Source organism: Amphiprion ocellaris, chromosome 6, assembly GCF_022539595.1.
Source record: "Amphiprion ocellaris isolate individual 3 ecotype Okinawa chromosome 6, ASM2253959v1, whole genome shotgun sequence".
NCBI classification, from domain to species: domain Eukaryota; kingdom Metazoa; phylum Chordata; class Actinopteri; family Pomacentridae; genus Amphiprion; species Amphiprion ocellaris.
In genome coordinates, this window is record NC_072771.1 from 16,472,703 (window position 1) to 16,529,962 (window position 57,260).

The following is a 57,260-nucleotide window of genomic DNA, read 5'->3' on the forward strand; positions in this document are numbered from 1 at the left end:
GTAAGTTTACAACAACACAACAGTGAGGGGGTTAAAAGCAAATGGGTGTTAGTAAAATAAAAATAAACAGAACTAAAAGTGAACTTCATGTTGACATTGATGGGCATTCCAACCAGGAACAAAGTAAAAGATAATCAATACGAAAAAAAACTCTTCCTGTTCACCTCTAAAACCCAAAACACACCGCAGTAGCACCCTAAACTAAAACTACCAATGGGTTCCCTGTTTTTCCTTTGTGAACAATTCAAAGGTCCCTCTCTATCTCCCCACACATCCACCAACCACTGGAACACATCTCCAAAGTTCTGCCGGCCAGCTCAGCTTCCCCTCAGAAGAAGTGCCGCCACCTGCCAGATGAAGGAGCCTTTTGACAGGCAGCTGGCATCGTGATTGGACTGTACTTTGGTCTGTTCAATCCAGCTTCAGCTCCAGAGACGGCAGGCGGGACGAGTCAACGGAGGGCCGGTGGTGGACGAAGGCATGCAGCTGAGTACAATCCAGAAAACAACAGAGGGAAGCAGTGCATCAGTCCCAGTATAGCCTTTGTATGAAAAAACACCATCATATACATCGTATATTGTACAAATAACAAGTCAAAGGAAAGAGACATACATTGTAGAATTGTAGTAATTGTGGGCTGACTGATTTACTGATTATCAGTATTTTATTTTTTACTGATTTACGGTAATAAATACATTTAAAAATGGCGCTACTTTGGCTCTGAACCTTTATCTACCTGTGGTCGCTCTGTCTTCTGGAGTGATTTGATTGGTTATACGTCACGAATAAAACTCCTTTAACTTAACATCTGTAAACAAAACAAAAACGTATCAACAAAGTTTTCTGTTAGAGTTTGTGTTCTTCTAAGTTTAACTCCAAGATTTTAAATACTTTCATTTACTGCAAATGAATATCTACTCCAAATGTCTCACTAATAATCATTATCAGCCTTAAAAACCCACAAAACACCCCTATACTCGGACCACAACTTAGTACAGGTCTGGTTCCCCCTTCTATCAATCTGCTTGGGAATCGTCCTCACTTCCTGTTTGTCAAAGTGCCTTCTACCTGGACAGGTTTTGTTGGGAGCTCATGCAACAAACATTTTGGGTAACTGCACTTAATTATGGATGGATGACACTGAATTAGAGTCTGTTTTCATGAGACTGAGTTAAGATGTGTAGCTCTGTCATTAAATAGTAAGTTATTTCTCTGAATTTCACAGAGAAAAGTCTGGAAATGTTTGCTAGGTTAGCGTCCCACATGTTCTTTGGCTCAGCTAAAAGCTAACTCTCTCCAACTTCTGGATCTCTTGAGTTGCTTGTTGTTAAAATATCTTGCTGTTGTGCTGAAGCTGAGAGAAGGTCAGAGATGTTTGTTCAAAATAAACTCATTCTCAAAGTCTAATCTAAACTGTCCTCTTTTGTTTGAACTTTCCCTAAACTTAGGAGTTCATGACAGAGCAGCACATCCAAGACTCAGTCTCATTATGTAGAGATTAAACTTCAGTGTCATTCATTGATGTTAAAGTGCAGTTTTTCAAATGTTTGTTGCACATGCTCCCGACCAAACCAGTCCAGGTGGAAGACGATTGTGAAGAGAAAGCTCCAGAGGATGAATATAACATTTACGTTGGAAATAAATGTCCTTTAATTTGACGATTGTCATGCAAATGTTGGATTTTCCCTTTAATGATGTTCAAATCTTTGTCTGAGTGCTTTTTGTTGATGTTTCTAAATGAGGTTTCTAAATGTTTTTTGACACTCGGACCCAAAGATTAAAACCATCTACGGCTCACAAGCTGCAACAATTCACACATTATCAACTATCTTCTGACTAAACTAAGATGAAGTGAAGTGAAATACTGTCTGATTCCTGCAGCATGAATGTAGATCTTTTTGGTTTTTATGGACAGTAAACTGAATATGTTTGGGGTTTTGACATTTTATAAAGCCAAAACAGAAATGAATTACTGGAGAAAACGACAGTTTAACGGACAAAGAAAATGTGTTTTCCAACATATATGGCTGAATTACTCCAACTTACAAGATACATCCAATTTTAATTCAATTTTATTTATATAAACGCCAATTACAGGTCCAATTCTGTCCCAAGACACTTTATTTTTATATTTTTTGTCATATTTAAAATATGACAAAGTAAGAAATTTAAAGCTCTTGACTAATCCAATTTATTACTTTGGTTTTTAAGAGATCTAATGGACAATTAAAATAACTTTCTCCACTAAAACTAATAAACATGAGGTCAAATAGAAGGAAGAGTTTTAAATACTGTAGTCCCACGATGACAAGAATAAAGTTTGTCAACAAAAACTAAATCTGCTGGTGGATTCCATTAAAGTCCTAATAAATGATAATAAAGTGTGATACTAAAGGTTTGTGGTGCTAAAAATGTCAAAGTAAAGATATCAAGTTGAAAATCTGGATGGAGGTTGATAAAAGCTGACCTCCCTTCACTTCTCTGGGAGCCGACTCCATGGATTTTATGGATGGTGGTTAAAGACCTGCTCTTCTAGTCATCTTCCTTCTAGTCGCTGTAAAAAGTCAGTCCATCCTGGCCGACTTCAACATCTCTTCATGACAACTTGTCCTGCCTCGGACCTCGTGGAAACTCAAGAAACTCGGGATAACCTGTCGAGACTCGAAGAACTCGTGGAGACTCGAAGAACTCGTCGGGGGCGGGGGAAGGTGTGGTGGGTGGTGGGGGAGTAGAGGGGGGGAGGCCGCCACCCACCTCCCTGCCTACTCTCCGCCCTGACTCCACCCAGACTCCGCCTTGGCCTCCACCCATGTGGTGACTTCACAAATTACGATGTCAAAGGGACCGACGAAATTATTTCTTTCATCTGATCTGTAGCTCAGTGAGTTAAGGATTTACCTGTGGAGCTGCAGGTCGCTGGTTCAAGACCAGACCCTTCTTAAATTTTCTCCAAATTCTGACAAAGACAAACAAAGAAAAAGGCCAGTGGCGGGTCTTGAACCTGCGACCTTCCAGTTGGTAGTCACTCTTCTTTTCCCCTGAGCTATTCGCTCAGATACTAATTCATGTTTTTTTGCGCATTTATCGGTCTATTTTTGTCGTTTTCAAGTTTTTTTTAACTTGAGTCTCGACTCGAAACCGTTTTTCTCAGGAGGTTGGACTTCAGCCTTTGTGGCTGGAGGGTGGAACCCTCAGTTCCAAGACTTTCCAAAGCCTCCAGACCTCCCGATCCTCAGGACCTGAGCTTTCACACAGTCTGAGGGCTGAAATTTTCTAAGTCCCACAGTAGTTCTCTGTTAGATTTAACTTTCAGACAGTTCCAAGGACTGATATCTTCGAAGTTCCTGATTAGTTCTCTGTTAGTTTGAACCTTTCCACAGCTCGAGGTCTGAATCCTGAAAGTTTCTCAGTACTTCTCTGTTAGTTTGAATATTTCAACAGTCTGAGGACGGAAAACCTAAAAGTTCTTGAGTAGTTTCTCTGTTGTTTGAACCTTTCGAGCAGTCTGAGGACTGAAATCTTAAAAGTTTCTCAGTACTTCTCTGTTAGTTTGAACTTTCTGGTTAACAGAAGCCTTAAAACTTGTGACCATGAGTCTTGATTTCACATTTAGACCATCCATCTGAGTTCTTCTCAGACCTTCACCTGTGGGGTTTTTAGAAATCCTCAACAAACTGATTCTCTTCACTGAACAGTAAAGTTTGTGGAGATCAGAAGGTAACATTAGTTTGATCAATGCCTTCAACTACTAGTAGACTTTATCTGGAAAGCAGTTTTCTTAAATGAGCTCTTAGTAAATCTGTCTACAATCAAACCAAGAACATAGAAAGACGAAATGTTTGAAGAAACAACTTGATGTTTTCATTTCAGACAAGAAAACGCTTTCAGACCTTTATCTGTTTTTTGCTCTTTTGATCATTTTATTGTCTCTTCTGTTTAATTTGATCTTCTAAAGTCTAACTGGTGTCTTTTCAAATGTTTTGTCTTTAGTTTGATTCTTCTTAAACGTTTATTTTGCTCTTTTCTCACCTTTTATTCTTTTCTAATGTCTGATTTGATTTAGAAATGTTTTGTCTTTTTAATGTTTAATTGTTTTTTCAAACGTTTTATCGGCTTGTTTGAATTTTTTTTTCTTTCCCAATATTTAATTTTTCAATTAAATCTTTAAGGTTTTTATTTTTAAATGTTGTACCACCTTTTAATGTTTAATTTTCTTTTTAAATGCTTCATTGTATTTTCTGTTTAATTCCTATTTGAAGTTTTATTGTCTTTAAGATGTAATTTTCTAATTAAACATTTAATTTTTTAATTGAATGTTGTCTTTTTAAAGGTTTATTAATCTAATTAAATATTTTGTCTGCTTAATATAGTTAAACATTAAATACAATTAAATGATATTAAATAGACAAAATATTGAATTAGATAATTAAACAAGATACAATACATGTCATTAAGAAATTAAACAAAATTTTTAAAATACAAATATTAAAAATTACAGATAAAATATTTTCGATAATTACACATTTAAAAAATACAATTAAACAAGAATATTAAAACATTTAAAAAATACAATTAAACAAGAAGAATATTAAACATTTACAAAATACTTTTTAATAATAAAACTTTTTAAAAGTTTTATTGTATTAATTTTTTTCCCTTTGATTTAATTGCTTTCGTTATGTAGTTTATTTCTTTAATCTTCTTTTTCTGTCAAGATTTTAACCCCAACCTTAAAAATGAAATAAACCCTTAAATCACAGTGAAAATACTTCTGTTGTCACAATCATGAGTTAGTCAATTATTCAGTTTATCAATTCAACTTTATTTGTTTAGCACCTTTTACACAGATGACCAGCAAAACTGCTAAAACTATGATTAAAACTCAAAAACATAAAAAAAAAAGATTTAACATGGTAATAAAATATGTTGTGTCCAGGGGATGGAGGGAGTTTATTGAAGTTTTCTTGGGCTCACATGGGAAATCATTTAAAATATAAAATTGATATTCAGTCTAAGGAAACTGCAGAGCAACAGAAGAACCAACAATATCTCCTGTTTTCTCCTTTAATGAGTCGACTCTTCTTGTGCTTTCAGACCAAAGAACTACAGACTCTTCACAACCTGCTCAAACTCTTGGTACAGGACCTCAACACATGGGTCAAGAAGGTTTCTGTCTCATTTCTACTCTGAAGCTCACCTTCTCCTGCTCAAACTGCTGACAAATGTTTCTGCTGCTCTAAAGTCTGCTCTCCAGAACTTCCTAAAAACTCTCAAAGTCTCTTCTGCTGCAGGTTGCTTTGTAGAACTGTTCCAGAAAACCTCACTAAACCACATGGAGGGGCCTCAAGATAGTCGTCCAAATGAAACCATACAAAAACCAAACTAACACAACCCAAATGCTAAAGTCTCCTGCAGCCTACCAGAGAACCTCTGAGAACAGAGAATCAGGACAGGAACTCTTACCTTCTGGACAACCAACACTGGTTCACAAACAAGAATTCAGAATGTGTCTGACCAAAAACCTCTAAAGACTCACTACAGCCAAGATAAAGACACAACTCAGCTGCACCAAATCCACTAATCACTGCACACATTAGCACCATGTGCTAACTGTGGCTAAAGAACCACATTTACCAAGACAACTATCCAGTACAAAGCCCTAAAACACACCAAGAAACACATTAAAGACGATTTTACTGCTGGAAGCTGCAAGCCAACGCCTAAAGAAGAAACTAAAGCAACGGAGCCAAACCCGGTTCAGTGGTGAAGAGAAGCAGAGGAAATGTTTGTCTGCAGCTAAATAAAGCAGGAAGACACTGAGCTGCTCAGGTGTTCCTGATAACACCAAGCAGCCACCTGGACAGCCAATAGGAACACAGCTTACTGGAAGTCCAGAGGGCTGGGTTAGTGAAGGAAATTTAGTTTAAAGTTGAAGCAGAAAGTTAACAAAGAAAGTTGAAAACCACCTTCTGATACCTGAAATCTCTGAGTTTTCACACAAAGAACACCTGAACATGTCAAACTGGTTTCATAGTAGAACCATCATTGTAAAAACATCATAGTATGGTGTGTTGCTCAAAAAACATTAGGACCTGGCTGTCAAGGGTCGCCGAGGAGCAACACAAAAACAGGACAGACGCTGGTTTCCAGGGGGTTAGGTGGCTATTTATTTGAAAGTGTAAGTTTACAACAACACAACATGTGAGCAGAAAAATCACAAAGTCTGTCTTCAGTTTAGCTGAAAATATTAGTTTTTGTCTTTTTTATTGACCAAACTTTTCAGGAAGTAGATGAAGAATAATTAAAGCTCTCATGTAGAAGTCCAACTTGTTTTGGATCCTTGGGGAGAGTTTAATCTTAGAGTTTGTAAAGCTGTTGAGTTTTTAGAGTCACATGGATTGTTTTGACATTTAATAACCGAGTCCTGAAATAAAATTACAGTTGTGGATTTCTGTCATTTAGTCTGGACTAAACAAATAACAGCAGCATAAATCTCAAACGTCATTATGAGGAGTCTGGATTGAGGTTTCTCACTTGATAATGATCAAAACATGAAATTTAGGTTGGTTTAAAGGAATATTCCACCTTAAATCTTTGAATGTTGACCTAAAAGGTTGGTTTCAGGAAGTATTCCACCTACAAGGTCCTCAAACATCCACCTTAAAGGAATATTCCACCAAAAATCCTTGGACATGCACCTAAAATGTTGGTTTAATCGAGTATTCCATCCAAAATCCTCAAAGAGACCCGAGGGGCTGGTTAAAAGGAATGTTCCACCTAAAACCTCAAATATAGACCTGAAAGGGTGGTTTAGAAAAAATCCTTCAATGTAGACCAAAAAAGTTAGTATGGAGGAATATTCCGCCTGAAATGTACACCTGAGAAGTTGGTTCGGAAGAATATACCATCCTAAACATCCTTAAATGTAGACTATAAGATGGTTTGGAAGAAGATTCCACCTAAAATCCTCCAATGTAGACCTAAAAGGTGAGTTTAATGGTATATTCCACCTAAAATTCACTACTGTAGACCTTGGAGGTTGGTCTGATGGTATATTCCACCCAACATCCTTGAACATAAACTTTTTTTTTTTTTTTTTTTTGAGGTGTAGCACTGCCCTCCCTGGCTCATAATAGGGAATTCTAATAAAGAATATCTGCTTAGCTTTCAGGGAGGGCTGGTGATGGTCACACACATGCACTAAATATTAAAATATTTGGCTGCAAGACTAAAATATGCATCAATCTCATACAATGTTCAGGGATGAGAATGACAAATGGTTGATCTGATGGTATATTCTACCCAACATCCTGGAACATTTACCTAAAAGGCTGGTTTAATGGTATTTTCCCAAAAGCACCCTTGAACATCAGGCTTAATGGTATATTCCACCCAAAATACTTGTACATATACCAAGACGTCAGTGTAAAGGAAATGTAGACCTAAAAGGATTGATTAAAGGAATATTTAAATGATTATTTTCATTATTTAATAATCTGTTATTAGTCAGAACCCTGGCAAACTTATTTTCTTCAGTTTTTTTAGTGGAAGTCACAAATAAAGGAGCTCTTGGTTTTTCCCGGCGTTACTGAGTCCAAAGCTGCTGTTTCAACACAGACATGTTCACATGCATCCACAAACCTCTCAGCACTCAAACACCCACAGACAGGAGGCCGGCTGGACCGAGGCTCGGCGGCGTCCTCAGACCCACGAGTCGGGGAGTCGCTGAACTTGTTGGTCCGGTTTGAAGGCCTCCGTGTGGTCCAGTAGAAGTCCACGTAGTCGGTGTTGGCTTTGAACCGCAGTGACTGGCCACCATCAGGTGGACCGGCTCGTCCTCATAGGGCTCCTCCTGTAGCCTTGAGGGGACCACAGGAACATTCAGTAGCTGTTGGAGTTCTTCCTGTTAGGCTCGTGGTAGAACAGCTCTGAAGTATCTTGTACTTGTCTTATCTGGAACAATGTAACAGCCTAAACTGTTAACAGCGGTGTAAAGAAGCAAACACACAGGTATAGATTAGGACTCAAACTAGATTTATTTTAGAAAACAAATCAACTTAGAGGCATTTGTTCACACGTGGCTGAATAGGAGGCCGTCCAATCAGATTCAAGGTCTTCACTCTGTAGGTTGGTTGTTCGGTGAGACTCTTGGACCTCCATCAGCTGACGTGGATGTTTGATGGTCTTCTTCTCTAGTGCCAGATGATTCATCCATGAATTCAGCAGCGACAGACTGAAATGAAGCTCATGCTGCTGTTATTGAATTCCTGTTCCAGATCAAATGTTCAGAGCTCACCTTGAATGCAGCCGTCTGCTGTCTGATAGTTTTTCTCATTGCAGTCTTCAATTAAGTCTTTTTCCTCATGTCAGGATGTGGTGAGACTCTTTCTCAGTCGCTGCAGACGTCCCTCATTGTGCATCTCCAGAGAAGAAACAGAAAAACTGGTCACTGCTTCAGCATCAAACGCTCTCCAGCATTGAGTGTGTTTAAGGAATTCATTCATTGTGTTGTAAACTTTGAAGGAGCAGAAACTTTACAGCTGCCAAAGATATGAGCTCCAATTCTGTATGTTTTAGGAAATCAAGTTCATCAAATGAACACTTGATTATTGCTGACAACGCTCATTAAATTACTGAAGAAATCCAACATAAAAACCTGTAAACTCTCAGGCAGCTTTTGTTAAAGTTTGGCTATAATTCTATCATCATGTTCTGGAACCAGGACTCTGCAGAAGTTCCTTCAATCAGATACTTGTGTGTTTCTATTTAAGGCCTCAGGTTTGAACGTACAGCAGAGGATTAGAAAGGAGTGATTTTAATATTTAAATCAGTCCAGTAAATGTTTGGTGTGAAATTCAAATTTTGATTTAGATAGATTTGTGCCAAATAATATTGTAGAGTCTCACTTAAATATATCCAAATGAGTTCAGTGTATTTACATTTTATAGAATATTTGATTTCTTAATCTCAATACTGTTGGGTCTGACCCTAAATATTATAATGATGTCAATTTAAATAATATTTTAGTGCAGAGTCATAAACTTTAATCAGCTAAACTTACATAATAAATATCACTGTACAATCTTAACCTGAACATTCATATTACTGAGGTAAATTTACATAAATCATGATATTCTAGAGTCTTAACTGGAATATTTCTAACATTAATCTTTTTGTATTGTGCTGATAAACAACAATAACCCGACTTTCAGATAATATTTGTTGTCTGTGAGACTAAATTCCTCCACATTCTGGAACTGGACTGCATTTCCCAAAATGGAAACATGGACAGAATTTAACACTCATGTATCCATGGCAACGCTAACATTTCTGCTTCTTACCAAAGTTCACAACACAAGTAAAGATTTTAATGTAAAACTTCAGGGATGAATGCTGACCATAAGTATTCTGATCAATACTTCATGATCAACATCAGGACAGATGTTACAACTCCAGCTGTTCCATTAGACTGCAGTTATTCACAGAGAAATTAAAACATCACATTCCTCATGAAAACTAGATGGGACTTTTATTAAATAAAGTGTTGGTGAATAAACTGTGTAAAAAGTACAAAGCAGCTCCATTAAATCAGGAGATGTGAGACTTCCACAGCATGGATCACCATCTGCTGTGTTGATTCATAGCTGAATGTCAGAATGAACTGAGATAGAAAAGCTGCTTTGAGCTGAACATTACGGTCTGACAATCCAACACCATCACAGTTTTCATCTGGTTGTTTTGCTCCAACATGCTGTGAAGTTCAGTTTTTACCTGAATCAATACAGAGATTCTATTTCCAACCAAGACTGGAATAAAAACTAGAATGTTATGAGGTTATTAATGCAACTAAATCCTTTCAGATGGAAGGATTTACTTCTAAGTTCTAATTCAAGTTTCAGTTGGAACACATTGCATTCACAAAGAAAAACAGCAAAACCTTCATAGCAACATTTAATAAACCTAAAGCTTCCCTGTTGGCTCATTGGTGGAGTTTGTTACTGAGCATCTGAACCTTAAATCCAGTGAGACGACCATCTTCAGTCGAGGCCAGTCAGAGAACTTCAAGACCTTCCATCAGCTGGACCAGATGTGGCATCATCTCCCTCTGAACATCTGGATGACAGGAGAAAAGACAGAAATCAAACACAGATCACAGAAATACAATTTATTCACTTTCATCATTTTATAAAAGTAGCATGAACTTCATTAAAACTTAACATCAGTAATGAAAGTAAATGTTTTTATCTCTTGTTGAAGCTAAATTTAAAGTCAATTTTAATGACAGTTTATCCTGAGAGGAGTGAGAATGGAGCTTTTCTTTCCTTTTTAGAATATTCCCTCAAAATATTCTGTTTATTATTGGCTTTAGAAGCATTTTTCTTTATTTATTTATTTATTTTTAGATACCTCAGACTGATGCACTTTGCTGGTTTGCAGATAATTTCATGTACAATGACAATAAAGATCTTCTATTATAATATATTTTGCTAAAACAAGAACTGCAAACCTTCTCAACCATCTCTCAGTCGGCAAAATTCCAACTGCGACAAAGAATTATCTGATGTAGTTATTATTATAATCTTTACTGAACCAGCCCTTGAATTAATAAAAATCTGTATATGGATATGATTTTCTCTGATGGGACCACTATGGAAGCTGTAGTAACAATTAACTATCCTTTGCAGGGAAAGACTAGGTCTTCTTCAGGTGGATAAAAAAAAATGCTCTCCCTTAAAAAAAAAACAAAAAAAATGCCTACAATAAAGTAAATCTCTTCTGCACTGCACACATTCTACACTTTTGTATAACTCTGGATGTCAGAGTAAAGGCAGACAGATCCACCGATCAGCCACAACATTCTGACCACTGACAGCTGAAGAGAACAACATCCATCATCTTGTTCTAATGCAACGTTCTGCTGGGAAACCTTGACGTTCATGTGGATGTTTGACATGTACCACCACCTAAACACTGCAGGACAAACAACCCCCTGGTCTCCATGGCAACAGCAGTCCTTGATGCAAGCTGCCACCCTCAGCAGGACAAACTAAAACTGCTACTACAGGAGTGGTCCGAGGAACACGACAGAGCTAAGCTGTTCACCTGGGTTCCACACTCCCCACATCCAGATCTGATTGAGCATCTGTGGGATGGTCCAGGATCAGCCTGGTCTAGGTAGGACCCACCCTGCAACCCACAGGATCCACAGAATCCACAGGACATCCCCAGAGGTTCTGATGAACCACTGGGTCAGAGGAGTTTTAGCAGCATAAAGGGACCAACACAGTATTAGTCAGGTGGTCAGAATGTTATACTGTTATATTGTCATGCTGATTATCTGATCAGTAAATGTTACCATCAATTATAACGTCCACATTGATCAGGAAAAAAAAACAACTATCGGTTCATTCAGAAACTGTGGGGTTAAACCTAAAAACACAGACCTCAACAGCAGTTTGTTTCAAAGCAGAACACCAGCCGGTTTTCACTAAAGAAGCTTTCAGAGCAACAATTAAATGACAGTTTTGTTCTCATTAAGTTCTCAGAGTCAGCCAAAATAATGTACACACATCAGGAAAAGAAAAACTTTTATAAATATTTCATTTGTATAAGTACTTCTACACATATAGATTCCTCTTTCTAAGTTTGATCAAATCACAATAACTCTGTGTCCTGTTGTACGATGTTTTCCCAACAGATGGCGCTACCCTCATGAATGGAGCATCAACAAGTGACGTCTACAACACAACAGAAATGTCTGGAAGCCAGTGGCCACCACTTTGAGCACCTCTTGTAATTGTAGAGGCCAAAGATAACTTTTATTAATCTCGTGATGTCTGAATAAATTTGGTATTGAAATATTTATGCAAGTTTTTCTTTTCCTGATGTGTGTAAACATTATTTTGGCTGACTCTGTATAATGGGTTTCTGACAGGTCACCAGGCAACATCTTTTTCTAATAATGACAAACATACCTGCATTCTACAGGAGTGATTTTCCTCATGTGCAGGTAAAGATGTGTGAGGAGTTTAGAGATGACAGGAGCAGGAGTCATCCTCACTAATTCAGCTTCCACCTAGAAACAGAAAGACCACAAACAAACACACTGATATACTCTCAAACGTTCAACCTCACAGCCTCAAAATATCTGTTTAGGAAGTGTTGCGTTTCTAAATTCTGCTGAAAGCATTGACAGACATTCTCTTACAAGGTTGTGTAAAAAGCAGCCAGTCCTCTGAGCTACTGAGAAATTTTCCTAACAAAGTTTCTACATGTAAATCAGCTCAACAAAAACTAAAGCCTCAGTCAGAGATAACAGGTATCACAAATTACAAACAACTTTCTTTGTTAACTCAGACTTTCTGCTTCAACCTCACATAAAAAGGGGAGTTTAACTCGTCAGGTGACTGAAAATGAACAGCTTGTGCAGTTCTAGATCCAAAAGTAGGATGTTTCAACTCATGTTTTACTACAAATACATGCAGTAATAAATAAATGCAATGGCTGGTTGTTAGTTTATTCACTATTAATGTCACTTTATATACTGGATTGAACTTGAGCAGTGGAAAAGAGAAGGAATTTAATGAAATTATGGAGATTCAGAGAGGTAATGTTGCACAATGTTAAGGGCGGTTTAATTCAAACCAGCTGAATGTTAAACTTCAGTGCAGCTGAACAGGTTTCAGTTAACCTTAAAGTACAATAACTTTTTTAAAAGCTAAAATACACAGCAGAGAAATACAGGTTGAGAAGGTTATTCTAATAATGACGGCCCGCTGCTGCAGCAACTAACACAGGTGTTCAGCGGTAAGTTAGCCACCTGTGTTAATTAGCCCGCTAGCTAACTTAGCCGCTTAGCTAGCTAACGCGTCCGGACCAACTGCTCAAACACGACAAAACACAACTCTTCACAAGTTGCTGCCTTAACGTACAACAGAACAACACTACAGGTTAGAAGTATTTATCTTCTTACCGTGTTTTACTCCAAAAACAAGGTCAACAGCAGCCAGAGATGCTACCAGACGTGCCGACCATAGATATACATAGACTAGATCCGTTAGCGCGCTGTCTTCTATATTATCTATGGTCTGACCAATCACTGCTCTCTGGCTCCGCCCTCTGAGAATCTTGTTGTCGTTTGGCTTCACATTTGCTGATGACCACTTCCGGTCTCAGAAAATGAAAAAACAAACTTTTTTCGTTTCTCTCTTACTGATTTTACTTTCTTCTTATTCTAAATATAAAACGAAAATCAAAGCATTTTTAAAAAAAAAAAACATCGTGTATCCCTTTTTGATCATGAAAAGGAAAAATGCCTTGTATTTCAATTTTAATTTTTGTATTTTAAAACGAAAATCAAATAACCGCTCGTTTTTTGTTTTTCAATACCCGTTTCAGAACGGAAAATCCAATTACCAGATCCGTACACGGACCCACCACACACACCTTTGACACACTTCCACACATTAGTTAAGGAGCTGCGAAAACCTGGTCGCGCCAAACTATTTTACATCTGGCGTGAAGCTCTCCAGCAAACTTTAGCGTTGGATGAAGAGTCCAGCCACTCGTCTGGCCCGGATTCTGCCACCAGCGCGGATGAAGCCGATCTTATGGAAGGAATTGATCATTCCAGTGACATGTAAGTCTGTATTCATGAGAAGTTGTTTGTTTTGAGTTGGAGAAAAGTAAAGAAAGTATAATATACATGTAACGCCGCCGAAAGCATTCCGCGCAAAGTACGCATCGTTTTTACAAGTCATGTGCTGCGCACAGCTAACGTACCACGTAACTTTTTCTGTGTGCAGCATTTACAATGTTGGGAAGGAGGAGGAGGAGGAAGAGGAGAGAATGGAGGTCTCCTGCTGTCCTGGTACCCCAGCGAGAGGTAGAGGGACAGACCGTCCTCCAGCCAGGAGACGCTGCAGCAGCCGCTCCACCAGCGAGCGCTCCGGGCCAGAGACGCTCCCTACAGCTGGCTGGAAAACTGAGAAGGAACCTGACAGCTTACCTTCTCTGCCACATTTCCTGCCCAAAAGGAGGCCAGGTGTCCAGCCACCTCTGTCAGAATATGTGGACAGCTTCTCCATCAGACCTGTCCAAGTACTTGGACCAGGAGATCATCAAAATACTGTTTCTGATTCAACTCAGTAAAAACGATTTTCTTTTATTTTCAAATGCACTTTTTATGGTCTGACCATGGTTTTGTACATAAAATGTGTGTTCATAAGTATCTGGCACACTTAGAAATTTGATTGCACTATTGTAAATAATTTGTTTTGATGTTGATGTTGTCTCTTTGCAAATTTAGCAGTTTTGTTTATTTTTGTTTTTTTTACAGGTTACAAAATTGACCATATCTCAAAAAGCAAATTATGTACAGACTCCAAATAAATTTCCTGTGGTTCCAAAGGATATTGTGCAACTTTTTTACATTTACAAATTTGAGGGATACAGCTATGCAATTTCTGTATTTTGAAATATATGTGAAAAAAAACGATTTTCATTTTTTAAAGGTTTATTGCACTTTTAAGCAATTTTTTGCAGTAGTTAAGACATAAGTCAATACATATTAAAATTTGGGATATCAGGGTTATTTTGATGTAAAGCAACTAAAAATACTCCAAAAAAATGGCACTACAGCATGTAAAAATGTAAAAATATGTCCTGGCGGACTTGCACAATGGTGGGTCTTAAAGGGTTAATTAGGACCAGGAGAAGCTGGACTTTACAGAAATCTGCAGGTCAGGGTAATGGAGTTCAAAGTCAGAGTAATATGAGAATATATTTCCCAGAAGAAAGCTTTTTGATTAAACTCAGTAAATATAAGATTTGGATTTGGGGAAATAAGACGCTCAAGTGGTTTTGCCACAGGGTATTGTTTGGGATCATTCATAATAATACATATGGGGGAGTTTGTCTCAAAGCCTTTAATGCATATAATCTGCACTTAAACAAAATATTCATCAGTGCAGAGTTTTGTGGGAATCAAGTAGATATTATCACTGAAACCAACATAGGGCATCTGGTGGAACAGAACAACTGAAAACATGCTTTGGGAAAAAAAAAGTGGTTCAGTTGGACTGTGAAAGCTATGAAAACTGTGCCTTATTCACTGTGTTTGAATTAATGTACATGTAGTGTGATCTTTAGGTCTGTACTGTGTTTTGTAATGTAACAATCTTGTGCTTGTCTATTCTCTGTGTTATACACCATGAAGTTGCACATAGTTAACAATAATTTGAAATGTTTTTTTAACCCTTTGATGCACAACATGGGTCAAAAGTGACCCAAATCCAATGGAAACTGGGTATCTCCTGACCCACACTGCACATCAAAGGGTTAAAAAATGATTTTAGTTGGAGGTAGAATTGTAATTTAAGGATGCAAAAAAAGAAGTTTTTTGTCAGTCTTATTATTTTAGAGTGAATGTCTCAAAACTTCTAAAGAAAGTCATGTGATGTAATGAAGTTTGCCATGCAGAGTTCATGAAGTACATAATAATATGTTTGTCTCAACAGATCGAAGGGGAAATCAGTAGTATAATTTCAGTCATGAAACATATATACTTTTTAAAAATTAAAGCAAGGCACAACAAATAGTGATTTGGGAAATATTTTCAGGATGGAAACAGGTCAAGAATAATCATTATTATATGCTGTATATTGTCTATACAACAGAGTATATGCATACACTGGAAATAAAGAAAAAAATCTGTAAAAAAAAAAAAAATTTGCATCAAGTTATGCCTGAAAAAAATACAACGCAAAAAGGTTGAATACAGTAACCTTCAAAAACTGTGAAATAACAGCAAATATTTGTAAAATTATTTCTATTTTTTAGCTGCTTTAAATACAGTAAAATAGTTACACACTGCTTAAAAACATCAGTGAAAGGACAGATTATATTTATATTATAGACAGTATTGGCCTGTAAAAAGTATGTAAATGTATACTTTTATTCTGTGATTTTACTAAATATTATCTGTAAATTAATAAGACCGAGAAAATGTGTAAAAGAACAGTAAAAAATGATTTAACATTTTTCAATCATATATATATATATATATATATATATATATATATATATATATATATATATATATATATATATAAAAATAATTTTTTCTCAAATAACAGCAAATATCAATAAAATAATTTGATTTTGCAGATTTGAACACATTAAAAATAGTGTAATTTATGGTGAAATGTTATAAAAGAACAAATTACTGTCTTCTATTAACTACAGATTTTTTTTAGGTAGACATTATTCACAGTCTTGGTCTGTTTTTTTAAGGGTTAATATGTTAATGATATATTTTTTTAATTGCTAGCTATTATCTGCCATTTAGCAAAGCATGAAAAATCTGGAAAATAACAGTAAATTGGAAAAAAAAAATACTATTAAAAACCGGTAACAGCTTAACAGTGTACTGATGCCAAACACATCACTCTCACTACACGTCATGTTGGTTGAAACCTTCACTAAATACAGAAACTGTGTTTTAGTTTCAAATCAAAGCTACTGTATGTCTCTCGTTGGTCAATGGGTGCAGCGACTCGTCTCATCAATAGATGTCCAGGTGGGATATTGTTTGTAACACAGTGAAAAAGAAAGTGTCATTGTGTCCAGATCTCCATCTACGGGTGACTTTTTTGTTCTCCACTGATTCCTATTGACCGTCTCCTCTCCAGCTCAGCAGGAGAAACGAGAATAAGAGTGGGCACTTAGTAAAATTCCCTCAGCTCACACGTCCTCAGCTCCACTGGGTTTAATCAGTAGAGCAGCACATCAGTGGCTAATGTGGGCCTTTTAATTGCTTTGATAATGGTCCAGCAAAGAGCAACAGATCGACCCACAGTAAGATGTTTGACGTGGTTAAGTGCATGACATATGTCTTAAGCGCCCCCCAGGTAGTACTAGAGCTTCAGAGTAAAAAGAGGGATGCATAAACACAGCAGATTGTTGATCCTGGATGTCCAGTGCTGGTGTCAGCAGATCCTGGCAGACAGCTTGCTGGGGGGCTGGCACAATAGTGTGAACGGGGAGGGGAGGGGCAGTCACTTAGAGCTGGAGGGGGGTAACAGATGTAGATGAAACAGCCTCGGAGAGGAAAGCAGCAGTCAGCCTTCATAAAGCTGATGGAGTCTAGAGCCAAATGGAGAGGAACTGGGAGAGACTGGGTGGAATAAAAGACACAAGGCAGCGAGCACTGGAGGACAAACAGGGAGGACAACCAGCTGTGGAGGCTCCGTGTTACATTTACTCAATGAAACGTTGAATTAAACTAAAGGGCAACGACAAAAAAAAACTTTTTAAAGCCATACTGAGATCATGAGTCTAAGCCTGAAGGCACACATGCCAGAAAGGGGAAAAAAGTTTATTTGTTATTATTCAATTAATAATTTGTTCAAGATTTATTTAAATTCTTATAGAAATAACAAATACTTATAGGTTATTCCAGAATTGCAGGACATTTTACGTCCCACACATCAAATTTCAAATAATCCATGTACAAAATATTAAAACATGACGTTGTTGTGTAAATGTACTTGTCCTGAGACTAAACCTAAAGAAAAACCAGGAGAAAAGAATGTTTAAAATTAGTTTTATTAAGTCTGGAATTCCCCTTAAAATGACATTTTTCTCTTGTCCCACCCCCTGATGACCAAATTAAATCACCAGAAATAACATCATCAAACGGTTTTCCAAGACAATGGGGGGAGCAAAGCTATGTCCTCTCTACTATTTTTTATATTTTCATAACATTGCCAGCCTTGATTGAATGTCTCACTGTACCTCATATTATCTGGATAAGACTAGTTCTTTTTACTGTTTTTCATCAGTCAGTTTGTCCTCTTGGTCAGCAGTAACAGCAAGATAAATATTTAGCTTCTACTCCTGAGAAAAGCTAACATTAGCATGGATTAGCAACCCTGTTATTGTGATTAGAGTAGGATTAGCAAACAACAAATAAAACATATTATAAAAATGGTACCATTGATGTGTAAGCTGAGCCAATCAATCCTTTGATAGTTTATTACCTATTATTGATGAATATGTAGCAGAAAAACGTAAAAGAGAAGGTTTATTTTTCAAAAATGCTGAAGCCCCAATGTCTTCCAATTCTGGAATGACCCTTAAAGTTAACAGTAATTTCTTGGTATATTCTCTCAATTCTCTGTGTAGTTGGTTCTACATTACATAGATCTTTCCTGAGAAACATTTAGGACATTATTGCCATGTCATGATCCAACCTGAAGTGTAAATGGAGCCTCCAACTTCATGTTGCCAGGACTGATGGAGAAATACCAAGTCCTTCAGTTTGTTAGCCGTAAGGCAGTTAAGTTTTAAATAATAAATACTCAGAATGTGTTCTCACTGTAAAATCCTGCTCCCCCTGGACTGATAAACTCCTACTTACATGCACACAGGACAACAATTATTTATTACTATGTTTTTTTAATTTCAAAACTTTTCTCATGAGTCAGATACTAATTTAATTTTGCATAATGTTTCCATTACATTGCTTTCCTTCAAGACATATCTGTCATCATATGAACAAGAGAAGTATACTTTAAATTAGACTCGGATGCATAGTGGTGAAAATGTCATTTAACCTATTTTTTATATTAAACAGCGTCAACAATGAGCTGAGGGAAATAAAACGAAGCGCAGAGCAAAGTAGAAATAATGAGACAGTAATCTCCATCTGGAGTAAGTTACACACTATGTAAGATCAATGAAAGGACACACACAATAAAACAACAACAACAGTTTGGTTTTCTTCACACAGATACCAAGACTTGATGGTCATACTTGATTTACAGACATGGCAACACAGTGTGAATAGAAGTCTACAACCTGTAGCACCAGAGCCTCAGCATTCAGGTATAAAATCACCAAATCGACAGCGTCTTGTCTTTTAAAGCCATTTATGACATCCGAGGCACAACACCCACGGCTCATCTCCATCTAAACACACACTGATAACATAAAAATACTGATCCACAAAACAAGGCACAATGCTTCAGTTTAACATTTTGATTTCATGATTATTCAGTTGTTGGGGTGTGATGATAACTTCACCTGGCGATAATCAGTAGCTGAGTTGGAGATGTGCTTCATTATTATATAGATTCTTATGAAGTCTTTTTTTTTCTTTAGAAACTGACAGTGTACTGACTGATGGTAAGAGCTGCCTGTGAAAGTCTGAACTCAGTATCAGAAGATCCAGTGTCAGAAAGTCCTAAAAGTATAAATCAAGGCTCCAGACCACCTTATTATTGCATAGGCAGTAGTCTTCAGTGCTTCACTTCTCTTGAAGACAGAAAGGTTCTCTCTACGATAAACAGCTACAGCGTCAGAACATAAGGAAGGGTCAGCAACACGCAGTAGCATTAGCATTTGGCGAGGTGGGCTGGGAGGTTGCAGGGCAGGCAGGGGATCCCAGACCGAGTGAGAGTTCCCAAGATCACATCTGAGAGGTTACAAAAAATGTGCAAAGGTTCTGAATGACACTTTGGTTCAGAGGCACTCAAAGTGGTCAACATGCAAAAAGGACACGGTGCTGCTCTAAGCAAAAGATATCCGCACTGTACTTAAAACTCCACATGCTGAAGAGGAAAAATGGACGACAGTCTCCAGCGCAGCTCAACACCGCTGCTTCAGTCGTCGCTAGAGTCCTCCGAGTTGTCTATGTCCACCTCTTCCCACGCAGCTTTGGTCCGCTGCTCCCAGTTCCTGGCCTGAGCGATCACAGAGGGAGGCATCAGCACCACGCAGGCTGCAAGGCCGGAGACACGCTCCTTAAACTCCATCTCATTCTCCCACTCGTCCGTGTCGGTGTGGTACACGTGGACGTATTTCATCCTGTTGCCTTTGTCGTGAGAGCGTCCTCCCAGGACGTAGATGCGACTGTCCAGCACCGCTATGCCGGGTTCTCCGTGTCCAGCGGGGAGGGGTGTGATTAGAGACCATGAGTTGGCTGCAGGGTTGAAGCACGCCACCTGAAAACAAAGGGAAGCTCTTTGAAAAAATCATTTTTACTTTCTAAAAGCTTTGTCCAAACAGTAGTGACTCCTGTCGAAAGACGCTGCTGTTGCCTGCAGACGTCAACCTAATTAGTTAAACTGTCCGATTTTTAGCTCACAGTGACCCTCATTAGACTGTAAAATAAAGCAGCACTGAATAGACTATGAAATACTTTCTCATTTAAATTTGTACGACAGAATAGTGAGGTCAGATCCAAAAAGTAGAGGACAAAAAATGGCCACATACGAAGGCAAAATACAAATGAAAACATGAAGGAAGAAAAAACATGTTTGGCAACTTTCTAAAGATGACATGCCTCTCAAACCTGCAGGTTTGAGAGGCATGTCAAGTTGCCAAATAACATCATTTATCAAATTAAAATTGTGTATCTTCATTCCATTTTTTAAAATTTTGCCAAATAAATAATAACAATAAACTTTCATTTGCATAGAGAAGCAGGACTCTGAGTAAATAAAAAACACCCAGAAACTGCTTGGAGTTTTAGATTCCATGAGACTGATGTTCACCAGCGCCCACACTGCCTCCATTGTGTGACGACAAACAGTGGTGATGACTTGTGACGCTGTACCTTCAGGACATCACGCCGATATCCACGCTCATCATTGCTTCCCCCAATAACATATACGTGTCCATTAACGGCGGCCATGCCATGCCATGCCCTCTCCACTGGGCCCTCCGCACACCCCGTCCACTGATTGGCTGCAGGGTCAAAACAGTAGGTCTCTCTGAGGTACGCCAACCCTCGGCGCCCGCACGTTATGTAAATTTTCCCATCCACCACTGCTCCCGCATGGGCGTACACCTGGAGAGAAAGTTAGACTTGGCGTTAAAAGAAATCCAAATACTGGCTGTAGAGTAGAAAAACCCCATTAGCAACACAGAGATAAGTAAACAGCACCATCATGTGGATGGTTCAAGTATTGCATGCATCTCTTTCATGCTTCACCTCCTAAATGTCATACCTCTCTCTTTAGAGGTGACACGAATTCCCACGAGTTGCTGTGTGGGTCGTAGCGCTCCACTGTGTCCAGCTCATCGCTGTAGTCTCGTCCTCCGATGGCGTAAATATGGCCGCCCGCCACACACACACAGTGGTCGGCGTGCTGCTGCTGCAGAGGCTGGATGGAGCACCAGCTGTTGTGACGAGGGTCGTATCTGGAAAGAAAAGACAAGTTTCACAACAGTGAATAAGGAAAGTTGCTCTAGAAATTCAATCAGCAGCAAACATGAGACTAATTGGATGCAACAGGAAATTACACCCTAAGTGTAAGAAGGAGCGTTTCTGCAGGTCCTTCATTCAGATTGCATAATGTCGCTTTATAAACTTCACTGGTGTACCTCTGCTACTGCTGCACTGTTTCCTCTTACATACACATTCCTACTACTTATGTGCAATAACTGTCACAACCTCATCCTCTTGTATAGAGTCTTAAAAATAATTCATCTTCTGTATATAATGTTATCTGCAATTTTGAACTGTGTGTTTCTAATTTATTCTTGTACTGCTTTCATATTTTTCTTTTTGGAGCTGCTGTAACAGTGAACTTTCCCCACTGTGGGATCGATAAAGTTTATCTTATCTTATCTTATAAATATCTACTAGAACAAACATGGTGAGTGAAGTGATTTCTGTATTTGGCCTCTTTCACTAGGAGGTCTTTTTCATGGCTGTTCTGGGCTTTTGATCAGATCACATGATCTTCAGCAGCACATGGAATTTGCCCAGCGGCTGGAGAATAGTAGATTTTAGAGGAAAATGTTTTTTTCCCCCGAGCACCTTCACATCTGCTGATGAAGATCAAGCATCCTCCACCCTGTGAATCACCTAAACTCACTTTACTTACAAAGTTTTAGTTCTTAGATCTTAAAAATAGAAATAAAAAAAAAAAATCATAGGAATATCTCAAATGAACAAGTTATTTTATCTTGGAGTACTGAATAATGATGTAGCAATAATGTCCTAAATGGTCTTTGAAATAATTCTGTAATTTAGCACCAGTTACATGGAAGACACAGACAAAGTTCTCAGTATTTACTTTGATGAGTGGTAGTAGTTTTAACTGGGGATGTTTGTGTGAGGAAAAAACTTTATACATAAAGTGAGTACAAGTAATTAATATCTGTTACATTCACGATAATCACTGTATCATCATCTAGAAATGATCATTTTGCACTACTGTGTTTATATATTCCTGTCTAGCTTGTAAATATCTGTATATATTGTGTTACATTAATTTTTATTACTACTATTTTTCCCCTCTTCTTCTTTCTATAGTTTTTTGTATTATTCTCTTTCTTTATTCCTAGAGTGACACCAACAGCCGAAACCAAATTCCTTGTATGTTGTGTACGTACTTGGCCATTAAAGCTGATTCCGATTCTGAATTGAGTGGAGGTTATCTGCGCCGTGTGAATCTCTCTGTGTTGCAGCATACCAAAGTTTTAAATATGGTGTCTGTGGCAGCATTCCTGCTATGCATTTTACGTCAACCAGCAATAACTGGTTTGCAGAAGAGGGGAGAAATGGTAGTGAGACAGACAACTAGAAATATGGCAGGAAAATTTAGAGCATTCAAAGCAAGCGACTGATGGTCTGGATAGAAGAGAAAATTGGCATTCGGATGAAAGTTTTCAGCCTAAAAAAGGAAGCAATCGATGGCAATGCATACTGTCATTAGAATGCATCAACACTGTTTGTATAACTACTCTCACTGCTAGAAGATGCTGACAAAAATTGACAGCAGCAACACTAAACTAATCACAATATGAATCAATTAAGAGCTTAAGTAGAACAACTACTCTGATGGGATCTGACCTCCAGCATCGGGTCTCTGCACGGAATCCACTGGTGTTCTTGTCCCCTCCAATGAGATAAACAAAGTTGTTGAGCACAGCGATGCCCTGGTTGGACATTCGGGCAGCGTAAGTGGCAGTGAGAGTCCTCCACTCCCCCCAGCTCGGGTGAAACACCTGAAACAGGTGCTCGCTGTCTGTGTTGGAGCTGGAGGAGAACATCCCCCCAAAGCCCAGGATACAGTGGAAGGTGGAGCGCGGTTGGGTGAGAGGACTCTGCAGGACGGGCTGCCAGACCTCCTGCTCGTGGTAACGCAGAGCAGCTGAAACCGAATCCTTCAGCGGACACTGGCTCAGTCTGCCGTGCAGTCTCTGCAAAACTTGTTTCTCAATCAGGCAAAAACGCACGGCATCAAGCATCTTGAGATTGTCCTTTGAGAGAGAAAGACAATAAAATAGCAATTCGGGCAGATGCAGCCTCAATAATGCACAATCAGCCTAACGCACAGTAAAACTAAGCAGGTTTTTTGTGGATATTTGAGTACAAAAAGGCCACACACCTTCGGACTGACCTGCAAGTAGACCTGGTCAGTTTCCACCTGTTCAGGGCTGTAGTGATAGTGAAGCGCCGCCTCGTACACTTCATTCTCACTGCTCACGTGAAGCTCATCACTGCTCAGTGCCTTGAAGATCTCATCCTGGGGGAGCCGCCGGTATGCATCTGTTCGAGACAGAGTCTGAATGTTCCTGAGGATGTAGGAGTGGAGTCTGGCGTTAAGCTCCTGCAGTCCATACACGTCAGCTAGATGGGCCACCTCTAAGATGTTGCTCTCATCCAGCCAGCAGAAAAGAAAGTCACAGCAGAAGCTAATGACGTTCTCAAGCTGGAAAACACACAAGGACGCAGGTTGGCTTAAATAAAGAAAAGAAGAATGAACAATTTAGGAAAAGAGCAACATATATCCTACCTGTACCAGTGTGGCAGCTATCAGGACTTCCTGAACACACTCCAGGTCTAACTCAATCTCTGACGTGTAGATGTAGTCAAGAATTTTTTTCATAGCCATGTAGGTAACTCCATGAATGGGAATTTCTTCTTGCTGTGTCTCCCGAAGGCCTCCAGCAAACATGCACCTAATGGAGAAGGGTGACGCATTAATACTTCATACCATGTAGCAAAAATAACCCCAGTTTGAACTCGGACGGCCACTTTTGTTGCACAGTATACATCTCTCTTTCTCTTTGGATTTTCTGCCATTTGCATCGACCAAATTTCCAAAGGTTTTACATTGAGCAGAAAAAAATCCCCTGAAAAGCACCATGTTGCTTCCAATGCTAAGATTTCAGCATCCATCACAAATCCTTCATATGCTTTCAACCAAATCCTCATTGTTTTCTTTCAGCAGTGTGTACAAAGCACATCCAGCTGCGTACAGTAACAGCTTAACTGTAAAGGGATATTGTAAAGTGCTGTATCTTCAGCCGTTTGTAGCATTGTGGTGGGATTACAGGGCAGCTTCCCAACCATGGAGCTTCAGAGTTTACTGACACCCCGCATACCACAGAAAATACTTCTGCACTCCTGCACATTAGGCAACAAACCAACATGTAGGAGACAGTGATGTACAGACTCTACTGTTCCTCTATGTCACACACACTGCCGACTGCATGTGGATCTGTGACCTACTGAATGCTGTCTATAAAAACTAAAAGGTTTATGAGAAGTGAAAAGAAAGAAATCACAAGGAAACGCAAACTACAACGCTAACCCAAAGGGGCTGCAACTGTCATTTAACAACTAGTTTAGCGGGCTAAACCGGCACTGAGTCATCCGTCAAAATGAGCACATTGTCCGCTAAAGTGCAGCTAGAGCAGCAGTCTGAACCGTCCAGCAAAGGTGTGTCAGAGAGCCAAACCCAACAACATGCAGTGCACTGGGATCATGTGTCTGACTGCCGTGGTTATGAACATTTATGCTGCGTTGTTGCAATGTTGCTGGTGTTACTGTGATCTGCAGTGTTTCCACTGTTGTTCACATTTCCATGTTTTTATACAAGTACTCATTACCTCCAATGAATGATTGCACTACAGGTGATGTGTGCTTGATCAGTCGCTAATATTACTGCAATTATTTTGACAGATATTTTTGCAATATTGCGATATTGGGTCCCAATATTTGTGTAAATGGTCATTTTTCTTTTAATTTCTTTGCCACTGAAACAAAAACAAAAATGACAGATTTTTCAGGCAATCTGTACAAAACAAGTATGCTCTCTTATGTCCAGAGAATGTAAAAGTATATTTGTGTATAAATATGTAGGCTGAGGCATCTATGGAGCACCATCATGCTTCATTTATATTGGCATGTTGCAATTTAGACATTTGCACATGCCCTTGTTGTGGTTTTCAATAATATTTCGATTAATTGCTGAGTCCTAATACAGAGTATTTCTGGCAAACTGACCACATGTTCTCTCTCTCTCTCTGTAGCAGCTGATCAAGTAACTTGCCTTATTTTTTTTTGGTCTTTTTGTGGCCATAAAAATGAGGATGTGACACCTGCTTCTTTCAAAAGAACATGGTGAAATTTTAAAGACTGATAAAACAGTCTGAGCGGTAGAAATCTGTCCTTTTGCACACCTTTACGACCTTAAACCACCTCTGCACCAAGTTAAAGTTAAAGGTCACAAAAGTGACCCGTGCAGGAGTTTAATTGACATCTACAGCACATAGTCACTGGGTTCAGGCTAAACTGAAAGAGAAGTTGTTTAAGTCCATATTAAACTTTACACCACAACTAAGGTACTGACCAAGCCCAACCTGTGCAAACTACTAGTGGTTTTATGAAATGGGGATAAGCAGAATGATAATAAATAGAATAAACTTGGTTTAAACTGGACCCAGCATTGGCTGTGTCTTGTGATACCTGTAATAACTGATTAGATCACACTTCTGTGTATGCAAATAGAGGCTGGATTAAAACGGAAGATGTCGTGTGGAATAACTTAACTGGTGATACATTTAGTAGCCTGGGGTGTCTGGCCTTTTGGTCATGGTCATCGATGCTATGTATATGAGTACTGAGTGCTGCTGCTTCTCTATTTGTTTTTAAGTCAAGATTTGAATGTAATCTTATACTTGAGTGGAAACGGGTGGAGGTTTACAAGAGGTACACTACTGTTCAAAAGTTTGGGGTCACTTAGAAATGTCCTTATTTTTGAAAGAAAAGCATTTTTTTTCAATGAAAACATTAATCAGAAATACAGTCTAGACATTGTTAATGTGGTAAATGACTATTCTAGCAGATTTTTAATGGAGTATCTCCATAGGGGTACAGAGGAACATTTCTAGCAACCATCACTCCTGTGTTCTAATGCTACATTGTGTTAGCTAATGGTGTTGAAAGGCTAATTGATGATTAGAAAACCTTTGTGCAATTATGTTAGAACATGAACAAAAGTGTGAGCTTTCATGGAAAACATGAAATTGCCTGGGTGACCCCAAACTTTTGAACGGTAGTGTATATACACAAAACTAAACTATAAGGAAAAGTGAAAGTAAAGCAACAAGGCCAGCTTCTGTGTTTTACCTGAAATAATCACAGGAGGCTGCCAGAAGTATACGGTGGGCTTGGATGGGTCGACCTTCCACCACCAGCACCACATCAAACAGGATGCCACTCTGTCTGAGAGACAGCAGGCCGTCCAGCAGGCTGCGGAAATGGGCTGAACTCTTGTAGGTCTGTCGGCTCGGTCGGCCTGACGATCCGGCGCGTCCTCCCACCGGACTCTGCGCTCCATCCTCAGCCATGGCAGGACACTAGTGCTCAGGCTTGATCACGTTTATCTGCCCAGCACTAACGTCATTCTAAGTTTTCCTCAGATACGTGTGAACTGATATTAAATTGACGAAGTTTAAGTCACGACGGCAGGTAGAAAAAAAATACACGAGAGGAAGAAGAGGTTGAGCAGTTAGCAGCTAAAGGGTGGTTACGCTCATCTGAAATGCCACCGTACAGTCAGTGTAAATTACAGATTTATAACAAGTTACACACACTCTAAACACCATAATTTAATCTGCGAAGCTGTTAGACAGACACGAAACTAAATAGCTACACACATACGACCTACCGTCGACCTCCTGCTAGCTGCCAAACCGAGGCTAAGCTTCAGCTAATGTGAAGTTAGTTTAAACGGAGAACATCAGCTAGCAGGCTATCAGCTGTTAGCCTGCTAGCTGATGTAACGCACTATCAAAACACGCAGCTAGACTCTTGAAAGATGAAACAACACCACTGCACGAAAAAGGGTTCGTGCTCGTCAAAAGGTATTGTTTCACAGTTGATGTTTGCTCACAGTGACACCAAATCCTTGATGAAAAGTCGAGTTAGCAGAGCCGCTGATTTTTTGACATCAAAACAGGTCTGTTTACTTTTTGGTGTGAGGCGGTGAGCTCAAACGCTATTGGTCGCTGTGTCTCATCATCCCGCCCCGTTTCTAAAATCGAGCCAATCAGAGACGTCGATCACATTGCAGGGAAATAATACAAGAACTTAAACTTGTCCTTTACCAGGACAATGCGATTATAGACTGCATGTGCAGAGCTGTTCTATATATTCTATTTTATCTCGTTTCGTTTCTAAGTGTTAACAATACAAAGCTAGTAATGAAACTAATGTTCAGATACTGTAACTTTGTCTGTCAAACACAAGGGGATGCTGTTTCCTGCTCTAATATCTGCAGGCATGCCATACAAATATACCAGCACCAGAGGCAGAAAGTAGCCTCCAACACATTAACTCTGGTTTTGAGGCTCTTTACCTACTGCTTGTCTTTTTCTATACATTTGCAACTCCACTGCACTTTATTGTAAATGATGCACGTTCTACTTTATCACATTTGCAATGGTTCCAGTTATTACACAGACTGATTAACCACACAGCAGTGGTGAATGTAAAACACCATCACAACACAATAAAACCAAAAATATTATGACAAAGTAAAAATGTTGATGGACTAAGCCTAAACAGATTTTTTAATCATTCATGCCAACTGTTTGTTATATTTGTCAGCTTCGCCCCTTTATTATTGCATCTCTGTCTGATCAAATGGTTTCCAGATTGATTTTTCACACTTTGATAACTGCATGAGCTGTCAAATAGATTCCCAAAGGCAGCAGGAAGTCATGATGCTTTTTTCCCCCCACAAATTTATTGTGGCTTCCAAGTTGCTTAGGCTTTAGAGTCTCATTCATCTTCTGTCGAGGTTTCAATTTGCATATATCATTTCCTGACATGCAGAGTAGAGATTTTTCCACCCGCAAAAACATGATTGGAATAATCCATCACTTGATCTATTTTCCAGTCCCATATACATTGTGGTGGAGAGCACAGTGAGAACTGAGAGAGGGCTGCGTTTTTGTCCCGTGTGCAGAAATGGCCTTTATGAATAGCAAATCAAAGTACTTTTTGTTGGCCTGTATGCTTCATCTGGGTGAAGAAATGTCCTACCACAGAGCCCGTGCATCTTCATGACACACCAGTCATGCACAATATTCATAGACTGCATACATATTGCCACTCCATCAAAATCTTTGACAACTAGACGCAAAACACTCAGTCAATCAATTTGTTGTTGGCAGATTTACATTTGTTTGCCCTATGTCAAAGTGAGTCGACTGTCTATAGGCTAAGCAGTGCTCTGATGTTACCTCTGGGTTTTGGAAATTGTCACTTTTTTAAAGAAAATAACATGCAGACAAACCAATAATTAAATGAATTGTTAGTTTTTAAAATTATTCAAAAATTGTCAGGAATACTGTGATGTTATGGAGCAGTGAGGGCAACACTTACAACCCAGAAAAATATGTAATCCATCAGACACTAAGGGTAACGCTTAATGCTATAATACCTTTTAAACGCCTTTTCATTTTAAGTCACTTGTGTAATGTCATTGTAATGCAATAAGTCTTTAAATTTCACAACATAATGTGTCAAACTCTTTAAGCACATTGCATGTCATTGCACATCACATACAAATGCATGTTTACTTAATCATTTTTATGTATTGCTTGAATGAGAAACAACATTTATATGAACTTTGTGTTCTTCTAGTGATGTCAGTCAGAGACTGAAATTGTGGTTTGTATTGGACCTTCCTCAAGGTCACAGATATCGTGATTTGGTCATTACTTAGAGTAGAGTCTTCTAGTACAATAGCAGTGAAGCAGCTTCTCTCATCAGGAGAAGGTTGTGCAGAAGGCACAACAAAGAAATGAGCACAAAGCAGGCAGCATTTACAGAATTGACTGTCAGTCTATGTAGCAAACAGACCTGGAAAAGGAATGTTGTCTACAGCAATTACCAAGACATGAAATAGCCTGGTCCATGACCTTCAGCTTTTACAAGCATCGGTGTTACATAAATCCTGTAACTGTTTAGAAGCTTAACCTTCATTCACATAATTATTAAAGGAGATAATTTTTACTTCGCCAAGGAATGTGGTGGAGTTATGTGACGATCACCTTAGTTTGTCTGTTTGTCTGTCTGTTAGCAACATTACTAAAAAACGGACTAATGGATTTGGATGAAATTTTTAGGGAAGGTCAGAAATGACACACCTGATTAGATTTTGGCAGTGATGCGGCTTACAGTCTGGATTCATGAATTTGTTAAATATTTCTGTATCATTGTGAGATAGCAGCACGCCGTCACTGTAACTATGACAATAAGTGAACATTATATCAGCTGCCTGCTGACGATCACATGATTGCGATCCTACTACGAATCCACCGCTGTGGACATATCAGAACTTATCCATAGGAAATGATACAAGGAACAATTGATTAAATTGTGGGGGTGTTTCTGAGTCCCATCAATTCCCGCTACATATTTAGGTCACGTGATTCGGTATCCGTACATCACGTACACATGCATAACACATGTCTGTGCTCAGTGCAAGGTCATTTTGTTTGTGGGTACATCTATATTGAATGGACACATTCTATGGTGCTGGTATTTCTGCCACAATTTTTTTCAAGAACTTAGCTGTCAGAAAGGATACAACAACTGAGCAGCCTTGGCGAGTACTGCACTCTTTGAGTGCTTTTCTTGTTTGTTACTGTTATAGACAGGTATGTGTGTTTGGAGCACAAAGGGCTCTAACAAGGAACAGTGCTGCACATTAGGCTGACAAAAAATGAATGTGCCAGCCATGCTCCACAGCATGGCTTCTGCATGTTACATCTGATAAGGGAAGAAACTGGCAGGCCAAAGGACAATACAGCTGATTAGGTTGGGACAGCAGTGCTCCAGTGGTACCATTCATTCAGCATTCACCCCATCTAAGATGGTTTCTATGCCAACTGAATGCCATTTTTAGTTTGGCACAGGAGATTTGATTGGCAAAGTATGCACAAAAATGTTTTTTTCTTGCACACTTACCTTGAATGTGCTTGGCACTAGAGCAGAAATCTTAGTGAACAGTCTTTTTATATGCAGTGTACTTTGATCTGCCACAACATTAAAACCACTGGCAGGGGAGGTGAATAATATTCACCAAGTCATTATAATATAATGTTCTGCCACACAAAAGTATTTAGGAATGGCCCAAGGAACACAACAAAGAGCTCATAATCTTGATGTGGCCTCTAGACTCTGTAGATCCCAATTTGAATCCGTGACGTGCACCAGCACAAGTCTGATCCGACCCACCCTGCAACCCCCTGGAGGAAAAAGATCCACTGTCAGTGTGCTACTAGATCTCACAGGACACTCCCAGAGGTCCTGTGTCCACAGTCCCATGGATTCGAGCTGTTTTGGTGACACAAACAGGACCCACACTATATTAGGCAGGTGGTTTTAATGCTGTGGCTGATCAGTGTGAATAAACTTTACTGTAGAGTCAGGAGAAGCCAAAATCTTTTGACAGAGTGTAAAGACTGTGTGTCAGAATTCAAAATTGGATAGCTCATAAAGGAACGGGAGCAGTGTGAAATGAGCTGTGTCTGCTGTAGTATACGCACTCCCTGCTCTGTGATTCATTAGTTGAAAGGATGGCTGTAAAGTGACTGAGGTGCGGCCCTGGCAGGTGCAATTTTCCTGGGACTGCTTGGTGATCGTGAAGAGAGCAATCAATTTTCCTCCACAGCAAAATGGAGTAACACAACAACTTCCAGCACTGCTTCTGGATGAAGCCTACCAACTGCCTCAAGACAGCAGCTACACAGCCCTCCTCAAATAATAAACAGTGTGGGGTCATTTGCACTGCCATGGGATTTGGACAGATCAGTCTTGTTATTGTGAATCATTTTGTGGGAAATTGGGTTTGGACACAATGGTGTGATTATTTGAAAAAATATGCAAATTTGAGTATGTATTCAGAGAGGAATCATAGCAATTAAAATTCCATGCAAAAATATTGGCATTTATTATTTGACCAAATCCCATGTCAGCTAAAGTGGTGTCTGTTTCTTCCTTGGGTTTGCCTCTCACTAAGGTCAGAGTATTCTTTTGAAAAGGCTGAGAGATTCTCCTCCCTCACCAGGGACTTAGAGAAAACAAACCCACATTGCTGAAATATTTAAGCCTCCCTACAGTATGTGCTGCACTAGAAGGTGAAAGGATTGTGAGTTAGCAATGATATACAAGAGAAAATACAGAATAAAATCATCCAATTTCAGCAAGTTTAATGCACTGTTCATTCCCAGATTATAAAAGGCTGGACAGTAACTTTATAGCTTCTTGTAGACACAGACAGAGGGTAGATCAGTTTCATCTTTTTCACACATGAACTACACTTGGCAAGAAACTGGTCATTTCCCAGAGGAAAGCATTATACAAGACAGCAAGTAGAGACTGGATGGCACCAGATAGCTCAGATGGACTGTGCTTTGACAGCTGCTCTCAAAGGAAAAGGCTTGGTCTGTGTCACATATACAGTAAGCCCACTTCTAATGAAACATCTGACACATGAGATTGCTTTTTGTCTCTGATTTTCATGAACATGAGACCATTAATTTGCAGTATGCTTGTCAGAGCATGATGGTGTGCATTTCTGAAATTTCGTAAGCATTTCATACACATAGCCGTATACTGGACAGTAACCTATGCTAACTGCCATCTTCTCCACTTCCACTTGCAAAGAGACCAAGTAGAAGGGGACTGATGGCGGATCAAATTTTAATTGGGATAAAGCTAAACTGTGGCCAAGAACCTGAGTGGGTGGGTGGTCATAGCTGCCATCTATCACTGGTTCTGGACTCATATTGAACGGGGCTTCTGCAGATCAGCAGCAACTTACTGCCCTCCCTCTATCATGTTATGCTGCCTCTGAATTTAGTTTTCACCTCTTGCAATTGGATGAGAGCTATTCTGGGGTGTGAAATCTAGCATCTTATTCGCAGTGACAATGTTGGTGTAAATTCTGAATCATACATCGACGCAGAGGAACACTGAGGCGAAAGCGAGGCAGTAAAAAGAATTGTCTGTGCTGCGCACAGACGTCACTCGAGCTGAGGAGAATACTTATGTGGCTTGAGAAAGCAGGAAGGACGTGTTGAACATTTATATGAATTACAGGAGGAGGGTCAGAGAGACTAATGCACACTGGACTGATTCTACCTTTCGGTCTGCTAATGCAATTGTGTTTTAATAAACCTGAATCGCATGCCCCTCGTCTATTTCTCCCTCTTCTCTGTCTCACTCCATTTGTCTTTTCTTTCTTCCTTACTTAAAATCAGTTTATTCCACGACACTGAATGTAATTTTCGAAGCAGCATGTAACGAAATTGAAATAAGTTCATATTCTTATCTCTGCTTCATTTCATACTTGATTTACTATTTTGATTGTGACTTGGAAACAAAGAGAAATGTGGTGTCCATATACTAAGTTGAAAGGAACAGTGTGATGTTTTGGGAAATATGAATAATTAGAAGATTCATACTGAATAAATAAAGGTAATGGTGTTCAGTCACAACCTTGAGATGTTTAGCTTAGCTTAGCACAAAAACTAGAAACAGGTGAAACAGCTAGTGGCTCTGACCAGCATGATAAAATCTGTTTTCCAGCACCTCTACAGCTCATTATTGACAAACTCAGGTCTTTGTATCAAATTTCCATATTCAGAAATTTTTTCACATGAAAATACACTTAAATAAATTTAAAATAGTTTAGATGTAACTATATATAATTGCTTTGTCTACAATGAGTAGAGAAGTCATTGCTGCTCAGCACACCAGCTCACCTACATCTGTTTCTGAGACTGTCATCAGAACACTGCAGTTTCAGGGTGGAAATTCTCTGCCATGGTGTTGTTTTTTCTTTCTTTCCTTTTTTTAATTGACTATTTTCATTGGAGTTCATCTTTCAATATTTTTGGCATTCAGCTTTGTGCTTGTGTGTGGTTTATGCACCTGGCTGAGAAAAGAATAGGGACAGAGAGAAAGCCGGCAAAGAAACAATAGTACTGAAATGAAACAATAAGCCAGGAGGAAACAGACGGGAAACAGAAATGGTGATGATGGCGTGACTGGAGACCCACAGATACAGCAGACAAACCAAAGGAAGAATAAAAGCAAAAATAAAGATTGAAAATTAGTTTTCCTAGACTGCCTTTCATCACATTTATTTATTTGTTTTAAATGTGTAAATGTATAAGGATATTTTACTTTAAGAACAATAATAACAATAAATTGTAAATACAGATGAGTGACAAATTAAAGGAAACCTTGAGTTTATGCCTGGTGTGACCATGTGGCATAGCTGGGATGAACACCATTCTTCTAAAAATATTCCCTCATTTGCTGTTTTGAAGATGATTTTACATAATTTTTCACAGTGAGAGTTTTATATGTTATTCTAAATAATTTTAAATCTAGTAGTAATTTTTATGCATACTATCTATCTATCTATCTATCTATCTATCTATCTATCTATCTATCTATCTATCTATCTATCTATCTATCTATCTATCTATCTATCTATCTATCTATCTATCTATCTATCTATCTATCTATCTATCTTCTCATCAAACCATTCAGTGACCCCTCCTGAAAGAGATCACTCCCATCAGGATAGAAATGTTTTATGAGTATATAAAGGTGATCACTCAGAATAACCTTGAATTTTTCTGCAATGACCTTTCCCTCTAAAGGGATAAGTGGAGGGCTGCACAGTGGTGTAGTGGTTAGCACTTTCGCCTTGCAGCAAGAAGGTCCCTGGTTCGCGTCCCGGCTTTCCCGGGATCTGTCTGCATGGAGTTTGCATGTTCTCTCTGTGCATGCGTGGGTTTTCTCCGGGTACTCCGGCTTCCTCCCACAGTCCAAAAATATGCTGAGGTTAATTGATTATTCTAAATTGCCCGTAGGTGTGAATGTGAGAGTGCTTGTTTGTCTTTGTATGTGGCCCTGTGACAGACTGGTGACCTGTCTAGGGTGTCCCCTGCCTTCGCCCGAGTCAGCTGGGATAGACTCCAGCCCCCCCCCACGACCCTAGTGAGGATTAAGCGGTGTATAGATAATGGATGGATGGATGGGATAAGTGGAGACAAACTATGCCAATAAAATGCCCCCCAAAGCATAACAAAACCACTGGATCCCCTCACTGTGTGGGTCAAGTATTCAGGCTTTTCCTTTAATTTGTCACCTGTCTGCATATTTTTCAGAAAAAACATATTTGAAACTGAAAAAAAAAAAAAGCTAGGTAAAACAATCCAGATGCGAATATGAATTATGGAGTCATTGCAATTACCTGCACTGAAAACAACTTACATATTACAGTATCTATGTTGTGCTCAGAAGTATGTGCTGTTTGCAGAAGTCACGTTTTAAGAGAAGAAGATCAGGATGTGCTCTGTGTTGCATGTGAACTGTGCAGTTGATGGGGGCTGTTTGTCATCCCAGGCTACCTGAGGCACTGTGGCATTTGTTCTTGGCTGGGGTTATTTAAAGCCTCCGGGGATTTATAGAACTGTGTTGCAGTGACAGTGTCAAGGATCACTTCAACTTTGTTCATGTAAGAGGATATAATGCTGCAGGGGAGATTGTGTCGCGGTGTAGAGAGGAACTCGAAAACACAGGTGGATTACATTCACTTGTAGTTTGCTCAAGGTTAGTAGATTTACAAGGAGGAAACCAGAGAAAAGGAGCAGGTAAAAATCAAGGTCTGGACACAAACAAGCAAAGCACCCTAGGAATGCTGGAATGCTCTGGCAAGTGCACAAAGACAATCGGACCTGTGTGATGAACTGGGAGTGTATCAGCAGACTGAGTGGAAACAAGTGAATAACGGGCAGAGAAGGATCAGGTGATTATTGGTGGGGACATGGGCAGGTAGGAGTGGTTGGATCTATAATGACAGGAGAGGTAGAAAACATGGAAAGTAGACAAAAGAGGAAAAAAACTGAATGTGGCTTTGTGAAAAGTTGTTCTTTGTTCACTGAGTACTTTCAACACAAGAAAAGCACTCAGAGAGTGCAGTACTCTGCCAAGGCCGCTCAGTTGTTGTATCATTTCCCACGGATGAAATCTTTAATAAAAAATGACCTTGTGTTGAGCACAGGCATGTGTTATGCACGTGCATGTTATGTACAGATTCTGGATTGTGTGACCTAAATATGTAGCGGGTGGCGGGAATTGATGGGACTCAGAAACACCCCCACAATTTAATCAATTGCTCCTTGTATCATTCCCAGTGGATAAGTCCCGATAAGTCTGCAGTGGTCGATTTTTAATAGGATTGCATTCATGCAATCGTCAGCAGGCAGCTAGCGTAGCGTTCACTTGTAGTCATAGTTTTACAGTGACGTTGTGACGCTATCTCGCAATAATACAGAAATCTTTAACAAAGCTGTGGATCCAGACTATAAGCCGCATCACTGCCAAAATCTAATGAGTTGATTGTGCACAGATAGACAAACAGACGCACAGACAGACAGACAAATGTACGCCAATCGTCACATAACTCCGCTGCATTCCTTGGCGGAGGAATAACATATGAGGATTTGGGGCTGCCACAGTATTCACATGGCTGAGCCACCAATTCACCTCAGTGTAGGGGTCAAGAGTTTAGATTTTTTTTAGTGTTTGACGTGGATTGACTTCATTCATATCTGGAATTTGTATTGTTGGCTGTCAGTGTACACATTCCTGAAGTAATTCTGCTGCTAATACACAGATCAATATTCTAATTAAAGAAATATGACTGCATTTAATTTTACTGTTTATCGCTGATGTGATCTTTACACATTGTTCAGTCATATAGAAAAGCATCTTCCATGAAAATTATTGCCCTCCTTGAGATATTTGTCAAAAGAGGCAAATAACATAAAATTGACCACAGAAATGACACATAAAATAGATTTTTTTGTTATTTTCATATTTAAATGAATAAAACTCATCATAATTCACATGGATATTCATCACACCTTCAGATTTACAAAGTTAGAAACAGAGGTTCGAGATGAAGTGTCGATTATCATAACCTCACACAGAGCCTGTCTTATCTAAACATTATTTTTCATTTATAATTTGTAGGGTCTGGTGTTCTCTTTGCTTACTGAAGTGTGTGGTTTCATCATGCCAACGCCCAGAGAGCTCTCTAAGAAGTCTCCAAGAACATCAAAATTTCATCACAGGCTCTTCAGGTAACTCTCGGTGTCAAAATGCTCTCCTTCAATCAGAAAGAGGTTCAGAGAAACTACAGTTTATCCGAGAACATTCAGGCAAATATCAGGCGTTTTGGAATAATGTGCTCCAGACAGATGAATCACAGATACAGCTATTTGGCTACAGTTGCAGTAGGCATGTTTGGCGGAGATCAAAGGCAGCTTTTCAGGAGAGCAAGGTCATACCAACTGTGAAGCATGGTGGTGGAAATATTATGGTTTAGGGTTGCTTTGCTGACTCGGGAACTGGGCAGCTTACAGTCATCAATTCAACTATGAATTCTGCATCATATTGAAGAACACTTGAGGAAAATGTGAAGCCATCTGTCTGAAAGCTGAAGGTGAACCAAAAGTGGACATTTCAACAAATTAATACTCTTTAGACATCATAGCACACCAGAAAATCCACCAAGTAATAGGCCAGAAAGAAGAAACAGAGGATTATGGAATGGCCTAGAGTAAACCGAAATGTAAACCCATTCAGCTGATCGATGTCAGAGACAAGTCAGCAGTTATATTAAATGCCTATAAGGAGTTATTTCTGCTAAAGTGGGCAATACTAGCATCTGAGGCCCCCTTTATCTGTATTTACTGTTTCAAAAAACATGTTTTCTTGTACAAATATGTCCAAAAAAAGCCTTCAGTTTGAATTCAACTTATTGTACTTTCACATGCATGTCACAATGAAACACAGCAATTTAAAAAACTGGTCAGCATCACCAAATCTCAAAACGCACAAATTAAATCCATCAGATCATCTCTGAGGGACGATACGTGAAGCTTTTACTTCATTAGTGTATCAGTTATTTTTTCTTTGCCCTACGACATCAGCTCATACATGTATGAACAAAGTCCTCATCACCGTCTGATATATGGGCACATTTATGCCAGCCAATAAATGCAGCAAAATAAAATATTCGTATGGAGCAATATTACAATAGCATAAGTGAATGACATTTTTTTTCTTTCTGTGCAATATTGTAAAAACTGGGAAGCAGGATGCTTCACAATGATGCTGAAAAACTAATCAATGTATTTGTTTCTTCTAGGCGAGATTCCTGTAATTCTCTAAGATAAGATAAGATCTACTTTATTCATGCTGGAGGAAATTATTTTGCCAGAGTAAAATAAACACTAAACAAAGGTTAGTGAAATATATACACAATTACACAGAGGTTAGTGATAAAATAGAAATCACAAGGAATACAAAGTACAAAATGCAGTTTTCTAAAAGTGCTCATGTGAAGTGTCTCAGTGTGTAAAGTGTCGAGAAAAAATAAGAATTAAAATAAATAAGAAAAATAAAATAACACAAGTACAGATGCAAAGTGTATGCTAATACTAATAACAAGAAAGATAAACAGAAAATGTACTGAAATAAGAGTAAACAGATTCTCTATTATCAAGATGCCCAACACCTCCATCTGAAAAACCTCTGTCTAGTCCAAAATGCTGCAGTGGGGGCACTGATAGCAACTACTTATAGACATCATATTTCTCCCATATTCATTTCTTTTCATTGGCTCCCTGTAAAATCAAGAATAGAACTGTAAATCCTTCTTCTAACATACAAAGTCCCCTAATAACCAAGCTCCTGTGTAGCTTTAAGACCTTATTGTACCTCACTGCCCTAATAGAACCTTTTACCACACTGCAGGCTCACGTCTGCTTCCTAGACTTTCTAAAAGTAGAGTTGGCGGCAGGGCCTTAAGCTGTCAGACTCCCGGTTTGGGTTCAGCAGGCAGAGATCCTCTCTGCTTTTAAGATAAAAACTTTCCTCTTTGCTAAAGTTCATAGTGAAGGTTGTCTCAAGTGGCCCGTGTTATGTTGCTACAGGCCCAGACTGCTGGAGGACCTCCCATGACGCACAGAGCACTTCTTCTCTCTTTCACTTCCCATGCATTTATTCCACCATTAACTTTGTGTCTCTGTCTTGTAGATTGTGCTGTGTCCTCTCTGCAGGTGTCACTGACTCCAGACTAGACTTGATCAACATCACCAGATGTTGATGGTGGGTAAAAGTTGGCAATTTCTGCTCGGAATTAAACTTTCTCCTCCTCTCCCGCTATCTGTGCTTTCAAAATCCCCTCGAACACAGAGAGGAGCAACGTCTGATCAGCAAAACTACATGGTGAAAATGGTAAGCTTTGTCAAGAATTCAGGTTTTATAATAAGGCAGGCTTGGTTGGTTGTTTCAGTGGACTATCCATGTTAGTGACGACCTGCATGCAACTGTTTACTCCCCGATCACAGTTTTGTAGAGGCACCATCGATTGGTTTAAGGAAATACAAACATGGAGAGCTTTTTCCTACTTCTAACAGAATGATGAGGTATATACAAGACTAGGTACAGACTAGCTCCATGTTTGTGGCCCCACCAACAGACCCAGTGTTTATTGTTATCTGTTGGTCTCTCTCCCCTCCATCTAGCCAGTCGAGGCAGATGTCTGCCCTCTCCGAGCTTGGTTCTGCTGGAGGTTTCTTCCTGTTAAAAGGGAGTTTTGTCTAACCACTGTTGCTAACTGCTTCTGTAAGGGGACAAATGTATTCATCTTTAAAATATTGTAAGCTCTTGACTGGATTTATCCCTGAACACAAAGGAAACATTCACAATGACAGTATCGAAGAAAACAGAGTCGCCCGTGTGTAAGATAACAGCAAAAGGAGACAATATCAAACAGACCGAGAATTTCAATTACCTCGGCAGCAAGCTAACATCAGATGGCAGATCAGACCAGGAGATCAAGAGATGTATTGCCATAGCCAAAGATGCTTTTAACAAGAAAAAGACCATCTTCATGAATACACACATCACTATGCTGACAAAAATAAGAATCCTCAGATGCTATATCTGCTCAGTCTTGCTATACGGATGCAAAATGTGGACAATATCAAACAATTTGCAGAAGAGACTCCAGGCAACAGAAGTGTGGTTCTTACGAAGAATGCTAAAGATATCGTGGGTAGAAAGAGTAACCAATGAAGAGGTGCTTATGAGAATGAATGTGAAAAGAACAATGCTGGCAACCATCAAATCGAGAAAAAATTAATTCGTAGGACATGTGATGAGGAGGAATAGTATAGAGAATCTTGCGATAACATCCAAAATAGAAGAGAAGAAAGCCAAAGGACGCCAGAGAATGACATATATTGACAACATCAAAGACTGGACAAATACACTGAATGCCAACATTATACTACATGCAACATACGACAGAGAAAAGTGGAAAGGCATGGTCGTCAATGTGATTACGCAAGACACCTAAGAAGAAGAAGAAGAAGAAGAAGAAGAAGAAGAAGAAGAAGCTGCTCTTGACCTTACTTTTGTAAAAGTGCCCTGAGACCACATGTGTTTTAAATTTTCACTTTATAAATATAACTGAATTGAACCGAGTTAAATGGAACTGAGCTGTACAGAGTTCATTCCAGTAACTGCTGCACACAGACTGACCTAATTTGATAGAAACACCTGTCACCATGATATAAATAGATATTATCTTTACAGAATTTATTGTATCTACCATTGTCTTCAGTAAGATAATAACAGAACACAATTCTTTTTGGCCTTATATAGCGATATTTATCAGAAGTAGTTAAGAGTCTGTTCTGTCTTTAAATTATGTTCACATTAGAATTCACCAATAAACAATGGACTCTTTTCTATGTGCTAAACTGAATAAATTACATTATTTCTATAACTTCAGTCCATCTGTGCTACTCACACCAATATCTTAACTTTATTTGAATAGAACTTACCTTGAATTTTAGTTCAGTTTTAGTCTACACTTTATTATAACTATTCTAGAATATTCTTGATATTCTAATTTCTGTTCATGTAGAGCACATTCATTTCTACATCACATGATATACTTCGAAACACTAGCATTACTATGTTTTTGAGCCAAAACAAAGACTCACTCTGAGTAACTGTTCCAGCCTGGATGAATGAAAAGTTTGGGGGATTTTTTTCAGTTTGGAAAATACAAATATTTTCTTCACATTTATGTGTTTACACGTGCATAGCAGGGCAGTTTTCTTTTCTCTTTCTTTCTTTAATTTTTTTTCCCTACTTATTTTCAAATACAGCTGAACAAAGTGTGAAGTTACAGAGCCACCATTTCTTTCCTAGCTTTGGCTTCCTGCCGTTAAAAACAATTTGGACGCCTGACTGCACAGCAGAGAATATTAAGTCTGTTAAAGTGAGAGTTTTTGTCAGCACAAATAAATCACAAGAACCGGCTTTGCACTTGAAAATACACAGATTCAGCGGCTCACCAAACACTGACAAACATGAATATAAGGAGCTCCACTCTATGGGAACAATCTAGCGGTAATGAGGCAGTGCACTTCATTGATTTACACTGCAAGTCACACATAAAATTATTAACAATTTTCCCACAAGAACCTCTTGTACGACCGTCTTATGTAACATGAGTCTCTCTCTGAATCCAAATATGGCCACATTTGAATCAAGTTACATGATGTATTGTGTAAATGGGCTCAGGATGGGAGAGTAAACAGCTGATAGCATGCACCAAATAAAATCAAATATTTCATGTGACAGCAAGATAATGTTTCGCAAATGTTTGGAGCATGTTATCTGTTCTTGCGCTACCTTATCATGTAACATGGAACAGAAATCCTCTGCTTTTTTTTTTTTTTTTTTTTTTGTGCTCTGTGACAGAAGTTTCAGTTGTAGACACAATGTTCCCGTGTCCATGAAAGGCATTATTCATTTTCCGGCAGCACAAACTTCATGGGCCTTCTATTGAATCACGCTGTTAGTTATCAATCATATTAAACTGGTGGACACACTGTCAAAAAATACTATTTCTGCTCACGGTAGTGTTCAGCTGTCTAGACCTGCTGTAAGAAATGCTTTCTTCTGTCCATCGATCAAAGCAATGCCAGTTCAAGGAAACTCCAAATGTGAGTGACAGCATTGATTGCACACATAGAAAGGAGGTTCAGCAGTCATTCCTTGTCGCAATACACTGACCAATTACTCATTAGAGACCAAAAAATAATCCATCTCCTTCCCAGTATTCCTGCCTATCTCAGAAGAATATGTGCACAGACTTGTCGTCTTGAGTGACTTGACACCCGAGCCTCTGTGTCAAGTAAACACCCACAGAGCTGTTGTTGTTGGTGGCAAGTCATTTCACCGCTCTGCCTCTCAGACAAACAGCTATTACTGTTCTCTCAAACAGCCTGCATTTGAAACAGGAGTGTGTGGGGACAGTGTGAAGAAGCAGTTAACAATCTGTTGCACAAGCAAGGGAGGTGCAAAAATCGAGTTTAATATAGTTGTAGGTGTTAGCTGCAGAGCGAACTGAACAGAGATTTAAATGGTGATGATGGTATGGATGTGGAAAATTCTGTAAAGATGTGTACTGCAGCTGCAGAGAGCACTGCACATGGGTGATGAGCTTTGATATGGACTGCTGTAGGTGTGCAGATACATTCAGATACAATCACGAGGTTAATGATCTTCATGACTGATAGGGAGGTCAGTTTTATAGTCTTGTTGTGATACACAGACGTGCAATTTGACATTCCACCAGTATCTAGCTATGTTTATTATTCAATTCTTGCAGCATTTGGGATTTTTAGCACTTCGGAAACACTCATAGAACATACAGTTATGTGCAAAAGAGGCACTTTATACCCTACCAGTCAAAACTTTGGACACACCTTCTCATTCAATGTTTTTTAAATTTAATTATGTTATACATTGTAGATTATTACTGAAGACATCAAAACTATAAAAGAATATATATAGAATTATGTTGTACATAATAAGTGTTAATCTTTAGTATTAATCAACAATGTAGAAAATAACACAAATAAATAAAAAGCATCGAATAAGAGGGTGTGTCCAAACCTTTGACTGGTAGTGTGTGTTTGCATTAAATCCATTCTGCAGTATGATAATGAATAAAATCTGTCTGGCAACATCTCATGCAGTGCATCCATATTATAATCTGTGCTCTTGGAAAGAAGAATACAATATAGCCTCATATATGTATAGCATGCTGTGCCCAGACATCATACAGCCAGCTTTGTGATTTGGAAATACAGAATCCTCTGCACTGCAATAACATCGTATTTGAATATTATATTACTGTGATATTACAGATTTCTCATTTGGGATTTATGAAAGTTGCCTCATTATATTCAGGCTCAGCATGTCTCTTTACAAGACACTAAATGAATCATCTCATGTCGCTCTCTGATATATTTCTGGGCTTCAGGTGGGTGAAACAGACCATATGCACAAATGTCGAATAACTAAATGTACCCCCCTCTGCTCCCTGTGTGGGCGCGCGCCGGCGGCCCGCGCGTACGCGCGTTTGTGCCACGGAGAAGTTATTATGTAAGATGTTCCCAGTCACATCCCCGCCTGAGTCTGAGGCTTGAGGTCGCTTTAAGAGGTATCTCCGCTGCGATCAGTGATCCCGGTGGGACGCCTCCTACCTTCCCCTCCACCAAAAACTCTGCTGTGACTCACCTGATGCTAAAAACACCGCTGCAGGTCCCACAAGGAGCCGGTAAGACACTCTGGATGGCGTTTTGTGCAAAGCTGTAACTCTGTTGTGCTGTGGTGGCGGGTTACCTGAAAGAAGAGGGGCCGGTTATTTTATTATTCCAGATTTTTTAAATCATATGAATTAAAGATGTGGTGACTTCAAATATTAGCTCCAGTATTTCTTTTGGATTCTTGTTGTGCGCATGGAGAGTTTTAATAGCCTTAAATTTTCTGCGCTGTCAGGCGAAACTCCCTCCTGATAGGATTTCCACTTTCATTTTTCTTTGCCACCGGCCGTTTTTCATAAATAAAACTCTGAGTATAACCTAAGAAGCGCTTTTTAGGTGACATGCAGCAGGTCCAGAGGGGGACAGAAGTGATGGTGTCCCCGGACAGGAGACAGCTCCCCGGACTGAGTCTCTACCTGAAAGTCAGAGCAGACAGACATACGGTCAGAGACAGACAGTGGACCCTGGACAGCTGGACAGACTGAGGGCAGGATAGCCTACAATAACCCCCCTCACACTTTCATTGCTTTATGTGTTTATTCCGCCGGTGTTTAATGTCTACAGTCATTTTTGCATGTGCGTTTTGTGTCCTGCCAAAGTGTTTTTTGTTCAGGTGACAGCACAGAGCTAATGATGATGCAGAAAAATCTGTAATTTCCCAGTCGCTACTCTGACACAATAAATCCCTATGAGCTACGATTTCTTAGTTTGTTTTTTTCCTGCAGTCACTTCACGGTTCCTCTCTGGCAGCCTATTTTTATTTTTCTGCAGGGCTGTTTTCTTATGTGTCAGTACAATTTGCACATTAAGGATGAAATTTCATGTCAGACTTTAATGATTCCCATGGTAAATGTTCCCCTCTGTTGCCAGCAGACACAACACAAAGCAATGCATCACTTTAAATGGCCAAATTCTGCCATAAATAATCTGCATCAAGGCTGCAGGAGGGGGACAACATATTCAGAAATCCAGCCAGGTTTAGTCTGGTTGACATGCAGGAGGGGATTATTTATCCAGACGGCCAAACAAAGAAAACTGTGCACCAGCAAAGGAATTCAAGTTGTGATATCGTACTTCTAGGTACAAAAAATCGTCCTTTTGTTAGTCTGGCTTCGTTGTAAAGCAGCAGAGACGAAACAGCACATTCTATTAGGACATTACAGCCCATAATAGATACAGCCACTAGAAACTAATGCACTCCCTGTCAGCATTTATCATTGTTAAGGAGTCCTCAATTAAAAATGATAAATCCTTGAAATCCTGTAGATGTCATTCTGTTAGAATAGCTCTGTTGCAAAACTAATTTCTGGAGGAATAGAGCCGTGGGCAAAACATCTCAGTTAATCAGCACTGTTTTCCCCGCTGCATGTACACACTCATATATATGGACACATCCACACGTTGTTCAGCTGCTCCTGGTGTAATGGAATTGAGCTTTTGTTGCGCTTTCCAGTTCATTAATTTGTTGGACAGTGTAACGTGTCCTCGAGGAGCTGGGGAAGCTCCTGTGAATGTTCAGTGACAGTGAAAGGTGTCAGCTCCTTTATGGACAGTGACAGAACAAATTCCCGCTGTCAGAAAGGGAAGAAAACAGTGCGAGGGAGCAATTATTTGTCTCTGAAGGAGCAGCCATTATCGCCGTTATTGTGATGGAAATTTAAGTCAGCACGTCATTATAGCGATGCCACAAAATCTGGATCTGTGCTGTTTTCTTGATGATATTCCATCAGTGCATCATTTATTCTTATGGCTGTGCACTCGAGGAGGCAGAAAATGTGCGTTCTGCTCGCAGGCTCCCGATATCATTCCTGAAACATTAATTATTCCCTTCAAAAATTTGTGTTTGTGTAACATTGGGTCCACTGCCAGTGAATACAAAGGTGAAACTGGACAAGTAAACACATCACCATAAAAGACACTTGTGGAATTACATCCAGAAGCTACAAATTTGAAAATCCCATTCTGAGGCAAGAGAATTAGTTTCTGCCACATATCCTAACTTAAAAGAGTCTAATGATGAAATGAGCTGTTTCAGCTGTGATGGTCAATTTCCTTTTTCATGCTGCAATTTTTATGGGAGCTACATTTCCATTTGAGTGATAAACCAGTCCTTTAATGTGAAAAATACACAAGCTTAAAAGTACCCTTCCCTAAGGTTACTCATTTCTTTCTGTTTTCTTCCCCCCCAGGCTACAAATGACGATTGCTGTAAAGCCTGCCAGAGACTAAGGATTAGGGAAATTAAAAAATGAAAATGTTATTCATGAAGTAATTACAGCAGGTGGGACAAAACAAATTAGTTCAATTAGTTCTCTGGCTTTGAAGTGAGCACAGGAAACCCACCATGGAGCTGCAGCACAGCACCAATCACAACCATGCCCTGTGGAGAGAGATACCGTGGGACTTCACCGACTGCTCGCTCTCAGTGAGCGGCACCACGTTCCTCATCATTGCCTACAGCACAGTGATGGCGGTCGGTCTCATTGGGAACTCCTGCCTGGTGTTTGTCATCACGCGGCACAAGGAGATGCACAACGTCACCAACATCTTCATCGCCAACCTGTCGTGTTCAGACATTCTCATGTGCATTATTTGCCTGCCGGTCACTATCATCTACACTCTGATGGACCACTGGATCCTCGGGGAGGCCCTCTGTAAGCTCACACCCTTCATCCAGTGCATATCAGTCACTGTCTCCATCTTCTCCCTTGTCCTTATCGCCATGGAGCGCTATCAGCTCATTGTCCACCCGACCGGATGGAAGCCCATGGTGAGTCAGTCCTACATGGCCGTGGCTATCACCTGGATCGTGGCCTGCCTCATCTCGGTGCCCTTCCTCTCGTACAGCGTGCTCACCCTGCCTTTCCAGAACCTGAGCCTCCCCTTCCCAGTCAGCGACCACCTCGTCTGCATGGAGTCGTGGCCATCGGTTCAAGAGCGGCGAGCTTACTTCACCTCGCTGCTTATCTTCCAGTACTTCCTTCCTCTCGTCCTCATCATGGGCTGCTACCTGCACGTGTTCCTGCGCCTCAGGAGGAGGAAGGACATGGTGGAGCGTGGCAAGAACACCACCCAAAAGAAGAACAAGGGCTCCTCGAGGATCAATGCCATGTTGTTCTCCATAGTGGTGGCGTTCGCCCTCTCCTGGCTCCCTCTCAATGTCTTCAACACAGTGTTCGACTGGTACCACGAGGCCATCCCGTCCTGTGACCACGACATCATCTTCTCATTCTGCCACCTCACGGCCATGATCTCCACCTGCATCAACCCCATCATCTACGGTTTCCTCAACAGCAATTTCCAAAAGCAGCTCAAGTCCACACTGATGCGCTGTCGCTGCTGGGGGGTGGCAGAGAGGTACGAGAGCGTCCCGCTGTCCACCGTCAGCACAGAGGTTACCAAGGGGTCAGTCCTGAGTAACGGCTCTATCAGCTTCAACACTTAAATCCAAGCTCTTTCACTGGAAGACAAAGACACTGGTGGGGGCTCCTCAGCTCTCATTGTGCCATCCTTTGGAGCTTTTGTTGCTGTGTTGCGTGCAAAAGTAAGGCTGACATTTTCAAAGTTATAAACCTCACAACAGTAGCCCAGAGGGAGCGGGCTGAAGACACTTAACCAGTGTGCCCTCAATTCAAAATGAGCTCACATGTATGAGGAAGTAGATAACAAAATGATGGTGCAAAGGTTGGAGAAGTTTGAGAACAGCAGGACAATAACAGACACTTTACACAAGCACATTTGTAACTGTTGTCTGTATCCATCCTCAATGTGCTGTGGACATGTACAAATGAAAAGACAGCCTTTTAATCTGGTACACGTGCATCATGTTTTCTCTCTGAAGCACTGGGATCTGTTCAGGAGTCGTGTTTAAATGAGTATCAGCTGTTTAGGTTTTGCTTTTCACACTTCTACCTGCTGCAAATCTCATGTCGTCTGCAGAGAGTGCAGAAAGGACCAAGGGGATTGGGGAACAGCAAAGGCTCTTTTTAATGAGCTGTTTTATGTTAATAGTATTGACAGACATATTGAGGGATTGTGAACTGTGATGTCTTAATGATTATCAGCGGAGTAGCTTGTTCTACAACTGAAGGAGAAAAAATTAGTGCATTAAATGTGTCTCTAGGCGTCCTATCAGATGATCATCGGCGTAATGCATTTCTCATTACCTAAAATCACCACTGTTGGTGTAATGATCTTTAACTGAACCTTGGCAGGAGCTGTACACACTTCATGCTGTCAGCCAAGGTCTGACCTCTAGTATATAAATGTATATATATGTGTGTGTGTGTGTGTGTGTGTGTGTGTAGGGGCAGTGTTGCTCATAAAATGTGCCATACAACAACCATATATCACCTGCAATAAAAAGAAATAAAAGTGGCAGTAAATGACTCTGTGAGAGCAGGTTTCTTCTGCTGTATATAAAACATGACACAGTTATAGTTTATGGTGTGGTTGGCAATAAAGAGCACTTTGTAGCATAGCGAGATCTCAGAGTAAACCTGCTGTTAGTTACTTTGTGCTATTTAATTGTATTAAAACATTTACTTTGTCTTCAATGATGATGTCTGTGTCGTGATATTTGATTTAGATTTGTCACAATCTTGATTCTCACGTCTTCTGCTACATTTTTGTTCTCTTTTTTGCTTTCTGTGGGTAACTTTTTGACTGAAATAGACTTTTCAGGTCATCCTTATCATTCTTAAGAGATAACTGATTGATTTGAAGTCTCCTGTGAAAGTCAAAATGTAAATTGAGAAGCATTTTAACTTAGGAATCAGTTCAACTGTGGGATCCTAAATCCTAATTTAGAGATGATGTGTATAACCAAGCACCAGTCAGAAGTTCTTTACATATCATTGTATGATACAGTGTATATAAGAAACTACTTCTAAATATTAAATATTTCAAAGTCTTTGCTTCTGAGGTCAAATTCAGTGCACTGCCTCTGTGTGCATTATTTAAAGGTTAGTCTGAGATCACAACAAGACTCAGATGTGCATGTAGTGCTGAATAAATGAGTGTTGTGTTTGGCGCAAAAAATGTTAAACAGCATGTGGCGGGGAGAAAATGTATGAGAGATCAACGGGTGTCAGTGTGAAATATTCACACAGGGACGCTGCATATTAGCAGGAATACTTCTGTCTCAAAGTTCAGCTAAGAGGAAAAGATTTTTGCTGTAAGCTGCCTTGTAGTTTTGACAGGATGTCAGGAGGTCAAGCGTATGATGTTTTCACACCTTACAAAAAACAAAACCTGTTCACCTGGCAGGCAGTTAAGCACTTAAGAGAGCTCTCATAGGTTCTCGTCAGCATAATAGACTATGTGCTTCCGCTTCCTTTTCCTGAGTCAACCTTTGCTGGATGCCAAATCTCTTCTCTCCATCTATACTTCACTCCTCTCACCTGTCTGTCCTTTTCCAACACCACTGAGTGGAACATTGATGTTCTTTTTGTTTGGAATGAAGGACCCAAGATGCCGGAGGTGCTGACATACTCCAGTGGCACTTGACAATGAGTGGAACTTAAATTTACACTGTTAACCATTGTAACCAGGCTGTGGGCACATTGCTGTGCTATGAAATGAAGCGCAGCTGGAGACAAACACTTAATGAGCCCACAGGGCCACACTCTCCTTGTCAGTGGAGCAGTTCCAGAAAGATTAGCATCTTGGCTCGCTGCATTTTAATTTAGAGACATTCTCATATAAGCAACCTCTCCAGATCACAGGAACAACATGAGCTAGCTGGCCAGAGATTTGCTCAAGCTGTTGTTTTGAGCAATTTAAATTCTCTTAAGTCATAATTTGCCTGTCGCTTGACTGTAAGAATAGAGCATAATTCGCTCGATCCAATATTAATAGTAAAAGGATATACCCTGAACTTGATGTGTCCATGCAGAGAGGGATTTGTGAAGAGTTATTATAATCTAGACGTGCTACAAAATTATATTTGCTAAAAATCTTGTCTACCAGGATGTCAGACAAAGTCAATTGCAGTGTGCATGTTTGATTTTTTATCCTGGCAGAAGAAAAGGTCAGAATCAGTGTGAGTGCTGCTGCCTGTTGATTCCCAGTCGTGGTATAGTACTTGGTAACAACTGCAGGACGCAGTGAAACAGAAAGGCAGCTCATTTACAGGTCAAACACATAGATCAGCTCAGTCAATATGTCCTTGTTTTCTTATCTTTCTATTGAATTGCCTTAATGGTTCCGCCTCATATCAGGTGCTTCCTTCTTTCTTCACATCTGCAAGGGAGGGTTTATTTCAGGTAACATTTCCTGCTTTTATTCATTTATTAGTTTGGGTGTCATAACTTAAATATTGTGAATTTCCTGCACAGACACTATCGTGCATTATGAAATCAGGGAAAACCCTTTTTGCATGACTGTGGTTATGAAACAAATTGATAAAAATTCATCAAGTGGAAGATATTTCTGTGTCTAGATTACCAGCGTGTCTTCCGTAGTATTAATAATGCATAGACAGACACGTTACTGACTTTTGCATAACACAAGCTTACTTGACAGCTTGGAAGAGGAACCTCCTGACTGTCATGGATGGACAGACAGACAGACGGACAGGAATTTTTGTGATAGCTGTACAACAAATTCTTTCATCTCTCTGACCTTGCCTCAACAATTTAGGACCTGGCCTCTGCGTATGACCTTCCATTTTCTTTGACAGAAGTAAAGATCACGGCCCGCTGTAGTTGCCTGGTTACAGCTTCCTCAGGGGCCTCAGTGGATCTACTTCAAGCTGACACAAAGCACCAGGCTATTACAGGCACTTTATCAATAAACACTGACAGAGGAACACCGCCAAGCTGAAGCAGTTTTAGTGGAACCATCTCAGACAGGTGGGTGTCTCACCTGAAAAGAAGGACAACAAAGAAAGAAAGATTTAGCATTTGAGACTGGAAACGCTTGATCATGCACAATAACCTTCCTTTTCAATTTCACCAGCCAACGAACCTGACCTGAATATGAGCAGCCACTGTAAAACAATAATTTTTTTTATATAAAGCATTTTGGCAAGTTATAGCAGCGTGAACACATGGCAGTATGTGCCTGCTGATTCACTGGCGCGGACACTTGGACGAGAGGCATCACTAAAGGATCAGTTCAAAACTGTGAGAAAGAGCTAGACAAGACTTTTGATCCCATTCTGTACAGCAAACACAGGTTGGAGCCAGGAGATGGTTAGCCAGACTTCTCATACAAAGAGGAAACTAAGGGTGCAAATATTGCCTCAAGATTACATGTGACATTTGCACAGAGCAAGACAAGCTTTCACTTTTGATGCTGTAAGCTAATAGCTACAGCATCAACCTCTAAAGCAGCGAATTATAAAAGTGTGTTTCCTACAACGATGACTTTCATGTCATTTGCTTTGTTCCTGCTGATTATATAATCTGTTGTTGATTCATCCTCGCACTTTTAGAAGTCTGCACACTTAAAACACACAACATGCCTCAGCACGGAGATCGTAACTGTTCTATTATATCAATCTGTCTCAGACTGGTCTCAGCGAGACTAATTAGAAGTAACCTGATGGACTTCACAGTTCTGGGAATACTCAGCAGGATCTGTGTCTCCAGCAGGTAAATCCTTGATTAGTGATGTTTGAAATCATCAAATGCCACTCTGCTTTTGTCTAATTGCGTTCTTCAATGACCCAAGTTAGCACTGCTTTGATGTTCCACTTTGTAAAAATGTGGATGATCTTTCGTACTGTACATATTGAATGTTTGATTTACAAATGGAGGGTGGATTGGCACTGGGAGTTATTGTTCATGACAGTATTGACCTCAAGTAAATATTTTCTGTTCTGCTGTGCTGCTGGTTTTCATATATTCAGCCCTTGTCAGATTACTTTCAATAAAGCACAATACTTGACCCATGTGGTCAGTAACATGCGACTTCTGGAAATGATTTTCTGGCATATGTTTGCCCAGTAACACCAGAGTGAGAGAAAGATTGAACTGCATTGAAAAAAACTGAAGATAAGAGTGTGGTCTCCCCATATGCTCATCAACAGGATATTACAGGCTGTGGTATCACTGTCAAATCACCATGATGAATAAACTTCGATTTTATATCCAATTTGTTTAAATTACAGACACTATTGGCAAACACATGTGGTGCCTGGTCAAATAATTGCCGTGTTGCCTATTCAACCATAAATAAGCACTTCTATAATCCAGATGAGATTGTGGAGAGTACGTGAAATAAGTCTAGCAAGCTATTAGCTAATATAATACAATAAATTGGCTTCAGGCTCATGTCCTCACAGTGAACAAACATAATAAAGTACAGTAAATTTCAATCAATTACTGCTGATGACAGGGTTGGATACAGAGTTAAGGACTAGAAAACTATATATAAAACCTAAGCAGCAGTCAAAAGAGATCATACACATAATAAAATGTTTCTGGCAGATTGTTTTTTTGAATCAGACAAACACCAAAATACTACAGAGAAAGAGCAGAAACTTCAAGGATGCAGTTTCACATTGTTTTCTGTTGCCCTCTGCTGGATAAACAGACCACCTCATGATCAGTTACAGTATGTGATGTTGCAGTAAAACAAATTTACTGAATACCTAAACAAAACAAAAAAAAAAAAAAAAAAAATTTTTAATTCTAAAATTCACATGCTAAACTTTAATTTTAATCTGTTAGGTGGTGTTGGATGACCAGTGGGAGACATATCCAGATCCTCTCAGTCAGGGGTGTCAAACATAGGGGCTGTGGGCCAAAACCAGCCCACCAAGAGGGTCCAGTTTGGCCCATGGGATGACTTTCCAAAGTGCAAAAAATTACAGAGAAGACATCAACTGCAAACTGTAAATTTTCACATTGGTAAATTAAAAAAAAAAAAAAGCAAACCTTGACAAGTTTTGATCATAAAGTAAAATACTAGATTGTTCAGTTCCAGATGCTTGTGATGAAATGTTTTGTGCCTTTATAGATAAACTGGAAGTGATCTGGAAGTTGTAATGTTTAAATGATAAACTGGGGCATTATACTGTTGAAACTGATCTTATTTTTCTTTAGGAATTTCAGGTTGCTTATAATGTTTTGTAAGAAGATAGCTCACAAAAAATTCTGAACATTTTGAGAATGTTCGCTTTTGCACTAAAACTAAGAGAAAATTAGGAGTTGTGGTCATTTATAGATTATTATGCTCTGATTTCACTGGTCCAGCCCACTCGAGATCAGCTTGGTCTGAACTAAAATGAGTCTGACACCTTTGCTCTAAGTAAATACCAAAATGTTTAATGTAAAAACCCATTTTGAGTGAAAAGCTGGGCTATGGAATGTCATTTTTGGCATCACTGGGCAAAAAAATCAATACTAACTTTTCATCAGTTTGCAATTTAAGTGATCTGAAAGAAAACTACACTTTTGCACTTCCTCCAGACTCACAGAAATGAAAATAGAAGTCTTGCATTCACAATTTTACTTAAGTAAAAGTACACTACTAGCATCAAGAGGTACTTGATGCACCAAAGCAAAAGTTTTAATTATGCAGAATGATCAATTTAAGAACAAGAAAAACAGAGTGCGGAACTCCACCAGTGCTGTTCATTCCCTGACCTTGCGCTACGCACATGCATGTGTACGTTATGTACAGATGCCAAATCATGTGACCTAAATATGTAGCGGGCAGCAGGAATTGATGGGAGACACCCCCACGATGTAATCAATTGTTTCTTGTATCATTTCCGATAAGTCCATAGTGGTGCATTTGTAGTAGGATCGCAATCGTGATGATCACCAGGCAGCTGACGTAGTGTTCACTTGTCATAGTTACAGTGACGTCGTGCCGCTATCTCGCAATGATGCAGAAATCTTTAACAAATCTGTGGATCCATTAGTATTTGAGTAATGTTGCGCAGACAGACAGATTCACAGATTAACAGACAAACATACGCTGATCGTCACATAACTCCGTCGTGTTCCTTGGCAAAGTAATAATGTATGTTACATCATGGGACTATATTCATTGATGCATCAATGTGTTTGTCACTTTAATGCTGCAGCAGAAGGGGAAGTTAATTTTACTATTTACTGCTGGGTAGTTTCCCCCTTTGGATAAATAATGTTCCACCTAATAAGACGTCACTGTGGGACTTTCCAACAATAATAGGCTACTTTGTAAACAGAATTTGCAAAGTAACTAGACTTATCAGATAAATGTATAAGTTGAAACATTTAACTTTGAATTGTAGTGGAGTAAAAATATCAAGGAGAAAAATGTAAACTTTAAAGTACCCTAAAATTGTACTGAGATGCAGTACTACATAAATGTACTTACTTTAAACTACTACTCTCTGACCCATTTGTATAAATCAGCATGTTTGGGATCTTGATTAACATCTATGTCGGTCCCTTCATGCTGTAAGTACTAACATTTATTACATGTTGTTTACTCACTGTTATCTGTTTTATATGCTGTGAAAAGTAGGTTATCATTTTTCACACAGGTGCCTTTCATTACTCTCTCCATCTGCAGGGAATAGACAATAATTAAACAAAATGAAAAAACTAAAGACAGTTGGTACTGACAGTTAATAGCTGCAGTAATTCACCAACACAACTCCTGACACCGGTTAAAGGGGCAGAATTATCAGCCACCAATTCTGTTCTCTGCATTCGTACCACATGCACGCGCCAGGTTTTTATGTGCACAGGTTTGGAGACTGATTAAATGCTATAATATAAATAAAGTCCTCAATGACATTTGGATGGGTTGGTGCAATAATTTAGACAAGGGGCTTTTCACAGTGGAGAGGGGTGTGAACTGAGGGTGAAGCCACAAATTAATGTTGACCTGTAGCGTGGCTGTCGTGTTCATGTGATGAGGGATTTAATAGGGATAGCTTGGGGAGGACGGTGGCATATTTTTAATCCTGATGTTTTGGGTTGTTTTTCTTGTTGGGTGTTTTTTTGTGCAGCCTTCATTCAGAGATAAAAGTGAAGAGCTATTATTGTGATGGAAATCTGGTGAGATCAGGTTAACTCATGCTGAAAGCACTCCTGAGAGACTCAGAAGGATTTATTGCAGCTTGCTATCAAGGGGAGCAGCAAACACCATAGGAGTTAACACAACATGTTGGCACCCAGTTCTGAAGGCTGATCTCTCAGCAGGGTGCCTTACACATTTACACATCCAAATAAGGCTGATATAACCCAGTTCCCTTCAGTCTACTGAGGAAAAAGGAATATAAATATACTAGGTGTACTCTCCTAAAAGTAGAATATAGAGAAACTCTGTCCATCCATTGTCATACAAACACTGCATTCTTAGGAGTGATGTTCTCTGGTGAGAGTTGAGCTCAGTGACATCTGTGAAAATCTTCTCAGTGGTGACCCTTGATGATCTCATCTAAAGAAAAGAAATCATTCAGCAAAAAACAGCCTATGTGACAGATACATTATGGTGAGTCAAAGTGAATCTGGTTGAATCTTCTTTTGCGCCTCTGACAAAAGTAACCTATAATAAATGGAGGAATGAAAGGTGTCGTCAGTTAAAACAAGCTGCCGACCATTTTTAGGACATCCAGCATTTTAATGCTCTGGATGGCTCCAAACCCAGATAGACAACACGGCAAGCTCCAGAGGCGAGGCGCCCTTCTAATGCACTTAGATAAGGCATTGGTAAACACCTCTGATGCAGAGGAGAAATACGTACAAAAACTGGTATGACTCTACTATTGTTGGATTGCCTACAGTTATTCTGTGTTTATTACCACCAAGTAATAATAAGTTTGTGATATTTGATGTCTCTTTATAAACTGCAAATTTTTTCCATTCCAAAATATATTCTACAAATGGAGAAGTCTGAACCTCTGACTCCTACAGTGAGGAGAACTGGTTATGCTGTGGGGGGAATCACTGAAAATTAGGGCTGGCCCGAATAGCAATTTCTGGGATCTGAATATTTGGCCCGAATTAATGATGAATATCCAAATATTCAGATCATCCGACAGGGGGTGAGGTGGTGCGTGTGTGTGTGGGGTTCCGAATTTTCAGATCTCAATATTAATATTCGGATACCGCCGTTACGGCCGAATATTCGGGTAGAGCCCTACTGAAAATCAATTCAGAGTTGTTCTGAGTGATCACCTCTATCCTGATTGGAGTTTTCTCCTCCAGGATGACAATGTGTCGATCCATAGGGCATGAGGGGTCACTGGATGGTTTGATGAAAATGATGTGAATATGTTATCACCTTCACAGTCATCAAAGCTCAACCCCACTCATCACCTAGGGGACGTTTTGTGCTGAAATCTTAGATGAAGCTCTCCACTAGCACTGTCAAAATACCAAATTAAATGAGCATCTTTTAGAAGAATAGTGTTTCATTTCCCCAGTAGAGTTCAAGAGACTCTCCACCAAGGTGCACAGAAGTCGTTTCTGGTGATACATTGTGGTCCAACACATTGCTGGAACATTCCACGTTTTTTTTTTTTGTGTACTATTTAAATTTGGCCTTGTTGGTATATCACAGCTCTATTAACAAGATAAGCCTTTATGTGTTCCTTAACACACTAATTTCTAAGTGCTTTATTTGAACCTAAGATCACATAGCTCTGACACTTTACAAAACATACATATTCTTGGAATGGAAGGAAACCAGGTGCACGAGGAGTAAACCCAGATAGATACAAGGACCCTGAAAACACCATGCAGAAAGACATCCCAGGAGAGAAAAGAGTTGAGTAAAGATGAAAAAGGGACAAAAGGTGGATGGGAGAAGAAAGAGGAGGAAAGGAATAGGAAGGAAAAAAGATGAAGAATACTGAGTTGGAACTGGAAAGGGTATAAAGAATGGAGAAGAGAAGGTTGAAACAGGACAGTGAAATTGATGAATGTAATGAAGAGAGCAAATCCAAGAAGACCTAGAAGGAGAAGGATAATGAAGGAAGGGATGGTATGTAAAGGGAAGAAGATGAGTAAAAGCAAGATATAGAAGGGCAAATGATTTAGGGAGATGGGAGATAGAGAGGGTGAGGAGATACAGGAAGGACAATATAGAATACGAGCAGTGGTGAGGTAAAGGACAATGTGAAGGAGAGATAGATCAGAGGTTACAAGGAGGGAGACAAACTGATGAAAATGAATCGGAAAGGGCTCTTCTTATCATCTATGAACGATAAGGTCAGGAGGAGGCGTGTCGAGGGAAATGAAAGAAAAAAAATTGATGGGAGGAGAGGAGAGGGAAAGAGGAGAAAAATGGGAATATTGATAAACAGTATAGACTGGAGAGGAAATGTGTTGAAAACAAAAAGGAGAACACGAGGTGAAAAAAGGATGAACGCAGGGGTAATGGAAAATGATAAAGAAATAAGAAGGGGGAAAGGGAAGAGAGTGGATGGACAGAGGTTGAAGATGGAAAGTAAATTGTAAATGTGAAGGAAACTGTTCGTTTTTCAGAAAAAATGAATAGACAAGAACTGCCACAATCAGAAATGTAACAGCGTCAATGTGGTCAACTGAACAGGGTGGTTGCCGAGACAAGACAACTTACCAAAAGGTCTTAAGAGTGATGAGCTGAAAGCAGGTGCAGAGGTGTTAAAGGCAAACTTTCAAGGCAATCTGGCTTTTTAAAGTTTGGGAAAATTGACAGCGGCTGTACAGCCAGGCAATCCTCTCATCATTCTGGCTGGATCACTTCAAATAAACATCAAGGCGTTTTGATACCTGGAGGTGGTGCTGTTGTTTCTCTGTATTCATTTCTCGTGTTGAAATAGCCAATAGGAAGGCTTAGATTAGCCAGGAAATTTGAAGTAAGAGTGCGTTCCAATATCTAGAGAAAGCTTTAGCATATCATGTACATTGTATGTTAAGTGCAGTATACCAGAAATACCACAATGTACAACAGCATCAGTTGGATTTAGAAGTATGCAAGCCAGCATACTTTTCAAGCCATTCTGACCCATGATCCTTTTCGTAGTTGCGTCACAGTGACTCATATAAGTATAAACAAGGTTGAGCCGAATCTGAATCTATGGCCCACTCCCAATACCCATCCTACAGCCTTAAAAGGCCTTCCTTTGTTGTGTCATAAAAGCCTGCGAGTATTTTCAGTCAACAAACAGCTCTTGAAACCTCATTGATAATTTTGGCACTGCAAGGTTTTTCTAGCGTGCATTAATTATATTTATTTGAGTAGCATAGCTGTATTGTCATTGTATGTATCTTTAAATTTTG

General features: G+C 39.5%; 2 protein-coding genes and 1 long non-coding RNA gene across 5 annotated transcripts; 1 reads left to right on the forward strand and 2 right to left on the reverse strand.

Annotated features, from left to right (window-relative positions):
- Positions 1–8,017: 8,017 nt before the first annotated feature.
- LOC129349144 (uncharacterized) lies at positions 8,018–13,073 on the reverse strand. Of its 2 annotated transcripts, none has more exons than XR_008602016.1 (4): positions 12,974–13,073; positions 11,976–12,076; positions 8,297–10,113; positions 8,018–8,192 (listed from the first exon to the last, which is right to left on the reverse strand). It is a non-coding gene; the product is annotated as an uncharacterized LOC129349144 (long non-coding RNA). The 2 variants fall into 2 exon arrangements; XR_008602015.1 differs by having other exon boundaries at positions 8,018–8,233.
- Positions 13,074–17,588: 4,515 nt separating this feature from the next.
- Positions 17,589–27,276, reverse strand: klhl22 (kelch-like family member 22). Of its 2 annotated transcripts, none has more exons than XM_023278881.3 (7): positions 26,435–27,276; positions 23,814–23,979; positions 23,418–23,729; positions 22,868–23,277; positions 21,015–21,207; positions 20,621–20,854; positions 17,589–20,006 (listed from the first exon to the last, which is right to left on the reverse strand). In XM_023278881.3, the coding sequence occupies exons 1-7, from the start codon at positions 26,653–26,655 to the stop codon at positions 19,665–19,667; spliced, it is 1,878 nt and encodes a 625-aa protein (XP_023134649.2). In that variant the 5' UTR covers positions 26,656–27,276; the 3' UTR covers positions 17,589–19,664. The 2 variants fall into 2 exon arrangements, with proteins under 2 accessions (XP_023134649.2, XP_023134648.2); XM_023278880.3 differs by having other exon boundaries at positions 23,406–23,729.
- A 15,614-nt stretch (positions 27,277–42,890) lies between these two features.
- Positions 42,891–47,600, forward strand: npy8br (neuropeptide Y receptor Y8b). Its single transcript, XM_023278860.3, has 2 exons — positions 42,891–43,058; positions 45,234–47,600. Exon 2 carries the CDS (start codon positions 45,389–45,391, stop codon positions 46,487–46,489), a length of 1,101 nt encoding a protein of 366 aa, XP_023134628.1. The 5' UTR covers positions 42,891–43,058; positions 45,234–45,388; the 3' UTR covers positions 46,490–47,600.
- The last annotated feature ends 9,660 nt before the right edge of the window (positions 47,601–57,260 follow it).

What these genes read in the sequence shown, in the direction of transcription:
- klhl22 (XM_023278880.3), bottom strand. Translation starts at nt 26,655, where the DNA reads ATGGCTGAGGATGGAGCGCAGAGTCCGGTGGGAGGACGCGCCGGATCG. An exon ending in GCCTCCTGTGATTATTTCAG is followed by an intron (nt 23,980 to 26,434) that starts GTAAAACACAGA and finishes CTTCTCCATTAG; the next exon opens with GTGCATGTTTGCTGGAGGCC. An exon ending in ACTTGCAGGTCAGTCCGAAG is followed by an intron (nt 23,278 to 23,405) that starts GTGTGTGGCCTT and finishes TCTCTCTCAAAG; the next exon opens with GACAATCTCAAGATGCTTGA.
- npy8br (XM_023278860.3), top strand. Translation starts at nt 45,389, where the DNA reads ATGGAGCTGCAGCACAGCACCAATCACAACCATGCCCTGTGGAGAGAG.